The following is a 72,089-nucleotide window of genomic DNA, read 5'->3' as shown; positions in this document are numbered from 1 at the left end:
CTCCAGTTACAAATGTGTCTTTGTCCATACAGTATGATCATAAAGTCATAATAATAATGGAATTTCCTTTGTAAATTCATTTTTAAATTAAAAAAAATTGTAGTTCTGGGGATTGAACCCAGGGCCTCATATATGCTATGCAAACCCTCAATCAACTGGGAAACATCCCCAGTACCTCATTTTTACAATTGTTTTCTAAAACCCTCAGATTTTACTCAAAGTAAAACTTTAGTCACTCTAACACACACACACACACACACACACACACACACACACACTATCTAAAAGCAATCATCTCTCAGATAGCCAGAAGAATATTCTATATCTTCCTGGTTAAGTAGTCAAATTCTACTTCGTAAATCTATTTTTTTAGTATTGCGCTTCAACGTCAAAAGTCAAAGTTCACAATTTAAAATGAACTTATCATTTGTATATGCTCCAAAATAAACCTTACTTTTTAAAATTTATCATAGAAGTTATAATTAGCAAATTCTATGATGTTATAATTAGCAAATTCTATTATTTTTCTATTACCAGTCCTCCATAATGAATATACTCCTAATATTGCCTTTTTATACCATCCTGTAGAGAATAAAAGCATGTTGCTTTGTTTTTCCTTATCTTTTCAAAGTAAATTGTGAATATTGCACTTATTGTTTAAGTTCATGTTTTATCAGGGCTGCACTGTGAGATAAAACTAATATTGACTGAAAATTCTAACTGAGAGACATGTTGTTTTATTATCTTATTTTTAATGTATATTCATTTTAAAATAGATTTGCTCCAAATTAATCAGTTTTTAAAATTTTTAAATTGCAGCAATTTTAAGGGATAAAGTTTGGTTTTATAGCAAATGAAGCATAGTACTTTATTTCTACAGAGTGTAAAATGCCTGAGTTATAAACATATTAAGCAACAAAGATTAGAAAAGAATGCATAGATATTAGACATCATGACAGATTTTCTTATTCACATATGACAACCATTTAAATTTGGTACTTTGGGTTTTTTCTTAGTTTATATATGAGAAATTGTGTTGTGATACATTTAAGTAACTTTCCCAAATTTATGTAACTAATAAATTGGTTCAAGCATATTTGGTTTTCCACTGCACCATGGTGTCCAAGACAACATATCAAAATGTATATAATAAATGCTCTCAACACATCATCACACAGGAACTATGATACATAGGCACTATGCATAGATGCATGCAGATCTCGGCACAGATACACTTTTGTTTGTATTTCAAACTGAATTTGGTTTCATTTTTTTAATGTGTTTTGTTTTAAAAAAATGTGCTTACATATAATTCAGAATCATTCACTGATGAGACAAGCAATATGGAGAATGCATATCCATTCACCTGAAGAGAATCAGTGAAGCCAGAACTGGTAAAGTCATTCAAATAGTAATTTCACTAAATTACTGGAGGATAGATGTGGCTGGAATTGAGAGTCAAAAAGCCTGATCTAAAGGGGGCCACAACATTTTCATGGTTTTTACATCCAGAAATCCAGCATTTTCTCATTCTGAATATCAGAAAAAAATCCTAAAAGTTTGTCCAGAGTGATGGAAACAGTAACCATTTTTGAATGGTTATTGTTTGCTTTTTCAAATAGTCCCCGAGGAAAAATAAATAAGCTCAGGAAATTCTCCACAATAAAGTCACACACACACACACACACACACACACACACACACACACACACACACACATACACACACACACTCACTCACTAGCATTATTTGACTTGGTAATAAAAAATTACCCAACCAAAATTTACCCTAGTGTTCCTATCTCATCTCAAGAGCTTTATGAAAGATGAAAGGAATGAAACCTGAGAAGCGTTTGTAAAGGTCAGTCAGGTAGCACAGGCTCACTAAGACTGAGTAGAGAATATAAACCAAATTGCAGTATAAATGAGTTTCCTATGTTTGATGTACAATGTTTTAAAACAGTAATAATGAGAGGATTATAGGTTGTTTTTAAATTGAGATATGGAATACACAGTCTGCTGAAGAAGGAAAATACTTTATCAATACTTGATAGGACTAAAGGCTGCATGAATACCTTGTTGGACACTGACTGCCTGCCTTATCCAGGATTGGGTAGGGGTTGACTTCTTTAAATCTATAGATCCTTACAAACCTCCTAGACCACCTAGACCATAGCCATTCACTGGTAACACTCTTGGGCCCCATTCCAACCATAGGAGTTTTGCTTTACTAAATTTTCATACTTTTGTTTTTTACCTTCCACTATCCATGAATCTCATTTAGTGAATTCAGAAGACAAAGAACAAGTGAGGTATTTGAGGGACAGAGACAGAATGTTTATGTGCTTTATGATTCCAGTTATTATATAGGTGTATTTTGTATCCTTTCCTTAAATAACTTTAAATTTATAGTTTTAGTCTGTTAATATTGCATTGCCAGTCACTGCCATACTCTGAATCTTGTCACAGTTGAGCATTTGATAGCATGCTTCTTATGTTCTTGAAAATGTTGGTAAAAATCTATCGCAACCAAGTTAAAAAAAAAAAAACAAAAAACTACACTTTGACTTATTATTTTAAGTGCCTAATTACATGAAATTTACCTGGCATATTTTGCTTGAATAGCATGATTGTAAAATAGTGATTAAAATTTAGCAAACTATGTCTATTGTATTTACTCAAATCTTTGAAAACTGAAGGAACATAGAGTAAAACATTATTACAGGCAAGCAAAATTTTTTTCAAACATGCAGATTAAGAAAACTTTCACCTCAGGGTTTTATTCATCATTTATTACATAGAGTGTATTTATTTATATTTATTAAGTTTGTTTAGATTTTTGGTTAAGATTATTTTGTAATAGTACTTTGTTATTAAAAATAATATAAATAATGGAAACAAGGTAAAACTCTATTAATTTAATGCAGAAACATACTTATACATGCATACATATATTCATGAGGAAATATGATGTATCCATTAAAAATATAATGGTATATATGTATTAAAGATGAGAAAATATGCTCAAATATATTCTTGTACAAATGAAAAACATGAATTTTAATGACATAAGTACAGCATGTACCTAGTTATTATAAGTGATATAACATGTTAAAAGTAGTTAAATTCTATTGAATAAATTAAAAGTACAGGGAGTAGCTTTTACTTTTCTAAAGTTTATATGTTTTATCAAAACCTTTAAATAATGATAATATGTCTAATACTAATATTAAATATATTAACTTACCTAATAATCATTTTTAAGATATTGCATCTTATCAAATTATATTAAATAATTTCTCCGGGTTTTTTTTAGAATTACATCAACAAATTATGGAAAATTCAGCAGCTTCAAATAACAGAAGTTTATTCTCTGACAAGTCTGGAGGACAAGATTGAAATCCAACTGTTGGCAGCACAGCACTCCCTCTGGACCATCTAGAGGACAATCTCTTCCTTGTGTGGTGAAGTTTTTGATGGCTGTCAGCATGTCCTTAGCTCATGGCTGTATCTCTTCCTATGTTCTGTCTTCACATCACCTTATTCTGTGGGGTGTCTTCTACTTTTATGTCATTGATTATTACACTGGACATTGGACATAGGGCTCCTAAATAATTCAGGATGATATCCTGAAGTTCCTTAAGTTAATATAATTTGAGAAGCTCCTCTTTGCAAAAGCAAGTTCTAGAGACTAGCACATAGACATTTCATTTGGGGAGACTGCAGTCAACACTTTGTAAACCTAAACCAACAATTTCCACTAAAACCTGAAATATATCTAAAATATATTAGATGTATTAAGGGATACATACTCGAAGGAAGGTCTCAAAAGACATATTATGGTTTAAGAATTAAAACCTGTGACTTCTATTAACAGAGAGCCTAATAGATTATTTAAGTAGTTCATATTTTATAATTTTTTTCTCTTTTTGAAAGTTGCATGAATATTCTAGATTCTATCTATATGGTAAATTTTTAGAAATAGAAATGGAGTAACTGTGGATGTGCAAGTCCTATTATATCTTGGTGATTAAATTTTGGGAAATTATTAGCCATTACATTGTCGTCGTTGACGACCTCCTCCTCCTCCTCCTCCTCTTCCTCCTCCTCCTCCTCCTCCTCCTCCTCCTCCTCCTCCTCCTCCTTCTTTTTATTTTCTGTATCTCTTCTGTGTGAAAGCTTCAACTACAGGTATAAGGTTTCATGAGTTCTTATACATTTCACAGTTATCTTTTTTATTTTATTTTCCCCTGTCATTTCTTTTTTAGTTTTCAATGGTAGTCAACAGTGGTTATTTTCTACTTCTATGTCTTTACTTTAAATGATCTTCATATACATTGTATAATTTGCTGTTAGTTATATGCAGGATATTTTTAATAAAAATACATTAACTTTTAGAAGTTCAATATGTTCCATGTAAATATATACATACATACATACACATATAGATATATATGTATGACCCACATTATCTGTATACATACACACACACACACATACACACACGTTTCTGTGTCTCCACTTAACATGTTCTATCAATTCTGTACTTCACTGAACATATTTATGATGTTGTAATAGCTTTTGAGCCATAGTACATCTATAAATTTCCAACTATATTGATAATATTTTATAGGTCATTTCCTATGAAAAGGTATATATAGAAGTGAATTGTAGGAACATGAGGGTAAGGGAATGATTGTATAAACTGGTCCCACTATTCTGACCTCCCTATGATTTTACTTTTTAAAGAAGCAATTTACCTTCATTCCTGCCTTGCTTTCGTCCACAGAATTTGTTACATTTCTCAACACATGAACTGTTACCTGCAGGAAATCATTCAGGCCCAGAAATGCAAATAAGAATGGAAGTTACCCTGAAGTGTGTGTGGTGTCTTTTGTGACCTTTACACATATTAGATCCCAGAATTCAGGAGATAAAGATCATTTGCCCTAACCATAATATCTGTGAGAATAGGTTTCAATGAGAACAAGTCAGCATGGGCCAAAGGGAACTAGAGTTGTCTCATATAGTGGAGACTCAAGGTAAACCTTCAGCTTGAGCCTCTAATAATCAAAAGCAATTTACATATATCCAATATGTAAAGGCACATAGTAAGCATTTCCATTACACAAGGGAGGAATGGGAGATAAGAAAGAAGGGAGGGGACCAAAGCAAGACTGAAGTCTAGATGGGCAAACAGGTCCTGTAGTTGGGGGTCCAACATCTAAGGCATATGGTATCATGATGTTCTCTCCAAAGGCTTGTGTATCAATGCCCCTATTTCTTTTCTGATTGTAGCCCACATGGCCTCTCTGTTGGCTTATCTCTGCTCAATTCATGCAGCTTTGCTCAGCACACATACCACAGTACTGGCATTTCTTAATCTTGAAGTTCTCTATAACAGTTTAGGCTTCCTCCTCGCATCTCTACACATTGTTTCTCTCATAGGCAGCCCCCAGGGTCTCTGACTGTAATTCATTTTCCCTGGAATTCCCTGCCTTCTTCTGATAGAAGACATGTAGACAACTTCTTGGCCAAAACATAATATGAATGGCCTGTAGTCCAGTTTCTTGGTAGAATCCTCCACAATCCCTTAACTTGAGCATCCTGCATTCCTGTAGAACCAGCACCACATGGTTGATGTCAAAGTCTAGCATTATCTCAAGCAGTAGCCAAGTCTCTAAGAACCCTGGCTACAGCAAACTCTGAGTGCCAGGATAGCTGAGCATAATGAAACAACTTTCTGTCTCCATTCCTTGTATAAGTAAGGTAACCCTATGGTCCCTTAAGTCCCTTAGAGAAAGTTATTTTTTTATTTATTTTTAACAAGCTTGAGCCTGAGATGGGTATGGTCTTGCTAATTCCTGAGATGTCCCCAATCCATCTTTTCTACTGTTCTGGGAGAAAGTATTTACCTTTTCTTTACTGACTATAATGTCTTATGGCTACACTTTCTTTAGCCCCAGTTTTCTAACAATTTTCTGGCATAACTGCACATTTTCAAATCTTTATGCTTTGCTTTCTGCTCCTACTTATCACAATAAACTTGGCTAAAAGCTGCCAGCAAATATCCATACCACTTCCTGACTACTATGCTGTCTAGAAATTTCTTCTGCCAGATTAGGAAGTCCATCATCGTTAAGTTCACCCCACAGAAAGTCTCAGGACACAGGAAACACATAGACAACTTCTTAGCCAAAACATAATATGAATGGCCTGTAGTCTGGTTTCCAATTGAGTCCTCCTTCTCCTCTGGAACCTCATGAGTCCTGTCCTTGCTTTCCACAGTCTTGTTGACATTCTGCTCTTCTGAAAACACACCAGAAATGCTAAGTAAGGTCCATTTACAATATTTTAAAGATTTTCCAGTTTGCATAAAGTCACTGAACTTTCCAAAATTACTTTCACAAATTCCCAAATGCTCCAAAAGATTCTGGACCACATGATCAAATTAGTCACAACAGCAACCCCACTCGTGGTACCAATTTTTATTTTAGTTTGCTTTTTTTTGTTGCTGTGAACAAAAGATGTGACAAGAATAATTTTAGGAAAAAGAGTTTATTTGAGGACCTATGGTTTCAGTTGTCTCAGTCCATTGACAGCTAACTCTGTTGCTCTAGGATGAAGAGGAGGCAGAATATTATGGTTGAAGGGCATGGCAGAAGAAAGCAACTCAGGACATCAAACCAGAAAACCAAGAGTTTCTCTCACTATGGACAAAATACAAAACTCAAGAGCATGCCCCAGTGATATATCTCCTTCAGTCACACTATACCTGCATAAAGTCACTACCCAGTTATCAGGGCATTAATGCACTGATTAAGTTAAACCTCCTTTAACCCAATCATTTCATCTCTAAACAATGCAAGCATTGTGTCACACAGCTTTCAGAGGATACGTAAATATCCAAACTGTATCAGATGAGATTTTGTATAACTTAAACAACATATTAAAATATAAAGAAGGTGCACTGTTTTAAAATATTTACACATATATACATATATAATATATATACATATATATTATATATACAGTGTTCTGTGTTTCTAAGCTATGCTTCAAAAGAAGCACCTATCCTCCTGAAATTTTTGACTTATGATATTTTCATTTTTACATATTTTCAACTTATAGATGAGTTTAACAGGATATTAACCAATTGTAAGTCAAGGAGCATCTGTGCTATTGATTAACAGTTGAGTAAAGCATTCTCCCCACCCGCTTCCTAGAGCCATGACTTCCCTGCTTTTCTCGGCACACTCCTTTGCCATGATGTTTTGCCTCATCTGGAGCCTTGAGGAATGTAATCAGCTACCAGTTTGACTGACTAATAATTGAGACCACTGAAATCATAAGATTCAAAAAAATGTTTCCTCCTAAAATAGTTTTTTTTTTTTAATGAGGTATTTTGGCCACAGCATTAAAAAAGCTGACTAATACATTATCCTAGAAAATATATACTTATTTTTTTAAAAAATAAAAATACTACCAAATTGATTAATTTTCTTCCTCAAATCTAAGAATATCTCCAAATTTAATATTTTATAATTTGTGAAGTTTATATTTTTACCTTATTACACATAGTTGCATCTATATATTTTATTGTAATATTCACAAGTTTTAGCACCATAAAATTACATTCAATCTAGATTAGCTCCAATGCATTAAAATATACACACACATACACACACATATATATACTTTTGTAAATCATTTTTTCTCTTTAGTATTCTGTTCATATTTTAGAAATGTTTTGATTTATATAGTGACTTCCTCAATTTAATTTTATACAAAATTAGTAAGGTCAGTATTTAATAATATAAAATATTTTATGTCAGATAAGTTTACTTGCTCTGTGCAAATGCTTTGGAAACTGAGTCACATTATATAAATTCTTTTACATGATTTAGCATGTATTTTAACCAAGAATTTTAAAAATAAATTAAATAGTATATGACATCAGATTAAGAATAGGGTTCCTATTATAACATAGAAAGGACATATGTAATTTTAAAAGAAAGTGTTTTAAAACTATTTAATATTAAGAGATACATTAACTACCTGATTCTTCTAAAGAATGTTCTAGTTTAATTCTTTACTATGTTCTGAATATGTCAAGTCTTAATGCTATTATGGTGATTTTAATACGCTGCTAATATCATGAGGAAATATAATAACTACTTCATTTTTTATTATAATCATGTTATATATTGAGAAAATAACTTGAGTTTAAAATTTAAATGACATAATTTTCATTTATATATAATATTTGGCATAATTTCCTAATTATAATCTATCAATGCTACAGTAAAGTGTAGCTATTTCTTTTACTTGTAATTAATTCATTTTAGCTGTCTCATTGAAATGCTGAATTCTAATAATGATCTTTTAATTAAAGGTTAAATTACATTTCACTTGATATACTATAAGTCTAATTAGAGTTCCAAGTCAAACACACGTACTTTGTCAGGAGAATAAAATGAACTTGTTGTTATGAATTAAATCACTATGTCTTTTATATAAAGTATTCTGCATTAAAACATTTTCACTTTATTTTGTAGCAACACATTTTTGTAGTCATATATCTATATATACCCATTTTACACACAAACACACACACACATTTAAAATTTAATTACTCCATAAACATTTTTATCTTTGTTTAGATAAAAATTTATTTTAATAGCTAGCCAGAATTTTAGCAAACAGAAAAATATGTACTTGAATGTTTTTTAAATAGGGAAATTTAGTTACCTAAACGATGATGAATTCTCTAAGGATTTCAATTTCTTTCAAAATAATTAAAAATTATGGTTTCTATCTGAAAACCAGCATCAGCAGTGGAAATTCCATAGGCATGAAAAATAATTAACCCTCTTCTGGGCTTTATCACCCCAAATAGATAAATAATCCCAGTTTCTAGAACAACCGCACCTCCCATATGGATCTTTGTCATTTCTTTAAAGCTACTTTACTTCAAAAATTCACATACTCTAATCATGTATTTACAGATATTAATTTGATTTCTAATTACTTTTTTGTTTTACCAACTAGGATACAATGGTTACCTAAATATATATGTATATGTATATATATATTTTTTTCACTTCTGTCGCTCCTGTTTATCCAAGAATCTATCAAACACATTCCCATTCTTTATTTTTACCACTTTTTAACTTATTGGCCAAATTTACTTCTTATTTTTCAGTATGAAAATATTCCAACATTTTCTAAACTATCAGTAACCTAAAATACTTAAAACGTCCTGTAGAAATGCATAAGATCTTGATGACTAACACAATTCCAGATTTTGTTTTCTATTAGCAGCTGGGTTCTCCTTGCTCTGACAGTCCACTAGTTTCCTTGTAAATTTTCCACCCTCACTTTCTCTAGATTTTTTTTTTCCCAGATCTTTTCAAATCTACTCATTCTTCCTATTCAATCTCATCCCTCAGTGTATATTTTTTTCTGTTTAATTAAAATAAAAAACTGTAGATGAAAAATACACTAATTTGATATAAGTATCATATCAGCAAACATTGTTATGCAGTATCAACCTATTCATCAACCTTTCTATTATAATTGAATAAAAGACTCATTTTTTTTTCCTGATACAATTATGTTAAGTATGATATTGGTTTGGAAGAATGAAGATTTGAAGTAGTCATTAACCTGACAAGAACAATTTTGGAGGAAGAAATGCTTATTTGGGTTTCACTGTTTCAGACGTGTCTGTCCACACAGAGCCAGTTCCATTCCTTGGAACTCAAGGTGAGGTAAGACAACATGGCACAAGGGTGTGGCTGAGGGGAGGAGCTCACAAGAGGATCAGAAAGCAGCAAGAGGCTACACTCACCAGATACTACACACACACACACACACACACACACACAACACACATATACATACCCTAAAGGCATACCCCAATGACCCAACATCTCCAGCCACACCATGTCTTCAGTTACCACAGTTAATTCCCATCAGAGGATGAATTAACTGATTGGGTTAAGGTTCTCAAACCAATCATTTCACCTCCAAGTATCCTTGCATTATCTTACACATTAGCATTTGGGGGACACTTAATATCTAAACCAAAACAATTATGAAACCTTGGGTTATATGCTGAAGAGAGAAATAGAAATAGTCTATGTGACCCTTGTTACAGTGAAATTTACAATCTAATGTAGAGAAGACAGAATTGAAAGAAGCCAAATATGGTTGGCATTCAGAGCACATTTTATGTTTATTCTTCATTGATCTAAGGATACCCTGATCACAAGCCTAAATTAATGAAGTCACATTTAGCAAAATGTACACAGTAAAACATTATTTCCAAAGAGAATTCCAGCTGGAGGATCAACAGGGAAAGCAATATATGCAGGCACTCTTCACTCCAGCTTCCTCACAGTGAGTATAAACCACTGGTTAAAAAAATAAAAATAAATAAATAAATAAAAATAACAAATAAAAAATTAAAAAAATAAATTGTGAAATCAATCAGAAAAACATGTCCCTGGTGATCAGCAAATGTTTGCCTATCACAGCATGTTTAGACTTACATGTGCATGCTGCATTAGCACATCCCAGCACAGTTCATTTGCCCTATACATCCTTAATTTCTGTAGGAGCTATTCCACCAGCTGTTGTCAGTGTCTTTCTGTGGCAATAACATCAATATAGTGAAGCTTCATCAGCATTATAAACTTCTTCTGACCTTCTGGCAACAGGTTTTCATCAGTGATGACCATGGCAAACTCTTGAATTTCTCTGCAGCTTTGTGATGACCAGATCTTTTATCACCACAAATCTTCAAAAAATTAATGCTATGTCTTTTTTTTTTCAATTTTTGCAACCAGTCTGTTAAATATTCATAGTTCTCTTTAATTTGCAGTTCATTGTGATCAATATTTACTTGTTTTGTTAGGCATGGTAGTTCATGCCTATAATCCCAGCTACTCCAGAGGCTGAGAAAGGAGAATTACAAGTTTGAGACCAGCCTGAAGATGAAGCTCAGTGTCAGAGTGTCCCTGAGTTCATTCCTTATTACAAAAAAAAAAAAAAAGATATTTTTTGCTTCACGGTCACCATCTCATTAGGTGGCATGTATTTATTGTGAGACTGATGGATCATTTCTTTTGTCACTATTATTTGAGTTTCTCATATAATTTGTATATTTAACCCTTATATGTGAGCTAAGATAATTAGCTTAATAATTCTTCAATATGTGAGTGTGTGTGTATATATATATCTCAAAACATCATTTTGCATACCAATTAATCTTTGGGTTAATACAAGTATAATATTAAATATACATAGCTTTTATGTGCCAGTTCAAAGATAAGTTAGTTAATTTCATAATTAAAAATTTAACAATAGAAAAATACAAGTTACTTAACTGACTTTAAGCTACTAAAATATTATATACCATATACTTGGTATATTTTTTAGCACATTGATTTAAGTAAATTATTGAGAACTGTATTTGGAAGGTATGTAATTTATTTGTCATAATTTTAAATTTATTATTGTTTCATCTTGAGATCCTGAGAATCTTAGGAAGAAAACATCACTGCAAATATTTTAACAGCATATGCATATTTTAAAATTGTTGCATAATAGAAATAAATGATTTTAATTGCAGTATTTTCACAAAGGAAAAAGGTTAGAGAAGAAAGACAACATTTCTTTTCACTTATATTTATTTTTATAATCTGATGACAACATTGGCTCTTATATTTGGACATATGTGTCTAGTCATTGAGATTGAAAAAAAAAAAAGAACCTTTCCTTTTTCCCTCTCATTTTTCTTAATACCTCTAAAATAAATTACTTCCTGAAATTATACAGTACAAAAATACATGATCATATTAATTGATGCAGAAAAAAAACATTTGACAAAATCCAGCACCCATTCATGTTAAAAATTCTGGAAAATCTAAGTATAAAAGGAAGTTACCTTCATATTGTAAAGACTATATATGGCAAAAACACATGCCACCATCATCTTGAATGGAGATATACTATAAGTATTTCCTCTAAAACCAGGAACAAAACATAGATGTCCACTCTCACCACTCCAATTCAACATAGTTCTTGAAACTTTAGCCAGAGCAATCAGACAAAAATAAATAAATAGATAGAGAGATAGATAGATAGATAAAAGGATACATATAGGAAGAAGTCAAATTATACCCATTTTTTGATGATATGATCCTATATTTACAGGATCCAAAAAACTTTGACAGAAGACTTCTAGAGCTAATAAGCAAATTCAATAAAGAAGGAGGAGAAAAAATCAACATACACAAATCAATCACTTACCTATACTTCAATAATGAATCTGCTAAAAAAATCAATGAGACTATTCCATGTGCAATGTCCCTAGTTCTTTCTTTTGTGTATATTTTTTTTTTCAAAAAATTTGATATATGGTTTTGTTAAGTTGGTGAGGGTGTTTCTAAAGTTCTGAGTTTGACTTTGAACTTAGCATTCTTTTTACTCATCCTCAAAAGTCACTGAAATTACAGGCATGTGTAATCATGCCCAGCTGTGAGCTTCAAGTTTAAAAAACTTCAGTTAAACACAAAAGCTGTTAACATTTAACTTAACTTACAACTATTCTTATTGAACAATTTAAATATACAAATTATATTTCCTCATGAAAATAAAAGTAAGTTGGGAATAATTATATCCAAATATTTTGTCAATTTTCTTGAATTTATTTTTTATAATAAAGTGCAACTCTTGGTACATTCTTTCCTAAATAGACCTCTTCTTTATTATTCAGTTTATTTTATTATGATAATTTTTATGAAAATTAAAACAATTTCCAACAGAAAAATATTGAACTATCCATATGTAAGCAAAGTTTTTAATCTTAGAAAAACATAATAACATTTTTTCCCATAATTTAAACACTTCATAACAATTATGTATAAAGATCAAAATTTATACTTCATTTTAAGGCATATTTAATAATAAAGAATTGTTAAATATTTACATGTAAATTAAATTACAACTTTTAAAGTAAGGTAAATATTCTTAAAGTAATCCTAGATTGATTCAGTCTTTCATGTATATTTAAAAAAAAAATAATGATGGCTGTTTAAGATAAAAATTAAAGGCAAATCTTTTTTTCTAAAAATTTGATATAAATTTATCCCTAAAATAATTGTCCAAAATGAAAACCAGTAACAGAATTAATGCTCTTTTCTACATACTAACCATAAGATGGCTATCATCATAACATTATATTGAATGTTCTAAAAATTATTAGATATCAGAGAAAAAAAAAATGTGTTACTGTTTTCAAAATTGTCAATAATGTATTAGCATTCATCAATTCTTAAGTGATATAATACAAAAAAAAAAAAAAAGTTTTGGTATTAAAGAATCCTAAACAAAAGATTTAGTCCTTTTGACTCCTCTCAGCAAACTTGTTTTTTAAGTGATGAAATATCAAATAATTCAGGTTAATAGGTCCCATAGTCTCAATTCAGTTATCATAAAGAGAAAAAGGCTATAGACAACATTGAAATGAGAATGGAAGCCATAAGCAATATAGACAATATGGAAATCAGTGAATGTAGCTTTGTTCTAATAAATTAGTAAATAGAGATGGATAGTGGTATTTAATCCAAAGTCTTATGTTTTTTGACCCTACCCAAATCAATTTTTAGAAATAACAAAATAGTACTAAACTTTATTCTAATTAATAATGTCATTCTGAATGAAGAAGATATCACATTCAATTTAATTTTATCATGTTCTATAAAACTTCATCAGATGTTAATAAGCCTTACATACCTTAATAGATTATTTTTCTAAAAGATGTGTGTCCAGATATTGTACTACTATTAGTTTTATAACTTTCAAAAGTTATAAAAGAATTGTTGGAAAGAATTTTCTTTAATAAAATGAATTGAAGCAGTTGCAAATATTTTTTTACCTTACAAAGTATTTATTGAAGTGTTGATTTCAATAAAAGATTGTCAATATTAAATTAGCACTCAATCTTTCTTGTTGAAAACTCATAGTAGTACTATTGTAAAGGTAAAATTTCTAAGCTGACTCTAAGCTGCAAGAGTCTGAGTTAAAGTGTAAAAGACTGGGGATTGTAAGGTTTCTAAATTGAAAGGCTTGGGCTAAAAATAATAATAATAGGCTAGGTATTGTTAAAATTCCTCTGCTACCCCCAGAACCTGTAATCTCTGTAGCTGTTAGAACAATACCTGAACTGCCCAGTAAATATTTCCATTGATTCCCTGGTTGTTTATTAGCTAAGGGCTCCAAATAGCTCAGACGTAAGCATCCAGGCCACAAAACCAATCAGTTTAAATGTGTACCCCACTCAGGGGTGACCAATCACCTCTGCCCAGACTGTTCCCGCCAATAGATGTACTTATCATGGCTCAGGGTTGTTGTTCAATTTTCCCGTGCCTCAAGATGATTTGTTCTGATGTATGCAAAGCCCCCCACCCTCTCCAAAAAGTGTACTTAAGCTCTGCTTGACCTCTGCTCTGGGCTCTGGGCTGCTCTCCCTTCCTGAGTGAGCCTTGAGCCCCAGCATGCTGGTTCAATAAAACTCCCCCCTGCAATTGCATGAAGCTGGTCTCTTGTGTGGTCTCTCCCTCCGACGCTCCGCCAGACCCTTACACTATGCTTACTTGCAATGTGTTCATATCATTTCAATTTATTATTTGAATATTCTCTGAAAAACTGTTTCTGAGTTTTCTCTAAGAATGAACAAAGGAAACCAGTGTTGAAAAGGAAAATCAATGCTGCACAAAATCAAATAAACCAAATCAAACCAAAAGAAAAAAAACAAACAAAACAAAACAAAACAAAATCACAACAATCAACCAAACAAGCTGATTGAGGCTATGGTTTTAACAACCATGATTATTGTTAGATATAAAGTAGTGACTTTGAGATGAATACACTAAGTATGCAGAACTGCAAATAAATAAGTAAACTTAAATATATATACATACACACACATATTAGACACAACTCAATCTTGATATATATTATATATATTCAAATTAGACACAACACAATCAACTTTCACATAATTACTTTTATCAAGAAAGAAATACATGGCTGGGGATGTGGCTCAGTGGTAGAGTGCTTGCCTAGCATGCACGAGGCACTAGGTTCGATCCTCAGCACCACATAAATGTAAAATATAGATATTGTGTCCACCTAAAACTAAAAAATAAATATCTAAAAAAAAAGAAAGAAAGAAAAACATAATAAAAATCAAAGTATTAAGCAAAAAAGAATAAAAATACATTATCAAGGTCTTCTAGTATAAACCTAAAAATGATGAGCAAACAGTTTTTGATTTTGATCATTAGAAAGAGATAGTATTATTGAAATAACAGTGTCAGATATGCTACTGATACCACTGGTTACCAGTGATGCTTCCTGATTTCTCATATGTTGAAGTATAACTTTAGAGAAGTCTGCCAAGGCAAGAATATAAAGCAGGGTTTCTTTAAAAAGCAGTAATATAGACTTCTCCCAGGAGGGAGAAGAGGGCCATAGCTGGTATCCTGGTATCCCAAGAAGTGAAAGTGTTCTGCCTTTTTTATATGTCTTAGGCTTCCTTTGTTCTCTTGTTCTCTTCCCTTAGGGCTCTCCTTCCTACTTAAGTGACTAGGCCCAGGAGATGATTATTGGGATGACCACAAGGAGAGAAGCAGATGGGCTGCAGGGGGGGCCAAGGTGGAGTGATCTGGGCAGGAAGGGGGAGTAATTAGCAATTTTAATAACTCCCTGTAAGGAGGGATAATCCCTGGACAGATTACCTTAGCAACAGGTTCAAATAGGGGCAGGTTATCTTGATTAGGGTGGAGGGAGGGCTCTGAAGGCATTAGCATTTCAATCTCTCTCCAACTTCCCAGACCCAAAATTAGCTTCCTTGATTTATCTGACCTGATTTACCTATCTGTACTGACTGCCTCTTTTAATTCTGGCTTCAGTACAACAGATGTCTCCTTTAAATTTCACTAACTCATTTAGAAAATGCTATTTTTTCACTTCTTTGAGGAAAAAAAATTAGACTTGTGTGTGTGGTACTAGAGATTGAATCCAGGACATTCTACCACTAAAGTATACCCTCAGTCCTTTTTATATCTTACTCTGAGACTGTATTTTACTAAGTGGCCCAGGTTGGCCTCAATCTTACAGTCCTCTTGCATCTGCCTTCTGAAAAACTTTTATTTTTGTTAACATTTAATGAACAACAAATTTTTCTAAAGCTTAAAAAGTATAAACACATTTATATTCATGGGAAATGCGCTTTTTTTAAAAGCTGACTTCTGATTTTTTTCCAGCCTCTTCTAACTTGACAAATGTGTTTTTGTATGTAGGTATTTTCAGTCTAGGAATAACTCATTGTTTTCCAAAATTCCCATGCATTTCTTAATTTAGAGTTTTAAATGACAAATATCCAGTTAGAAGATTAAATTAATGATGTAATATACTATTAGTTAATAACAGCATGTACTACATTTTCAGGTTGTATTTTTGTCCCATTTTTGGAGCACTAAAATTAGGAATTCACTTAGAGGACTAGGGAAGGAATTTAAATATAATCTACCTTTGATTTTATTCTTCTTATAACTAGTAGTTCAAACAAACAAACAAACCAAAATTATTTTCCAGGAAGACTTGGTGGAACTCTCTTAGCTACCAGGTTCCTAAATTACCATAACTGGTCTTTTAAGTGTGAGTTTAAGGGAAAACAAACAAACAAACAAAAAAAACAAGTAGTCAATGAACCTTTGGCCCAGATTTAGGAAACTCAGTGTTTATGCTCTTGTTCCTGATTCCTGAGTGAATAATTGAAATGCTGCTAATAACTGACAAAACCTTTACATTGGTTCTAACCTATAGATACATGATGATGATGGTTAATAAATAAATGGCCAAATATAAGCCCTTAAAATTGTCCCATGCCAAGATTGTAAAACAAATACATTACAGCTTTCCAGGAGAAAGGCAGAGACTCGTGTCACTCTAAAGCAAGTGTGAGTGGCGAACACCACATATTAATGGTGGCAATGGCCAGCATTTTATTGTGGGGGTTCTTATTCTTGCCCAAGGAAATATAAGCCACCCTAAAACTTGAAGTCTAAAGTAATTAGTGGAAAACAAAATGCAAATATTCAGAAATATATTTACAAAAGGCAAAGCCCCTGATAGATCTAGTCCACATGAGCTCTGGAACTAGACAAAAAAAGATGGCTCTGGTGGTTTATTTAAGGGGGTACATCAAAGGCAGAGACAGATTTCAAGGGCAGAGTCTTGCTTCATGATGTCAGTCATGATTGCAGTCAGCAGGCTGATTGACATCTTGGCAGGTCACACCCATCTCAGGTGCTGTGTGTGCCATGGCAGAGCAGTATAGAAACTCACATTGTCCATGGACAACTGACCAGAAAAAAAAGTCCACTGGTCATTCCCAGACACAAGATGTCTCTATTCACTAGGCTTCCATGTGTGGTGACCCCATATGCAATCCATGGATAGCTCCTGACATCTCCCCCAATCTTAATTTATAAATGCAGATTATAATTTAATTTATAAATGCAGGTTATAACTTCTAGTCACTGGATCCTTGATCTGAGGGCATCGTGATCTACTATTATGACATAAAAAAATTAGTATCAAACATATCATTTAACAACATACCATGTAGAATATTTTAACATATTTTAGGATGGGCACAAATCAATTTACAAAGTATAACCAGCTAGAGATGCAGGGCCCATGAGATTGGTCCTGCTTTTTTAAGTATCCTACTTGGATATTTTGATGTATCCCCATGAGGTTTAAGCTGTCATTGTTGTGCCAAACATCCATCAAATGATTTCTAATTTATTTTTATTGGGAACCATGATATTTGGCTGTAGTAATACAGGGATACTTATATTTAGCATGGCATTTAAGACTTTGTTTGAATTTGACAGCAGAAAGTGTATATTGATGTCTATAATAATGGCTTTTAGAATATTTAATCTAGTTGTTAACTCTTATCAATACTTACCTATTTGTATAGGACTTTAAAAATGTTTTGAGTCAAATTAGTTAAAATGATCTTAGATAGATTACATTTTTTTGTAATTTACAAAATATATATTGTATCTCCAACAATTAAAACATAAGAGGGTTAAATATAGGCTCAGGCCACAGCAGGAACCCTACTTGAGATTCCTGACTATAAAGTTAGATATGGGGCCATTTGTAAGCTGGAGAAGATGAGGGAACAATTAAATGCCATAGATCTTTTTTTCAATATCATTTTTCCTGAAAGTTAGAATGAAACTTTCAGGGGTCATAGCATCATGAGGGGATGGATTACGTCTATAAACACAGTGAATATAGAGACAGATATAAGCCTGAAAGAATACATTAAGATATATAGGACCCAAATTATCATTAAATAAGAAATGACTGTTATAAATCCAAATGTGGGTTATTGACCTTTCTAGTGTAACATCAATCAGTTTTCCAGGCTTTAATTTGGTCTTCATTATATGGCTGTAAATAATACCCAAACTATAGGGAGTAATTTGAATTATGTGGATTTTTAATGAGTCAAAAGGATAGTATATCTAATCTTGTTTTTGTATTCTGAAAATAGTTTCAGGTAAGTCAATTATATCTTTATTTTCTCAGATCTTTTACTAAATTACAAATCCAAATTAAATATGGTTGTTTGCAAATTTCTTTTAAGAAGAGGTGAAACATTTAGTGGCAGTTGTTTCACATTAATTCCTCCTATTTTGGGGCTTTCTGTAGAAAATGACATTTTGATATAACTGTCTTTTATCAATTTTTTGAAGATTAATCCAAAACATATCTATCACCTCTAAAGATTTTATGTTGCACTGGCAAAGGATTTGTATGTCATTTTGTTTAGGAAAGATACCAAATTCTATTATAGTAAAATATTGGTGGATATTCTGTAGAAATAACTGGCTTGTAATGAGAAAATTCTACTTTAATAATCATTCTATTTTAACAACTGTCCAGATATAATCTAAAGTCCTAAGGGCCAATATGATTGGCTGGTCTAGGTCCTTCCTATGTTTTCCTTTCTTTAAAAGTTACCTTTAAATAGCCAGTATGTTCATTAGGGAACCAACATGTAGTTAGATTCCTACTTTAGCCAATATGTTTATACCTAGCCACATGGATGGATGTAATATGAGTATCTGTAAGACCATCCATCATAAGAGTACCACATTGCAAGGTACATTAGAGGTGGAGTTAAGGAATGGATCCATAAGAGTCTCTCCATAGATTTTACTTACCAATAGCTCAAAAGATCTACACAGCTGTAAACACTATGGTTGGAGATTTACCTTCCTATATCAGATTCTTTAGTCATTTCCACCTGACAGTTTTAGATTCTATCCCTTGAAATCTGATTTATCCTATTGTTCCATGTGTCCCTTGGCAGCAGTAAGACTGTTAGTATCACCATTTAAAGAAATTTTAAAAATAATTTTATGAGATTTAGCAGGGACATGTAGGGTTCTCTTTCTACCCCTCCCCCATTTTTTGTTAAATTGGGGAAAACTTGTTATAAGTTAGAGTATCTTTAGCCTTAAACTGTATACAATGGCCTAGTACAAGTATTTCAATAATAAAAAGAGATTTACTACTCTTTAACAGTAAAATTGGCAAAAGTTACTTATTAGGCATGTCAAAGTCAATATTATTAACTTGGAAGACATTATAGTAAATGAAAGCTTAATTTTTATCAAATGTATGATTGACTTCTACAGAGATAATAGAGGACAGAGATATAGAAAACATAAATAGATATATTTTTAGAATAAAAATTATATGTATATGTTTAGTGAGTATAGGAAAAATATTTTATCTATTACTAATAATAAAAAAATAAAATAGAGTGAATAGCCTTTAATAGCAATTTAGGAAAATTTATTATTATTATTATTATTATTATTATTATTATTAATAACTTTATTTTATTTTTATGTGGTGCTGAGACTCTAACCCAGGGCCTTGCACATGTGAGGCCAGCACTCTGCAGCTAAGCCATAACCCCAGCCCCAATTTTTATTATTATTAAATCTAATCTTGATCTAAGTATAGAAAATTGGTACTTTGAATATTTATGTGTAAAATTGAGTAAGTAAGTTGTTTAGGACAGTGCTTTAATGAATTACTTAGAAAAATTAAGAATTTTACATGGCATTGACCCAACAATAACATCTCAAGGGACTTATGCCAAAATAATTTTTATGTATATAGTTGTATGGATAGCTTCAATAATTCTGTACTTAAGGTAGTAAGATCAACTCAAATATTTAATATAAACTCTTGAATAAAGGGACCATATGGAAAAAAAATATGGCATTAAATGTAACAATGCAAAAGAGCATCAACAATATGCAATTTAAAAAGATTCTACAAGTCATGAAAATAACAACATGATCCCACTTTTATGTAAAATATCTATATCTATACATATAAAAAACAGTCTACAAGGCTATTCATCAGATATCAACAGTAGTTATCTATGGACAGTAGAAGCTATGGTATTTTTATGTATCCCTCTTAATTTTTGTAACAATAGTTCTCTTGGCAAAAGTCAGGTAAGTTGTTTTAATCTTATAATTAATTTCAGTTTCTCATTTGAATATGTCTGTAAACCTTGGTATGTAAATCTTTGTGACAATATAAACTACTTGATTCATTTCAATGTCATATATAGAATATGAAATGCACAAATTAGGAGAACCTTTAATCCCTTCTTAAGAAGGGATTTTTATATCTTATAATGTTACCCTTTATATAAGGTTGTGTCTCAATTATCTTTTAAAAAATATAGTTAAGTTTACTTCTCAGTGTAGAGAGTAACATATAAGTTTTATATTATATAATTATAGAAGAATAAGTTATATGATTAGATTTTTAAATTACTTTGTTATTATCATGAGTTGGTAAGAGACCATTACAGAAAACTAGTTTGTAGAGCATTAGTTTAGTACAATGTTCTCTTAAACCTTATACTTTAAGGATTTATATATTTAGAAAACAAATATAATTGATATATAAGAATTAGTAATGATTATCATAAATATATTAATGCTTTTAAATCTTTAATTAAATTTAGCTTTCAAAGAGAAACTTGAAAATTGGAATTCAAAGTTGTATTTGTAAACATCTACCATTTAATAAAAAAAAATCATGAATCTTAATTTCTTAAAAATTAGCCCTTTTTAAGTAATAAAATTTACAAGGCAAAAAGTGATTATCCTATTCGAATGAGGGTAGATTACTGTTTTAAGAAGTTCTTGTTATTTTAATGTATAAGTTAAAATTTTTGTTTACTTGCTTTTACAGAAAAGCCTCAGTTGTTTTTAATTGATTGTTCTATATATTTCTGACCAATTTAGTCACACATAAATCTGTTCTCTATTTATTTAAACCCTTTACATCACCTACTTAGATATTTAGTATATAATTATATAAAGATTTCTCTATCCAGAAAAAACTTTTTTTCCCCTATCATTAAAGCCTTCAATACCTAAAGTCCTTTTTATCCAGAGATATTTTCTTTCTTCCTTCTAGGACTCTCCATTTTTTTCTTTTCTCTCTGTAGAAGCATTTCTTTCTTTTCTTCTAGAATTCTTCTTTCTGGTTACATTTAGGAACAATTCCTGTAAATCTTTGAATCTAGATAAATTATTATATCTTAATAGGAAGATACATTTCAACGGAAATGTAGCCAAAGCTTTTGGACACCTTTGTACATAGAATTATACCGGTTTACCACTTTATGAAAATCTAAGCAATACTTAGGGGTTAAGATTACTGGATGGGGGCTGGGGATGTGGCTCAATCGGTAGCGCGCTCGCCTAGTGTGCGTGCGGCCCGGGTTCAATCCTCAGCACCACATACAAACGAAGATGTTGTGTCCGCCGAGAACTAAATAAAATGTTAAAATTCTCTCACTCTCTCTAAAAAAAAAAAAAAAAGATTACTGGATGATTGCATCTAACATTGTATATTAGTAAGTATCTCTTGGGATAGGCATTTATATAATGAATTACATTTACTTTAAATTTAATATTATTAATCTTGACGATAGAAGGCAGGGCATCAGGTAAATGTACATAATGATATGAGTTATGTATTTCCTTTTGAAGAGAAACTGTTAGAAGCAAATAGATATAAATGTTAATTATCCTATAAATTAAAAATTATGTATATTATTTAACCAGTTGGAAAAATATATATTAAATATGAAGACACAGTTTATTCTTTTTTAATTACCCAATTTGAATTGAATGTTATTAAATCATGTGATTTAAAAGTATTTGAATCCATTTTTATTTTACTTTAAATATTACGAATGCAGTCTTTTATCTATGCAAACATTGACATTATGTAATGCAGTTAAAATTGAATTTTTGTTTATATTTATGTTTAGTCCTTGTATTTACATATTTAAAAATCAGAAAAATAAAAATTTTGGCCATCATGAAAACATTGCAGGATTAAAAATTTTAGATTGCAGGCTTTTTGTTCTCATAATGGTCTCTAGAATGCTAAAAAGAATGCTAATCTGTGAGCAAACATTAGTAGAACATCTTTTGTCAATATAATAATTTTTTGCAACTCTTCCTTAGTAGTATAGCTAGAAAGGGAATAGAAAATCAAGTGTCTTGGAAAAACCTGTTTATGGGATTAGAGATTACTTTATTCAACTCAGCATTGGGAAAAAATTAAGCACAATGCCGCTGTTAAAGACAAAAATGTGTTGGTTTGGACCCTGCTTGTAAAGAAATCCTTTCCTTAGCAAGTATGTATTTGGAGCTAGGTGGTTGCATGTGTGAGAGAGTAATGCTGTGAGATACATTTTCCGCAAAGCTGGAAGATGGAGCCAGAAGGCCTACACAATGGATGGTAGGAGGGACCAAGAGGAAGCCAAAGAAAGCACCAAAGACGGGGCTTAAAGAAGCCTGCCATGTTGCCTGCTAGGTTTTTCCATGTTTTTCCAAGTGACACAAAATTTCTGCCTGCAGCTCTGGGGTCCCAATCCTGTGTGCTGCCCTGCTTTGAGTGCCTCCCAAGTTTGCCCATCTGAAGTTAGAATACTGGCATCTTTTGTGGGATTTTGTCAGACTGAGAGCTATCTAAACTATGACTCTGTGCCATAGGACTTGGGCCCTACGAGCTGCCATTGCTGTCCTGGTCATTGATATTACACCTGCCTCCTATGGCCCCAGGGAGAGTGCCCATGACTCTGTGAGCCACTACCATTATGCATTTGGCTCTACTGCTATTTGCCCAAGTTGGTCTACTGCCTACCTATGCCTGCTTTGTACTGCCAGGTTTGGCTCCCTAAGCTGCTGCCTCTGCTGTTACTGAAGCCAGATTTAAAGATACATAGTGTAGTTAGGTAAATGGAGTTCTAATATCAAGTCCAATAAAGAAAATGGAGACCATATCAAAAATGGAATCCATAAAGAAAAAGGAGTTTGATCTGAGCCCAGGAAACCAGAACAACACTTGGGGAATTGAAATGTTAATGTCCCCAAGCTCCCCATCCCCCAAAGAGCTGTTAATGAAGTAGCTCCTAGCAAATCAGGGAGATGCTAATCAAACCACTAGGCCCTTCCTACCAGGTTCACTCCTCCCTGATCCATTGGTCCACCCCACCGTTTCCCACCTTTTGGCCTTCCCACCTACATCCCTCATCACAAGCAGGATAGAGGGAAAACAAAGGACAGGAATGTGAGAGGACAATTAAGGACTTTAGATATAAAAGGGAGAAGACCTCCCCTTTCCATGGATTCCACCTTTGGGGTCCCCTTCTTCCTCTGGGGGGAAGTCATTTCTGCTATCCCTTAATAAAGCCTTTCACTTTCCACTCTGCCTTTGCCTCAGTGTGCTTCTGTGGTGGTATACTTCAGGATTCGGAGAAGCAAGGACTTGTCATGATAAACATTGGTTACATTACCACTGCCGTGCAGCTTTTTAGGTTGCATCTCCCTGTCTCTTGCTGACTCCCTGATAGTGGACAAGCATTTGAGCTCCTGTGTTTGGTCCACAGTGCAAATAATTTCTGACCCAAAGGCAGGCTTTAGCTAGCAAGAAACCAATCATGAGACAGAGGATAAATCTGAGTAGTTATGTTCAGTACTCAATTTAGTTAGAGTCATTGTCTTTGTTGCAGGTTCCTAAGAGACAGAAACACTGCCAGTGGATGTCATACAGGTTACAGACCTTGGTGGTACCCCTGGTCAGAGCATTTTCTAAATTTGCATAATTAGAGTTCAGCTGGGTTATGCCTTTAAGTTAGATTGCTACATGCATCCTTTTCCCCTAATTTCTATTTTAATAAGGATTTCAAGTGGATAGACTTTTTTCCCCAGAAGGGTTTTGCTTCGGCTTTATATTAGGGTACCAAAGTAAACTTTTTCACCTCCCTATTCTCTCTAGATTGTGGGGCGCCATCTATTTCTTTGAGGTGGGTGTGGCTTACCTTAATTTCTATTTCCTGAATCTGGGGGTGATCAGGCCCCATTTAATTGAATTTCAATTACTTTGACTTCACCCTTAGGTTACGTTAACGTTGAGCAGCATTATATGGGGTCTACATCCAGTGTCAACCCTGCCCAGGGGAGGTTCTTCTTCCTGCCCAGGGGAATCTAAGCCACCCTAAAACTCGAAGTCTAAAATAATTAGTGAATAACAAAACACAAATATTCACAAATATATTTACAAAAGGCAAAACCCCTGATAGATCTAGTCCACATGGGCTAGACAAATAAATAGTGACTCTGGTGGTTTGTTTAAAGGAGTATATCAAAGACAGGAATAAGATTTCAAAGGAGAAGTCTTGCTTCGTGATGTTAGTCTTGATTGATTGCAGTCAGCAGGCTGATTGACATCTTGGCAGGTCACACCCATCTCAGGTGCTGTGTGTGCCATGGCAGAGCAGGACAGAAATTCACATTGTCCCTGGGCAATCGACCAGAGAAAATGTCCATTGATCATTTCCAGACACCAGATATCTCTATTCACTAGGCTTCAATGTGTGGTGACCCACATGCAACCCACAGATGGCTCCTGAAAACATATCATCCTTCAATCATTCATACAGCCTCAGGTAAATGAGATGCATTATGATTCATAATAGTGAATCAATGTGAACTTAACCCAATTGCCCCTGTTGTACTGAATATGGTATGTTATTTAGATAGATCACATTGATATTGCAGAGAAGATAAAATTCCTAATATACAGGTAAAATGATTATAGTTCTTTAAAATATACAGATACACAAGTGATATTTTTCTTTAGCCTGAGGCTTTAGTATTTTGTAACTGATTTCTTTCATGTGTTTACTAAATAAGCCAAGTTCAAAAATAAACTTTACACTACAAAGAATTTTTAGTTCCTTAGGCAATGTACTGGTGTGGAGGTGTTTAAATTAGAATTTTTGCTTTGAAATCAGTACAGAAAATGTGTTTATTTTCTTAAAATATCCAATTTCTATATAACTCTTTTTATTTATATTTTTATTTATTATATTTAAATGCATTAGCTCTTTATTATCAAAGTTTCCCCTTCACATTTGTCCCTTTTCTAAGCTTAGAAGTCAACTGAATATCATTTTACATCTATAGTGAATATCATTTTAATCTATATATTTTATAGTTATTTCAATCAGCATCTATCTAATGAAAGTCCGAGTTTAAAGACAGTTGCAAAGAAAGGATGAATTAATATATATAGTTAAATATTTTATCTTAGAATATACTCAAAATTAATTCAAATAAATTTGTATTTATATTTATATATGGCCAAAAAATTACGATTTTATTTTCTGTTTAAATGTAGCCCTTTAAAAATAAGAATTGTTAACTTTTATACATACGTGTATAAATTTTTATCAATAACTCTGGCAGGAATTTATGTCAAAACATAAAAAATGAATATAGTAAAATTTTTTATGCAAATATTAGTAATGTAATTACAAATATATCTTAAATTTCAATTAGAATATTTTAGTTCTTATCACCTTAAAACTCAATTAGAATATTTCAGTTAAATATCTGATAAATATTAGAGCAGACAGTAGTCAGTCAAGGTTTTAACTTTAAAATGAAATGGTCAAATACATCTTATATCAGATTCTAGAAGTTCAATCTTCCAGATATTATTAACAATTTACAGATCAGATCTTTGTATGTTATCAATCAAGTAATTCTAACCATTATTGTAATAAAAAAAATTCATTGAACAACATCCTGATGAATAGTTTCAACACATATTTCAAAGGTTTATTATTTCATACTCAAGACATAATATTATAAGATTTATTTGTAATCTGCACAAATAGTATTTTTTTTTCTAAATAAGATACTTAATGCATAGGGAAGAAAATCTTTTAGGAAGGTCATATGAAATATCTGAAACTTTAAAATTATGTTACAGCTATGGAGGAACATATAAGAATAATCAACTAAAATGTTTTAAAAGTGGGTTTCACTGGGATACAGAAAGAGTCTTAGAAGGGATGTGTATTTCAGTGTACCTAATAAACACAAATTGAAAGGGTTAAACATCCTTTGGTTCTCTCACAATTTCTGTGGATCAGTATTAGAAGCAGATTTCACTATGTTTTTTGCTCAAAGTTTCCAAGGTGTAAACTGGGATGCGTGAATCACAATGCAAAGCTCAGGATTTGCTTGTTTACTTATGTTGCTGGAAGAATTTAGTTTCCTGTGGTTGAGAATACCAGTTTTTGCTACTGTCAACAATGGGTACTTCAAGAGTGATGGGCAGTTTTCTAGGATAGTCCCTCTATGACTATGCTTCCTGGCATGTAGATCTTTTGGTCATTTAAAGTAAGACTGACATAACATTGTACAATCACCATCCTATAGGCATGTCTGTAATCAATTTAGTGACTTGCTTCTGATAAACAAAATATACCAAAAAACAAATGCCGTTTCCATGATTAGCAAAAGTAAGGCAGAAACTCAGCATTTTTTAAAAAAATATAATTATTCTCTTTTGCTAGAATTCTGATGAAGCAAGTTAACTTTGATGTTTGTGCAAGTTACCATAGAGATAATTGAACTTTAAAACACTGGAGGGAGGCTCTTAGGTATATTCTTCAGAAAAAAAGATGATTCATACCAGGATTTTCTGAATCACAGATTCTGTATGATAACAAATTTTATTGTTTGTTTTCTGGTACTGGTGATGAATCCAGGGGCTAACACTGAGCTCAACATCCCAAGCTCTTTTTATTTATATTTTATTTATTAATTTAATATTGAGACAGGGTCTCACTAAGTTGCCCAGGCTAGCTTCAAACTTCCAATTTTCTGTCTCAAGCCTCCTGATTTGCTGGGATTATAGGCATGTCCCACTGTGGTACAATTTTTGTTTGTTTAATCCACTATATTGTTGGGCAATTTATTAGGTAGTATTAGATAACTAATACAAGCAGCAATAGCACATTTATTCCCAGAGGTAACTATTATACTAGTTTTAATAATTTCTTCATTCTTAGTGATATAACATTGGCATATTTTGCATTTGATTTATCATTATCAATTATATGTAGACAAAAATTCTTTATATTAGATGACAAATTGTTTTCTATAAGTTTGAATCTATGCTATATTTGTTGAATTTTTGAGGAATTTTAAGAATAAGCAGATACTTTAAGAAAACATGTATGATGGAATTCACTACACAGATTTTGCACATTATGATGTAAGAATTAACTGCATCATAACCACTAAGGTCTGGGTAAGGGGATGAGACTGAAATTCAGTACTGATACCCTATAGTATAACATAATTTCTGAAAGTAGAGCTCAGGAGTCTATTTGGTAACAGCCCAAAATAAAACAGTTTGTATAACCACAAACACCAGGACCCATTCTGTTCTGGTCTGTGCTATTCTATTCTGTTCCATTACTATTTTGATTATCATGTGGTGAAGAAAAAACAGTTCAGAAAACAAGCTGACAATTTTAAATGTTTGTATTCTGAATTAGTTTAAATGAGAAATGGAGAATTTTCCTGAAAATAGAGTTCAATATCTTTGCTCACTGTTCTTAATTCTTGTCACAGTGGTTTGGTAATTTAAAGTAAGACTGATTATGTCTGTCTTATTCAAGAGCAAATGGAATAAAATATTTTTTTCAAGTTTCTGAGAGAGGAAAATATATGTGATATTACATTTTATAACATTAGATGATAAAGGGAAAATTGAAATTTCAATTTCCAAATTGAAACAAAAAACATAACTTAGAGTATCATACACCTGCCTTTAAATTTTAAAATGTATCCCTTCTATTCTATTTTTCTAAAGTATATCCTTTTAAAATTTAACATGATGTTCTTTGGGGGCACATATATGCTTGTTCCATTCACTTTTACTGTTAAATTTATTAAAAAATATGAATACAATTTACTTAAGAAGAAATTTCTTTATTATTTTATTTTAGTTTGATTTTTGCTTTTATAACACCGTGATAGACAGCCTTATCATGCTACTTTATACTTGTTTAAGCACATATGATGGATATATCTAAAAGCTCTTGTTGAATTGTCAGCATGAGATTCCTCTGTTTACACCAGGTTTTTTTTTCTTTCTTTCTTTCTTTCTTTTTTTTTTTTTTTTTTTTTTTTTAATTTTTGTATTGGGGCTTAAGCCCAGAGGTGCTTGATCACTGAACCACATCCCCAGATATTTTTTCAAATATCTAGGTTCCTGAAGTTAATGGTTTTACACCTATAAGAAAAGCTATACCATCTCATGGTATCTAAGTACAGAGCAAGAAATCACAATGTATTTCTTGACTAACTTGCTAATTTTGTAACAAACTTATTTTATTATACTATACCCCATTTTCACTGTTTGCAAAGAAAGTCTAATGTTAATATCCACTTCATAGAATTGGTTATCAACAGTAAAAAAGAAAGTTAAAGCATGTAGAATTTATCTGGGCACCAGGAAACCTAATAATTTTTGCTAGTTGCTATTTTTGATACCATTGCTGTTGAAATTGTCATGCTGCTTGTGTTCTCTTTTTGCCTTTAAGGTGTTGCAGACATCTTAATAGCAGGGTCTGGATTTGTGATCTTCAAAGCCCAAAGAATCTCAGTATTTTACCTGGACTGCATGCCACTTGATAAGTGTTCCTTTAATTCTCCATCAAGAGCCATTCCTCAACTTTGAGCAGTTTCATTATACATCTGCCATGATGAGAAGTTTAGATTGATTGCTAGGAGCTCTACTTGCTCAGCACTGAGTCCTGAGTCAAAGAATTTCTAGAAGATGGAGATTAATACAGAGAACAACTCTGAAAGTCCCCAGATATTCCACTCTCCACAGGGAACCACTTTAAAACCTTCAAATGCGTCTTTCAACATTTACTTACCTGGTCTATAAGCAGGTTTATTCTGTTCAATCTTTGTCTCCTTTCATTTTTCAATTTGATGCATTATTCAGTGATTTCCAGCTATGTCAAAATGGTAATCAATCTATTTTACATCTCTTGCTCCAATTCAATTATTCTTGTGTTAAAGGCTTCAAATAAAAGCAGACCATAATTATACATTTTGGTTTTATGACAGCATATATTGTTTACAAGTAGCATACCATATTATTATTATTTTTTTTCTAGGTGTACAAGTTGATGTCTGCCCTCAATTTTAAAAACAAATGCATGCTTGTTTATTGTCATTATTTAGTATTTAAATTTCCTTGTATAGATGTATTCCTCAACATTTTTCAACTGCTATAAACTCTTCTCAATTATAGACAAATATGTAAATTAATGATTCCGATTATTTCTTCTTGGAGACATTGTTCAAGGATCTCTCTGCTCTTTTGTCTGAACCTTTGCTCAGTAGACCTGCTACTCATTGTTATTTAGACATTCATTTTGTCTTCCCTTTACCTTTGTCCTATATTCAGTTGTTCATTTACTAGATCTCATATCTAATCTTTAATTTTATTACTTTATTTCCTAATTGCGGTAGACCACTCTGTTTCCAGGCTTCCTGTAAAAAGTAGCACAGGAGATATATATTATAAAATGTGAATAATGTAAAGTTCTGACTTCCTGATATATATACTAGATGTTGATTATTTTCATATTGGAAATACAATGGGTCTTCTCAAACTAAATAGCTTAGAATATCAGTTCTAAAGAGTTTAAATTTTATTCTATTAGGACATTTCTTTGCTTTATCTTCTATTCTCCTTTCCCCAAACCCTAATTGATTAAATATTATATCTCCAGAATGATTGTTTTCTTTTACTTCTTTCTACTAGTCTGTACTTAATGTGAGATTTCTGTAACTGTATTTTCCCCCTGAAAACTTTTTCCAGATATTGAGAACATATTTACTTTTAATTTTTTTCTGATAGGGGCTTACACATTCATTGTTACTTGCTTGTTTATTTATAAATGGTGATAGAATCTTTGTGTTTATGTACTGACCACAAGCCAAACACAGTCTGTGCAGTTTTATGATTAAAAAAAGTAAGACTGTATTGTTACACAATGCAAATTAAGGAAAAACTCAATTTTCAAAGTCTATGAATAAAATTGTTTTTGAAAATTAACCAAGTTTTCTTACTTATATAATGTCAATGGCTGTCTTTACTCTGATGTCAGTCATACTTGTTCAATAGTTGTGCCTAGAATTATATTTGGAGCTCTCTTGGCCTCAGACTGCTGCTGGAATTACTGCAAATTATAGAGATGTAGTTATAGCTGAACAGCATTTCCAATGTTTCAAATATCATTCTAAAACAACATTACTTTGTATGCTTGTTACCCATGCATATCCATCAAGAAAGAAGGAAGCCTGGACTTTTTTTTTTTTTTTTTTAAAGTGAGAGAGAGAGTGAGAGAGAATTTTTTAACATTTATTTTTTAGTTTTCGGCAGGCACAACATCTTTGTTTGTATGTGGTGCTGAGGATCGAACCCAGGCCGCAAGCATGCCAGGCGAGCCACATACCCAGCCCAGGAAGCCTGGACTTTAAATGACATGTGAGTGTGGATTATTTTGTTTACAGCTATATGGCAAAACATTTTCACAATTATTTAATAATAAAAATAATATGATATATAAATTGACAAGTATTATTCAAAATATTTTCAATTCATAATAGTTGTCAGAAATATAAGAAAATCTTTTAAAAAATATTACATTGATGAACCCAACCTAATTCTTTTTTAAGATTGGGAGTCATCTTGTCACAAAGTTATGAAAAGTTCATTTCTGTTTTACTATAAAATACTAAGATTTTTTTTTTTTTTTTTTTTTTTTGGTCTGACAACCTGATGTTTAAACTTGTTTGAAATTACTGCCATGTTTTGAACTCACCTTTGCCTGGTTCTCCTTGACTAGATAAGAACCCTCCCTAAAACCTCAGCAGCCCCTCATAAATTCTGATGTTGGGATCTCAATTTACTCCCTACCTTGAAATGTTAAGCCATGTAGATTATTAACCTGCTATCTGCCTTTGTATTATGCTTGCCAGAATCCTATTACTGTAAGTTCCCAAGACACCCCTTTTGTAACTTTTCATGATATAAATAAAACTTTTTACCTGGAGAGCTGGGGGCTAATCTCTAGCCTGGCTTTGGGAGGGACAGTCACTGGCCAGCTTTTGTGTAAACAATACAAGCTTGCTTTATTTTGTGATTTAAGATTGGAGTCTGTGGTCTTTGCGTTGTGGTTCAACAATATCGCAATATATTTCTTTACTAGTTTTTAAAGTCAAACTGAGGCTGCAATTTAAGCCAGTTTCCAAGTGACTCACTTGTTAGTTAAGTCATGAAAGATACTTACCTAGGGTGACTTAATTAAATATTTTGATGTTGTTGCAACAGAAACTAAAGAAATTATTCAGAAAAAAATAGCTTTTTTAAGATTATTACCCTTCAGTTAGAACAGTAGTTTTACAAATTATAAATGTCAGAAACAACATCTACTATCTATTAAAAAAGGAGAATTCCATGTGTTTTTCCTTGGCTCTTGATGAACTGACAGCACTAATCATGTGTTTTATTTATTTGAGAAGTCAGTGTGGAACTTGAAATATTTTTTTTTTTTTAAAAAGCCTCTATGAATAGCCTCCTGCAACAACCACAGGTGAGAATATTTACAAAGTTAAGAAACCAGCTTGACATGGAATTAGCTAAAAGGCATAACAACTGAGGGCAATAAAAATGATAAGTTGCAGGTTACTGGGTGCTAGGTTCTGCTCTCTCAAATGTTGAAATTTGAACATAAGAGAAGCACTCCAAGGCAAGCATATAAAGCAGGGTTTATTTAAAATGGGGTTTCCTAGACTCCTTCCAGGAGGGAGAAGGGGAACATAGCTGGTATCCCAAGAATCGAGGTGTTCTGCCCTTTTTATTTGTTCTAGGCTTCCTTTGTTCTCCTGCCCTCTTCCCCTTATCTTTCACCTTCCTGCTAAAGTGACTAGGCCCAGGAATGCTCTGTGGGATGGCCAAAAGGTGGGAAACAGGCAGGCTGAAAGGGGAAGGACAGGGTGGAACAACCCAGGACACATTAACAAACTTATGGCTCCCAAAAGGGCAATTCCTGGAACAGGTTACCTTAGCCACTGGTTGGAGCCAGGGCAGGTTCTTGAGAAGGGTAGAGAAAGGGATCTGGAGGAATTAACATTTCAATCCTTCTGCAGACAGTGCTGACTTCCCAAGACTCACTCGAAATTGGCCTGACTCTGTCTGACCTGCCTAGTTCTGGTTTCAAAAATACGTGTGGAGCAGAAAAATGCTTAATTGGAAAAATGTTAAAATCTTCTAAGAATTTAAAAAGTTTAATGTTAAACTGGTTAACAACAGGTAACTGCAGAAATTATTTGTGTAATTGAACCAGTAGAGTAAGTAGTAAAGTTTAGTTTTTATTGTGGACTTAATGGATATTAATTGTCTACTTTCCATTTTTATTTCAACTTTTCACTTTTTTTTTTTTTTTGGTGAGAAATAGAAGTGTAATATGTGAACTTGTCTTACTACCCAACAATTTGATGGAGAAGAAGTGGTGAAGTTTTATGAACTTTTTGGACTCAGTAGTGATGAAATTGAAACCTTTACAAAAGAGAATATCCACCTTTCACCACTATTATAAACAATGAATTGCATTGGGAATTAGCTTTTGTTGCAGAATTGACTGTTTTGTGTAAATGACTTCAACAAAAAATTACAAGACAAAACAAAATGAAACAAAAACAAACACCAAAACAGGTTATAGTGTTGACTTGCAAATTTTAAGCTACAATGTCATTTAGGTGGAAAAAATATATATATGTATATAGTTTAAATTCTCACAATGTCAACTTTTTTACACATTTATGCTGTCAAAAATTAAAACAAACAAACAAAAAAATAGATCACTATTCCCACAAAGGATTGCAATAGATACATTTTCTGAGCTCAAACTATAGTTCTAACAGCTTTTACTTTTCAGATCTCACAAAGGAAGTTTCTATATTTCAAAATACATTTAACTCTTCAGTTAAAGAACTTCCACCTAACTTGCAATTGGAAGTGATTAATCTGCAACCTAATGACAAGATAAAAGGGAAGTATAAATAGAAGAATCTAAGAGAATTCTATAAGTGAATGTCAAGACTTAAATAAGCTCAATTAAAATCATAGGCTTGTGAATATACAAAAGAATTTGTCAGTAACAACCTTTGTGAAAAGACAATTTCAAAGATAAAATAAAAAATATCACCACAAATTATCATTAGGAGATGAACATTTGCAATCTATTTTGAGGAGGGAAATGCTATCTTTGAATCTTAATGAAATGTTATTACCCCTGTATGAGTTTACTAGGACTGCCATAACAAAATACTGCAAATGGTATGGCTTAAATGTCTCACAGATGTGGATGCCACAAAGTTGAGATCAATGTGTTGCAAGGTTGGTTCATTTCGAGGATGATGGGGTAAAAATTGATTCCATGCCTCTCTTCTAGTTAATTTGGCAGCAATCTTTGAATTTCTTGGCTTGTAGACATATAACTCTAATTTCTGACTAATTATCATAAGGTCCTTGGTACATGCCTGAATCTATTTTTTTTTCCTTTTTGTAAGAACATTAACAATATTGGATTCGGGACTGTTGTGACTTGGATATGCAATGTCCCCCAAAAGCTTCTGTATTGATGCAGAAATGTGAAATGATTGTATTATGAGAACTGTTACTTAATCAGTTTACCTCCATTTGAACAAATAGGGTGGTAACTATAAGCAGGAGGGGCTTGGTTGATGGAAGTGTGTTCCTGGAGGCATGCCCTGGAAGGGCTATTCTTCCTGAAGCCCCTTCCTTTCTCTCCCTCTCTCTATGCTTGCTAACTGCAAAAGAGACTTGAGCAACCTTTCTCCCCTAGGCCCTTCCCCAATGATTTGCTGCTACCTTTGATCCAGAGCAATGGAGTCATCTGTCTGTGGACTCAGACCTCTGAAACCATAGATAAACTTTTCCTCCTCCAAGTTGTTCTTGTTATGTGTTTTCATCACAGCAGAAAAAATCTGATTAAAACATGGCCCACCTTCATGATGTCATTTCAATTTGATTATTTCTATAAAGAACCTATCTTCTAATTATGTTACTTTTTGAGGTATTATTACTTCAACATAGTTATGCTATGGATGTGAGATGTTTCTCAAAAGCTCATGTATGAAATAATGCAATAAAGTTTAGAGGAGAAATGATTGGGTTATGAGAGCCCTAACCCAATCAGTATAGGATTATCTGAATGGTAACTGAAGGCAGGTAGGGTGTGGCTGAAGGAGGTGGGGTCCCTGGAGACTTGTCTTTGGGGCATATATTTCGTATCTGGCAAGTATCTCTCTCTGCTTTCTGAGCATCATATGGGCCATTTCTTTCCACCACACTCTTCCACCATGACGTTTCATCTCACCTCAAGCCCAAAGAATAGAGCTGGCTGTCTGTGGACTGAGATCTCAGAAACTGTGAGCCTCTAAATAAAATTTTTCTCCTCTAAAATTCTTCTTGTCAGGTCTTTTAGTCATAGCCGTGAAAAAACTGACAAACATTTACATATTGGGAGAGATTACAATTCAATTTGTAACAACTTCCTCTAAAAATAATTTCATTCTTATTAGAACTGTATTATAAAATATTGTGCATTATCATTGCTATTATTATTTGCATTTCATTCTTAAGAATATATGAAAATGTATTGCAATATATCTTATTATGATACAATTATATATATATGTGTATATATATATATATATAGTGTGTGTGTGTGTGTGTATACATACACACACATGTAATATATTAAAAAAATTTGCCCAATTCAATGTAAATTTCACTTGACTCAGATATGTTCATTTTCATCTACATTCTTGCTTTCGGTTATATCTGATGACTCAGATTAGTTATTTGTTGTTTAGATTCATCCATATATGCAACCTGCATTTGTAAGAAAGAAATGAAAAATACATGGATACCAATTAGATTTCATGGGGAGGTCTTAGCAGGCTAACTGTTTCTTTATGTTCAGTCATTTTCCTGATTTGCATGCAAGGCCTCCAGGTTCTATTTGTTATACTTGGAGTTTCTAATTCTAAAGAATTCCCTGTGTTCTTTCATATAAATCATGTCCACAATTTTCAAAACCTTTTCCCCAAATCTGCTAAATCATTTCCTATGCATCCATAACTTTACTGCTGTCTTTTTGTCCATCTGATTTGTAGTACCTGAGATGAGATCAAGTCCGGCAAGAAGCAAAACTGAGATATATTTGAAGTACAAGAGATTTTGAGGGGAATAAAACATGGTAGAAAAGGGGTATGAAAGCAGAATTGGTCAGAGAGATCCTTAAATTTTAATGCACTTCTGAAAAGTTTGACCAAATGAATGGTGGACTCTGGACATGACTGCCCAATACAGGAATGCCACATTACAGAGAAATGGCCAGACCCCAGTAACCCCGCAATGGTAATTTTCAATGGAGAACCTAGGAGGAGCATCATCCTAAATATTGAGATGGATTCTAAAGGCATTGAGCCTGAAGTCTGAAGGCTAATTGCACTTCCTGTATTTGAATGGCAAATCCTTTCTTGAAGGAGTATCTGAACAGCATATCTCCATAGCCAATACAGTCCTCTCATTGCACTTCAGAATTTACTTCTACATGAATATTTTAATATAAAGAATATTGAATATAAAGAAACTCCAGAGTTTCTTTAGGCCTTTTTTCATGGGACACCTATAAGATGGCAAGAGAATATACGAACATGCACATACTCGTGCACACATACACATACACACACACACACACACACACACACAATGTTTACTATGTGGAAAATCTTAGAAAAATGTGATTCAAATAAATAGTTAGGATTGAGAAATCATGCCGTCTTAATAGAGAAAGGGGGAGTGGGACAAAAGGGCAAAAATAGAAAAATAAAAGCTTTTAAAAAGATAAATGGAACGATAAAAGAATAGATGGGAAATATGATAGTGCTGTGACAATGTGTCTGTGTGGTGCTAAGTTACCCTCTTTAGTGATAAAAGCTGATTTTCCTTGGTTGCAAAACTATTGTGGAAAGGATTATGACAGTCGAATTATTTGCAGAGGCTCTTTTTTAAATAATATTAGGGAGTTCAGAAGTAAAAAGCCTATTCTCAAACGTCAACAACTACAAATAATTTGAGTCATAGTGATGCTTCTCTGAGTGCACTTGTCCACAGTGATGCTCCCTGAGTGCACTTGTCCGTTTATTCACATCTGGCACGGTGACCATACTTCCAGAAATGCCCATCATAAAATGTTAAATGACTACTAGAACCAAATTGCACTATAGCTCTTTTTCAAATAGTGTGTAGTTGGCTGTGTTCTTAAACCTGTGGGTGGGAGTTATGTTGAGAGTCTCCGAACAGGCAATAAACTCCACACTGCATCTTTTCCTACAATTATAACCACAGAGGCTGCAGGTTTTGTGTTTGGAATTGTGGGGCTGCATGTGAACATCTGAATCTGCTGCAGAGACTTTTCCTATCCTATACAAAGCTTGACTTTTCTGTTCCAGGTGTAGAAAATAATTTTTCATGTTTTGAGGAGCATGGCCTGGTATGATTCTTTTTCCTAAACCCTAAAATCTTTACTGAAGAGATAGTTTTCTTATTGTGCATTATGCTTATTTCTACCCTGGTAGTTCATGGATCTTATTAAAGTTTCCAATATGAAAACCACCCCCTTCTTTGTCTTCCTGATCAACGGATGTAAAGGATTTTCATAGTGTTTGACCCAGGTAATTTCAAAATATAATGAGAAAGATTGAATCATCAACATTGCCATAGGACAGGATTATAAATGTCAGTAGCTATTCATTTCATGTGAGTATAAACATTTATGATCCTCTTTCTTTTCTTAACTAGGGTATAAAATACCATATTTTTCGAATAAATGACTATATATGATTTACTTGAGGTTTAGATCTATTCAACCAGATATAATCTTCTAGTACGTAGCTACAAATGGGTGTATGTCCTGTCTGATCTTGAGGAAGTCTCCAGTCATTCTACATTATACAAGTGTATTATATAGTATCTGAATATGTGATTTAATTACAATTTTGATAAGTAAAGTACTTCCACACCACTTAGATCCTTAAATGTTGCATTAATTTCTGCCACTATAAAATAAATTGTTTTATGGATACCTGTAGGAAAAACATGAAAGGAGCGTTGGTAATATAAACATGCTGTGATATTTCTAGACCCTCCTAAAAATGTTCCCATATTAGCAATATCTTAAAGCTATGTGATTATCCAGTTTTACTTTTTAATAAAAACACACAAATACACACACACACACACACACTCACACACACTCATACACATAGTTTCTTGTTCTACACGGTAGTTCAAGATGATAAAAATGATCCTTCAAACTGAAATCATACAAAATATTCTTAATAATTTATGAGAAAATGTTGACTCTTCCCTGACTTTTAAAATTGTGAAACACTAAAAATGCTGTCAGTTATTTTTGTACAGGGAAATTAACAGAATGTTGAAACAAATATTTATCTAGCAGATTATAATTTAAATCATGGAAAGATTGAGAATAAAAATGATTTATTTCTGGAAAAAAAAAGAGTTCTTGCCTTCTTTTTGTAAAATTTAGGATAAAGAGCATATACCCTTTTTTATGTCACTGTGAATTGTCATGCTTCTAATCCTGGATCAGCTTCTAGTGTTTTTATCCTTTAGAGTTTCGATGTTGTGTTAGTTAGTTTTGCATGACTGTGAAGTAATACCTGAGATAAACAACTTAAAGTAATGAAAGGGTGTATTTTGGCTCATAGTTTTGGGGGTTCTAGTCCATGTTGGTCAACCCTGCTGCTGTGGCCTGTGTTGGGGCAGTACATTATGGTGGGAACTTATGGTGGAGAAGGCATATTCACTTCTTGGTGGCCAGGGAGCAAAAAGAAATAGAGAAAGAGACTGGAGTCTTAATAGACCCTTCAAGGACATGCACCAATTGGTCTACTAGCCCCACCTATCAAAGGTTCCACAACCATCCAAATGTGCCACAGGCTTTGTACAAGCCTTTGGGGAATTTTACAGATCTGAACTATAGAAAATGTCAAGAAATAGCTCCTAGAGTAGCTTTAATGAACAATATTTTGTCTAATGTCATTTCCTGTGGAACTCTTTTATCCTTTTCATTATGATTAACTTTTTAAATTTATGTTGAGAAGTTCATCTTCACTGAATTCCACTGGCTGCCCATCTCGAGTTTCTCCAACTCTGGTGGTTCAACATTCCCATAGTCGACAATTTCTTGTATACTTTAATCCTTATGGTTTGAATTTCAGTTCTAACATGGTCACTTTTTTCCCTTGGTGGCCAATTTTCTGTTTTGGTTATTCATTGTTGTAAAATGTCACATAGGCTCTTCAATGAAAGAACAGATACCCGAGTTGCCTTCTTTACTGTCTCTGTGTGAATTGAACAGAAAAGTTGCCTCCGCAGAATTTTATAAATGTGATTGGCCACTAATCATGATATGTATCTGATATTTGTATTGATATATGTGTGGACTGAAGGACTAACAGTAAAATTTGTATATTTTAAAAGTATTCATTGTTAATACTCTGTAGTAATTGCTATCTGAGTGGTGATGTTGAGGAGAAAGGAATTCCTTAAACTCTGGTATCTAAAATTTAAGCATCATGGAATCATGTTATTCAGCTTTCCATTGCTGGAACAAAATACCTGAGGAAAATCAACTTGAGGGAGAAAATTATCTCCTAAAGTTTCTACCACTGAACATTGCTACATTGGGGGTGAGGTTTTGGGGGACATTTAATATTGAAATGAGAGCAACCACAATTGCCTAACCATCTATGTTGTTCTAATAATTCATCTCTACAACTCTATGCAGGTCAAGCCACCTTGCTTTTCATAATTGCAATCTCCTGGTTCTATATTGATGGTCGTTCTCTAAGAGGTGGCCCCCACTATTGTCTCATCATTACCAAGGATATTAATAAGCTCAGATTTTGACTACTTCTACTATAACTCATAATCTATCTATCTATCTATTGGATAGATGCAATACCTTTATTTTATTTATTTATGTTTATGTGGTGCTGAAGATTGAACCCATTGCCTCACATGTTCTAGGCAAGTGCTCTACCACTGAGTTACAATTCCAGCCTTATAACTTATCACCTTCTGAAAAAAGATACCATGGAACTTGGCAAGTCTGATGCCTCACTTACAAGTGTGTTTTTATGGGTTTGGCTAAGGGTATGTCACCTTTTAACACAAGTACTCTGGTAGATTCCTAAGCTTCACGTGTCTCTTCATTCTAGTATAACAACTACATTTTTCTCCCTTCTTCTACCATCTTTCATAACAATTCATAAAGTTCTACTTCATAATATGGCCATTGCTCCTAAGAGCCACTATACTAGTGAGTTTTTACTATAACCTGTGAAATTTACATATCAATGACCACAAAAAAGTCCTTAAATTTATATTAATTGGCTCTTGTAAACTGGGGTCTTTAAATCACATCCTAAATCTACTCTCAATTCAAAAACTGTTTAGGATTAATGTTTTGTTATGTTCTATTTCCTTAATTAAGCACCCTCAACATTCAGTCCTATGAACATTCCCCTAGCAATAAAGGCCAATTATTACAACTCATTTGAGTTATAATCACTGACTTTCTGTATCTCCATGAATATAATTTTCAACTTAACCCCTTAACACTTGTTTGATATCCAGGTAAGCAAATGAGATCAGAAAATTTTCACCTATCAGAGATAAGCCTTCTTCAATGTATTTCCACAGTTGAGAATTACTCTTAGTATGAGGGGTTGGCCACTTCTGTAGGACATGTGATATATGGAGCCCAGGGAATCAAAATCTTTGTAGGGATCTAGAAAGGTATAAAAATTGCCCAGTGGCAGTAATAGATATCGTCAGTCACAGATAGCCTCTTTGAAGCTTGATAAATTTACTGACTCCTAAGTTTAGCCTTCATTTTTTCCCTCATTCTCTGCTTATTATCAATTGAAAAGTTCCTTTGCCCTTCACACTTAATTTTTATTGCTTATTAACTGCTTTCAATTTTTCATTATCCAAAGGCATTGATGCAGCTTAATAGCAACCAACCAGTTCTCTTGTCCTTGTATGTACTATTCTTCTAGTTCAGGAAGTTATATTTACTGAAAAACATAGAGTATTACCTCCACTGATACATCCTCCCAAACCATCTGAGCATATTTAACAATAGAGCTTTTATATTGTGCGGAGACTATCAAGGTCCCACCTACTACCTGTGATAGGATCTTCCCTCCAATGAGGTGATGATTTCATTCCTGAAACTCTAATGAACTAATTCCCAACTATTCCAATTCAGAACTTAATGAAGGTAGATGCTGATAAGGAATCTAAGTGCTAGAGTTTTATAGAAAGGATAATGCTGTGGGAAAAAAAAAAAGAGGAGGAAGCAAGACAAGGCAGTAAAACCTTCTGACTGTGATGTAGAACATCCTTGAAGGAAAATGGTGGAGGAAGTGGACTTCAACAGAGAGGCTCAGCCTGCAAATTGCTTTGGTAATGTTCCATCCAACCCAACAGGAAGCTTTGCAGTAAAACAGCCAGACTTTTTATATTACTGAGCTCAGTAATTGGCTGGGGCAAATGTCTAAGAAGAGCATGACCAAAGACAGATACAAAAGGCACCATAGCTGAATGCTATCAACTAAATCCACCCCTTGAAGTTGAAAGACAAGCTCTTTCATGAGGGGAGATTCAAGCAGTGCATTCTTGATATCTATTCTTTCTTGGTCTTTATGTGTTTATGATTTTATTATGGCCTCAGAAGGAGATATATTCAGAGCTGTTTTAATATGCTCAAAATATGTTTTATGAAGATAATAAGTTCCCTAAGTACTAAAAATATTTTTTTCCAGTAATGTACTAAGTGAAAATCTTAAATAGGCTTAAATAATGGTTAGAGTACGTGTAATGGAAAATTTTAAGTAATGTGATTATTAGAACTGTAACATTGATGCATTATTTTTTCTTAAAATTAAGTAAATAATTAGTTTGCAAACAGTTTTTTCAGTTTGGGGTAAAAATCATTCTAAAATGTTTAAGTTAAACTTGCCATTTTTAAATGTGATGCAATATGTATCAATTTAGGAAAAATACTCAGTTTTTTACATATTGTCTTTTATATCTTTGCAGACAATTGTAGATTTTGCTTGGCTGATATATATATATATTTCTCTTTTGAGCTCCCCATGCAGCCCTTATTATGTTGTCACTAATCCTAGTGTCTAGACAGATTTGTTGAGGAGAATAACAACATTATTACTTATATGATTTTCTTACAAGTCTAGTATACGTAGGAAGACCTCCTCAGCCTGTTGTACACTTTATTTTTCTTACTGTAGACATTTTGTGTGTCACAAAAAATCTGCTCTTGTGATTGCAGTACATTCTCAGCAAACCACTTAAGCCTCAGGCTTCTACTTTGTGGCTGAGCATGCAGTCATATGACCCTTGAGTTATTTTTACTAGTATCAAATGCAATATAACCTTCAGTATCATCTTTCTATCTTCTATCACAGATGGTATTAAACCTCAGAACCAAAACCAAGCAAACAAACAAACAAACAACAACAACAACAACAACAACAACAACAAAAAAAAAAACCCACAGAGAGAAAACATGCACAGGTATCATGAAACTAAATCTTTGATCTGGATATTGGAAAAACCTAGGATTTGAAAACTCTTGTGGAAATTATAAGATCAGTGTGATGCTGAACTCAGTATATCAGACTGAGGGCCATAAAAGTTCAAGTTCATCATTGCTGCAGTATTACAAAAGAAAAAACAAAAACTGTTATGTATTAGATTATAATGAGTGAAATCTAATTAATAAAATTAAATTTTTTAAATTAGAATTTGGATCATTAAAAAGTGTTAAAAGATCACACATAATATTGTGTGATATCAATTAATTTATTTTTATAAATGCTTTATTGTTAGTAATTTATTTGAAAGCCAAAACAAATTTAACAAACACAAAAAGTATTTATATTTCTTGCCTCTTATAAAAGTAATTATCAACCAAGCAGATTGAAATTGAAGGGTTACTAGTATTATTTTTTTTTAAATTAAAAAAAAATTCTAGAATAGTTTTTGATTTATAAGGAAATTGAGGAAATACTGTTAGACATATTCATGTACTTTTTTCTCTCACATAGAATTTCCTTATCCATTAACATTCTGAATCAGCCTGGTGCAGCTGTTACTATTCATGCACCAATATTAATAAATTATTATTGATGAAATCTGATCACTGCTATCAAGATTCATTCTGTGTATTGCACAGTTCCATGTGTTCTGGCAAGTGCCATGTTTCTATCATTATGTCATGTAGATATAAAATTTCCCTGTGCTTCTTCAAACCTTTGACAACACGGGGCCAAAAAGATGGGTTTACCTTCTCCACAGATTTGCTTTTCTCAATATGTCATACAATTGGGATCATATGTAAATACTTTCTCAAATTTACTTGTTTCACTTAGTAATATACATTAAGACACCTTTATGTTTTTTTCATGGCTTAAGAACATTTTTTTTGCATTGAATAATAATAAATTTTAGAACAAACAACGAAAATAAATGATTTACCTATTGAAGGGCAATTGATTGTTTTCAGATTTGGGCATTTATGAAGAAACTACTATAAACAGGGGCTGGGGATGTGGCTCAAGTGGTAGCCTGATCGCCTGGCATGTGCGGGGCACTGGGTTCGATCCTCAGCACCACATAAAAATAAAATAAAGATGCTGTGTCCACCGAAAACTAAAAAATAAATATTAAAAATTTCTCTCTCTCTCCTTCTCTCTCTCTCTCTCTTTTTCTCTCTCTCTCTTTAGAAAAAAAGAACTACTATAAACATTTGTATACAGGTATTTGTGTGGTAATAAATTCTAACTCAATTGGATAAATGCCTTGGAATGTTATTATTAGATAATACATTTCACTTTGTGAGAAACATCCAAATTATCTTCCAAAGTAGATGTACTATTTTTCATTCCCATAAACAATGAATGACAGCACCACACCCTCATTACCATTTAAGTTACCAAAGTTTTTTTATTATACCAAATATATAATATGTATATAATGCTACATTGCTTTTATTTATAATTTCTTAATGAAATATGATATTAAGCATTTTTTGTATGCTGTTGTCTGTATATACCTTAGATAAGGTATGAATTCAGAGCCTTCGCCCATTTTTTTGGTTGACTTGTTTTCTTATTGAAAATTGAGTTTCATGGGCTTTTTGTAGATTTTAAGTATAATACCTTTATCATGTATGAATTTTGAAAATGCATATTCCCAGACTATGACTTTAATCTTAATTTTTGAACACTATCTTTCTTAGAGAAGCAGATTTAAATATTATTAAAGTCCAAGTTACTTACTATTTCTGTCATATGTCATGCTTTTGTTGTTATATTGAAAAGCTCACCAACAAATGAAGTTTACCTAAATTGTCTCCTATGATATCTACCAGAAGCATTATAGTTTTGTATTTTATATTTTGGTTGTTAATTCATGTTGAAATGGGTGGTTTTTTTTTCTTTGTTTTTTGTTTTGTGAAAGATGGGAAGTAAACATCTAGATTCTTTTCTTTTTGTCAGATGAAAGTCCAATTGCTCAAACATGGTTGGTTAGAAATACCATCCTTTCTCCATTGAATTGCCTTTTCTACTTTGTCAATAACAAGTTGTCTATGTTTGTTTTGGTGTACTTCCAGGTTCTTTTTTGTTTGTTTGTTTTAGTAGTCAGTTTATTCTTTTGCCAATATCATACTATTGTGACTAATGTGGTTTCATAGTAAACCTCAATGTAGAATGTGCCAGTCCTCTACTGTAGTTAGTACTGTGTTGGGAATTGTGTGTCTTTGACTATCGAATTTAAAAGATATGATCAGCCTACTTATATCCACAAAATAATTTTCTGATAATTTTTTATGGTATTGACTTGGATGTATACACCAAGTTTGGAAGAACTGACATCTTAACAGTACTGAATCTTTCTATCCATGAACATGAATGATTCTCCAGTTATTTAGATAATCTTTGATTTCTTTCATCAGCATTTTGTAGTTTACCTCATAAAGACATTACACATTTTTGTTGGATTTACACCTATTACATTGTTTTGTTGATAAATGACACTAATTTTATTTTCAATTCACAATTGATATTTGAATATTATCTTATATCTTGAAATTTTTTATAATCTCTTATTATTTCTCAAAGTTATTTTTTATTGATTATTTGGAATTTTATATAAATAATCATGCTCCTATAATATAATGATTATTATAATCATTATAATAAGTAAAGAGATTTATTTCCTCCTTTCCAAGTTATATTTTTTTAATTGTATTTTTTTGTCTTGCTGCATCAGCTAAAACTTTGAGTACCATATTGAATAACAGTAATGACTGCAGATATCTTTCCTTCTTTACAAACCTAAGAATCTTCTACTTTCTCAAAATTATGTGTATTTTCCTTTTCTGGGTGATGTGTGTGTGTGTGTGTGTGTGTGTGTGTGTATGTGTGTGGTTAATTTTCTGAGAGCTTTAATCATAAATGAGCACTGATTTTTTTTTTTTTTTTTTTTTTTTACTGGGGAACTCAGAGGCACTCAACTGAGTTACAACCCCAGCCCCATTTTGTATTGTATTTAGAGACAGGGTCTCACAGAGTTGCTTGGAACCTGGCAGTTACTGAGGCTAGCTTTGAACTCAAGATCCTCCAGCCTCAGCCTCCCAAGCTGCTGAGATTATAAGCGTGCACCACTGTGCCCGGTGAGTACTGGATTTTGCTAAAAATTTTTCTGTACATATTGATTTATCATATGGTTTTTCTTCATTAGCATTACTTTATATTCATTTAATGTATACAGGATGATTTTTTTTTTTTTTTTTAGTTTTCAATGGACTTTATTTATATGCCATGCTGAGAATTGAACCCAGTGCCTCACCCTTGCAAGGTAAACACTCTACCACTGACCCACAGCCCCACCCTACAGGATCAATATTGATGGCTCCTTTTACATTTCTGATATTAGAAATTTGTGCCTTCATATTTTTTTCTTCTTTTGCATGAGTACAAGCCCATTAAATTTACAATTTTTTTTCAAAGAATCACTTTTTAGTGTCATTGATTTCTTTATAGATTTACTTTTTAAATTTCATTGGTTTTTGTTCTAAATTTTAGTGTTCTATATTCTTTGCATTTAATTAAATCTTTTTTTTCAGATAGTCATGCTTAGATTAGGGATTTAATATTTTTTTTCTTTTTGAATATATGCAATCAATAATATAAACCTCTCTCTAACTACTGGTTTTACTGCATCCCACAATTTTTTTTATTATTTTTATTATTTTTATTCATTCAATAGGACATTCCCAAGTACAAGTTTTTCCTATGATTTGTTTTCATTCAAAATATTCAAAAATTTCTCCTGATACTTTTTTGTCCCATCTGTTATTTAGAAGACAATTGTTAAATCTTCAAAGATTTAGTAATTTTCAGCTATCATTTGCTTATTGATTTGTATTTTGATTCTGTTATGGTCTAAGTGCATACATTATGTGATTCCTTTTTCAAATTTGTGAAAGTTTATTTTATGGCCTTGAATGAATTCTATCCTAAAGTTCCATGTGAGCTTAAGAAGAATGCATGTATTGCTATTTTTGGATGAAGCATTCTACAACTGGTACTTAGAGACAGTTGATTGATGGTGCTGTTAAATTCAACTGCATCTTTGCTGATTTTATGCTTGATATGTTTATTAATTACTTAAGTATTTAGCTCTCAGAGCATATTTGTCTGTCCCTTCTTACATTTTAATTTTTCACCACATATTTTGAGTTCTATGGTAAGGAGTTTAAACAATTGTTATGACTTTATATAAGACTTGACTTCTTAATAATTAACTGATATCATCTTTTTATCCTTAATAATTTATATTGTTCTAAAATCAGGTTTACCTGAAATTAATATAACTATAATAGGTTTATTTGATTTTTATTAGCCTGATATAAACACTTTCATCCCCTTACCTTTAACCTACTTGTCTACTGCTAAATGGGTTTTTTAGATAAAATTTGCTTATTTATTTTTTTAATTTACTCTGAAAATCTTTTAGTTAGCATGTTTTACCATTTACATTTAAATGATTATTAATTAATTGTATTGATATTTAAATGTTTATTATTATTTCCTATTTCTTTCCAAAAATCACTAAAAACAGACTTCTATTTTATATATATATATATATATATATATATATATATATATATATATATATAGTTTCTTTCAAAACCTTAAATATAGACTGCACTTTTTTCTTGCTTTCATAGTATCTAAACTTAAGTCAGATTCAATTCAATTCTTGTGCCTCTACAAGTAAAATTGTGTTTGTCTTTCTTTTCTCCACCTACTTACCCCCAACTTCTTCTAATATTTTCATTTTGAGTTTCTTCAATCTGAATAGGACATTCACTGGTACAAGTTTTTCCTATGATTTGTTTTTCATTATTTATCTTGCTTTGCGTTCTCTGAGTACCTACGATGGGTGCCTTTTATTAATGTTAATTTTTGAAGATCATCTGATTATTTCTTCAAATATTTCCTGTTTATTTCTCTTCATCACTATTTTTTTTTTTTTTTTTTTTGTGCCAGGGATTGAACTCAGGGACACTTGACCACTGAGCCACATCTCCACCCCTATTTTGTATTTTATTTAGAGACAGGGTCTCACTGAGTTGCTTACACCTTTCTTTTTACTGAGGCTAGTTTTGAACTCTTAATCCTCCTGACTCAGCCTCCTGAGCCACTGGGATTACAGGCATGAGCCACTATGCCTGCCTATCTTCATCTACTTTTATTTTCTTCTGCATATTGTTACATCTTTGACAACTGTTCCACAGGTCTCAGAACTTCTTTTTCTCTTTTAAAAATATTTTTTTTCTCTGTGTTTTTCTGTTTGGAAAATTATAACTAGCATATCATTAGTCTCATTGATTCTTTTCTCATCTTTGTCCAGTCATTTAAAGTTTCCGTCAAAGGCATACTTTATTTCTTGTTCAGTATTTTTGATTTCTAGTGTTTTTTAAAAATTTATTCTTAGGTTTTTCATTTGTTTATATTACTCTTCTCTACTTAAATGTTTTTAATTTTTTCCATTAGATCCCTCAGCATTGTTAGGGTTCAGAAAACAATCTCTCAAAGTTTGCTACTTTCATATGCTAGGTACATTGAACTGAAGGATATTGGAAGGGGCTGAAAAGAAGTTTCTTTTTGCCATTTTCCTAATCTCCTTAGTCCCCCAATTCAGGCCATAAAAACTTAAGAATTCATCTTCCTCAAGGTGATTAATAGAAACCTGTATCTCTTTTCTCCACTGCCAACTATAAAATCTAGAAATATTATTCTAACCACTTCCTCCCACTTTTCTCTAATAACTGATCTTGAAGAAAATCTCTGACCTCCCTTTTCTGACAGATTATAAAACCCTTACTCCAGAAGAGGATAATATCCTATACCCAGGAGAAAGAAATGCAAAAGAAATTTCAAGTAGAAGCTGAATAGATAGTTTTTGCTGAGTGTACCTTTCAGACTAATGATGTTGAACATTTTTTCATATATATTTTTGGTCATTTGTATTTCTTGAAAAGTTTCTATTCAATTCATTTGCCCATTGATTAACTGGGTTATTTGATTTGCGGTAGAAAGTTGAGTTCTTTATATATTCTAGATGTTAATCCTCTTCCAGAAGAGTAGCTAGCAAAGGTTTTCTCCCATTCTGCAGGTTCTTTGTTCACATTCCTAATTGTTTCATTTTCTATACAGAAACTTTTTAATTTGATACCATCCTATTTATTAAAACTCGTGGCATTACTTCCTGAGTTTTAGGGGTCCTCTTGAGAAATTCATTGCCTGAGCTTGTATGCTGGCATATTAAGCCTATGCTTTTTTCTAGGAGTTTCTTAGGTTTTGATCTAATTCCTAGGTTTTTGGACAGGCTAAAATATAAGGGTCTTGTTTCATTTTATACACATGGATAACCAGTTGTCTCAGCACCATTTGTTAAAAATGCTGTCTTTTCTATAACGTCTGCTTTGTCTCCTTTGTCAAATATCAGATGACTGTGCCTGTGTGGGTTTATCTCTGTGTATTCTATTCTGAACTATGGGTCTATATGTCTGTTCTTTTGGCAGCACCTTGAAGTTTTTGTTATCACAGCTCTGTAGTATAATTTGCAATCAGGTATTGTGATGTCTTTAGCATTTTTTTTTTTTTTTTTGGCATAGAATTGCTTTGACTATTCTGGGTCTTTCAGTCTTCCAAATGAATTTTAGGACTATTTTTTTTTTCTAGTTCTGTGAAGAATGTCATTGTGTTTTGATGGGGATAGCATTAAATTTGTATAATGCTTTTAGTAGTATGGCCATTTTGACAATTAATTCTGCCAATTCTTTTACATGTTACGTCTTTTCATCTTTTTGTATCTTTAATTTTTTTTCTTCAATATTGTTTAGTTTACATTGTAGAGGTCTTTCACCCCCTTCATTAGGTTTATTTCTAGATATTTTATCTTACTTTATTTTTTTGAGAGTATTGTGAATAGAATTTTTTTCCTGATTTCTCAGAAGATAAATGAAAAAAAGAAAACAAAACAAACAAGAAAGGAAAGAAGAACAGACTGAGGCTTACCTAAGACTACATGCCGGGAGTTTTAATCCTTATATTAAATCACACTTATATTTAAGTTTGTCTACCAGTTTGTTGCTCCAGTGGCAGCTCCTTCAGACTTCAGAGGTGATTCATTGTATTTGCCAATAATTCCATTTTCCAGGGTTGTGGTTTGCTCTCTGACTTCAATTATCTGATGAATCTAAGAAAAAACAATAATTATTAATATTTTTATATATCTATGTGTGTGTATTTATATGTGTATATATATGTGTGTATAATATATATATATTTTCACTTCATATACACACACACACACACACACACACACACACATATATTTATTTAACTTGAGGAGAAGAGTTATGAATTCCAAACACTACACGTCTGAAGTTGGAAGTCATAGAACAAAAGCTGAAAATCTGCAACAGTTTTTCAAAAATGGAATAACAGCTTTCATGGCTTTTGAACTTTCTAAAATTTGCTTTCTCTAAAGTTAACTCACAAAGTTCCTTGCTCATTTATTTATATAAGACCTTAAACGTATGCATTTGTTATCAAATACAACTTTACATATATTTCAATGTTTACTGTTATATTGATTAAATATTTGTTATTTTTCTTCAGTCTTCTTTTTTTTTTTAAAGAGAGAGTGAGAGAGGAGAGAAAGAGAGAGAGAATTTTTAATATTTATTTTTTAGTTTTCGGCGGACACAACATCTTTGTTGATATGTGGTGCTGAGCATCGAACACGGGCCGGACGCATGCCAGGCGAGCGCGCTACCGCTTGAGCCACATCCCCAGCCCCAGGCTTCTTTATTATTACTTATTATAAAATGATGTTTCTGAGAACTGAGGTATGTTAACTGTATTGTTTATAAGCAAATACATTTCAGAAAATTAATTATAATTTTATCCTGTTTTGATTTATGAAAATCTATTTCAAAGTTTTATTCATTCTCTGTGTAAACATATCTTAAGAAGACCTTAGTTTATGGCTAGTTTTACAATCTTTTTTGGTGAATCATTAATCAATAAATTTTATGCACCTTAATATAATCAACATGAATTTTAAAGAGTACTTTGACTGTACCAACTTACTTTTGTTTTTCAAGTACCATGATCTGTAAAGGAGAATCAAATATTTGTCATTTTAAGTACACTCCAAATCAAGGTAAGGCTGTGTTTTTGCATCGTCTATCTTCATGCATACTAATAAAGGCACTTAATACATTATGCTTCAGGGGATATTGCTTTCATATCTAGCTCCCTACATTTGTTATTTTTCTGTGGATGCTAATCAATTTCACACATTGTGCCGAGGGACTCCGACCTATTATAGAGGAGAGATTTGACAAATAGGTACATTAAAGCAAAATAATTCAAAACTGCCAGTTTATTTATAAACAACTCTATAACTTCTGGAATAAGGCAGAATGCTATCATTCTAAAAGCTAACACCATTAATTTAATAGAAAATACCATAGTATTTCAGTGACAACAGATTTGTTATATTCTTCAACCTTGAAGATTATCGAAAATTGCTCATATCTTTCACAAGGGGAAAGGAAACAAAATAAAATGAAACCCCACAAGATTCAATGTGTATTAACTCTCAAATAACTGATGTCTCCCAATTTCAAGCTACAATTATGACTTACCCATGCCACTACAATAGTGCCCTTTGTCTCTTATTCCAATCTTCACCTTACCATTCCAGTGGACTCTGCAAAGCTGGCGGATATTACCACATTCAAGCTTAAAACTTTGGAAAAGTTTTATTCCTGTTTATTTAAAGTTTAATTATTTACAAATGACCAGCTAGGACCAATGTGGCCTGGATTCTGCTTAACTCTCAAACTTCATATTTTCTTGGTGTTCACTCCATCAACAGCAGTTTGCCTGTTTCCTGAAGGTGAATGCTTCCAACTCTAGATCCCAAATTTGATATGCATTGGTCCTTCAATTCAGAACATTATGGCATTGGCTCCTTTGCTGGCTTGCATACAGGTGTATTAGTTAGTTGTTACTTTCAATAAATTACCTGAAGCATAGTGGTGTGAAACTAACATTACTTCTTATGATTTCATAGATTGGTTGGAGGTCCTCTTGGTCTGTGAGATTTCAGTGAGCCCCCATGGTCTCTGTCACATATTTTGGTCTTTAGCTAAGAAAGCAGCTTTATTCATAACCTTGATGCATTTGGTCTCAGATCCATAGCTCCCAGGCACAAGCAGGCACTTTCAAACCATTTCATTTGCCCTTTTTGGTATTGTCCCATTGGTGTAAGCAAGTCATATGGTCAACCACACTCAGAGGAGATAGAAATTAACTCCACTCTTTTATAGAAGTAGAGGAGGGCAGGGGATGTGGCTCAAGCGGTAGCGCGCTCGCCTGGCATGCGTGCGGCCCGGGTTCGATCCTCAGCACCACATACCAACAAAGATGTTGTGTCCGCCGAGAACTAAAAAATAAATATGAAAAATTCTCTCTCTCTCTCTCTCTCCCTCCTCTCTCACTCTCTCTTTAAAAAAAAAAAAAAGAAGTAGAGGAAAGGTGATAGAAAAAAAAAGGAAGGGAGGAAGAAGATTATATAGATAGGAAGAATAGTTAAAGTTGTTTTTGCAGAATACCACACCATCTATCTAACTTCCTTCAATTTTTTCCTCTTTGGAAAGAGAGATTCTTTCTGAACCAACCCCCTCCATCAACAAGTCAAGTTTTGTGAACTTTGTATCCTCATAGAACCATGTTGTTTTCCTTTGTGGCACTGATTATACTTTGAAAGTATGCATATTATAATACATAAAGTATTATTTTATTTACTTAATGGCTGTAAGATCAATATAAATTTTTATTAGAATAAACAATTTCTGAAAATTTTAAAAATAATACATAAATACATATAAACTATGTCTTTGTGAGTGTATGGAATAGACTTTTTTTTTCTTTTGAACAATGTATTGGTTACATATTTTTATTTTGGTGAAACAAAACTGATGTATTAACTTTGAAAAATATTATACTAAAAAGAGGATTAAATAAAATTGAACCACTTGAAGTAGGTCAGGGAAGTGTCTGTGATATGCACTTTGTATCTTGCACATATGGTGTTTACTCTTTAGCACAAAGAAAGAGGTTTATCAGAGCATATTTTCATATATTTTATCTCTGTCTTAAAAGTAAGTTCTCAAGCACACAAATATTCAAGTAATATCATTAAATAAAGTGTATTCTGAGCAATTGAAATTTATCATCAAAATATTACTGATCAAAGATGAAAGATTTTATTAAATAAGTCCCTCTATAGCAGAGAAATCAATGTTAGGTATCTCTTGACTTAGTGTCTAAGTCAGCTTCCTCTCTACTGCACCTTAAAAATAAGTTTATCTCTGTACCTGTTTATAATAAATATAGAGAGGGGTATTATTAATCAACACATGTAAAACCTCTTAGAAAACAATGTCTTACAAGCAATATTCCTAATAATATTTGGTTGCACATGTTCTTTGTGTCTTTTCCCCCAAAATACTCAACTTATTTGGTATTTTTCTAAATACAAAATTAATTCTCCCCAGGAGAGTTCTACTGGATTCTTCTTGGATTGTAACAAAATGGTAAAATGTATGGTAGGGAGAAGAGGAGGAAGAGTGTTACAGGGACACAGAGAGGCTGTCATGGGAGAAAAGACAACCCAGATCTGGAAATAAAGAATGGAGATTTTAGGCCACGAACAGTGGCACACATCTGTAATCCCAGCAGTCTGGAAGGCTGAGGCAGGAGCACTGTGAGTTCAAAGCCAGCCTAAGTAACAGCAAGGCGCTAAGCGACTCTGTGAGACCCTGTCTCTAAATAAAATACAAAATACTGCTGGGGATGTGGCTCAGTTGTTGAGTGCCTCTGAGTTCAATCCCTGGTATCAAAAAAAAAAAGGAGATTTCAGAGATTTGAAAACAGAATGTGAATCAAATCTAAGTAGAAGAGGTATTACTAACACTGAAAAGTCAATACTACCAGGAAATAAAAGCCATTGAGTACTTCAGTTCTGGATATAAATAGGGAACAAAGGTTAGATGTGTGGATATTGAGGCTGTCAGACAGCTTGTAGATGATTAATAAATAAAGGAAAATGATAATTTGTAAAACTTGGTGAGATAAAATTATTAAAAAATCCAGGGCTGGGTTTGTGGTTCAATGGTAGAGAGCTCACCTAGCACGTGTGAAGCACTGGGTTTAATCCTCAGCACCACATAAAACTAAAATAAAGGTAAGGTATATATAGCCATAAATGTATTCCTGACTGCTTACATTTAAAAATAGTTTATGCATATTTATAAATACATTTATGTGAATATATACATGTAATTAATTGAAGAGACTATATATAAAATCTATAATGAAAGAGTATGCAGGCTGCTTTGTATCACCAAAATAGAAATTTGAATAGATTAGAAAAAAACTACCTGTTATAGTCAGTAATATAAAATATTATAATCCATGTTGTTAATATTTATGCTTATTTTGTCTAAAAGGAACATTTTTCAGAAATGCAAAGTGGAGCTTTGTATTTAACAAGAGACTCAACCTAATTACTTAGTAGATTTTATTTTACTTTTTTTATCATGCAGTTAGTTTTCATGTTGTTATTGCTTTCTGGAGGAGAACATTAAACATTTAAATGTATTTTTAGTAGCTTGCAGTTTGGATCTGATGGAGGACATGGCCATTATACATTTGTGAATAGATTGCTATCCTTTGAACTCATTTGTTTATTTGCTCATTTTCCAGCAGATGGTGCCCTTGCAACAGTTATTCATTTTTCTCTTTACATGATTGGGGTAAAAGAGACATTGCTACTTTATTCTCTTTGTAATGGTATTAATTAGTAGGGACATCATTTGTGAAGATGCTCTGTCCTTCCTTCCATAATTTTCTAAATCAGTTTGTTTCAAAACATCAAGTTTTTTCCAATGAATATAAAATTATGATTGTTTTTCCTGTCTCCTTCCTCCTGAAGAGCTATAGTTCTTCTGTCTTCAAAAAGTAAACTGTTTCTATTCTGTAATCGGTTTTTTTCCCCTTTACTAGAAATCCGGAAATAGCTAAGCTATGACTTACAGTTTTTTATTTTTTTTTATTTTTGTTGATAGACCTTTATTATATTTATTTATATGCAGTGCTGAGAATCGAACCCAGTGCCTCACACATGCCAGGCAAGTGGGCTACCGCTGAACCACAGCCCCAGCCACCCTTGCTTAGTCTTTTAAAAATCTTTTATTAAAATCTGCTCTCTTGGGCTGGGGATGTGTTCCAAGTGGTAGTGCACTTGCGTGGCATGCATGAGGCCCGGGTTCGATCCTTAGTACCACATACAAACAAAGATGTTATGTCCGCCGAAAACTAAAAAAAAAAATAAATAAAATATTAAAATTCTTTCTTTCTCTCTCTCTCTTTAAAAAAAAAATCTGCACTCTTCTCTAAAAGATTACAGTCTTGGGGCTGGGGTTATAGTTCAATTGTAGATTGATTGACCTGCTCATGTGAGACATTGGGTTTGATCTGCAGCACCACATAAAAATAAATAAAGATATTGTGTCCATCTTTTTAAAAAATCTTAAAAAAAGATTACAATCTTGCCTTAGATTCCCATTTGATTTTGATAGTTTGCCTTTTGTATTTCACCATCCAGTATTGTAGAACTAGTATTGCTTCTTTCATTTACTTGTTTTTTCAATTTAGTATGTGTTATTCTTTAGTTGTATAATGAATTTGTAAGCATTGCCTTACACTTGTTTTTGCAAAAACCCTTGTGTTGTTTTGTACTTAATAAAAATTAATAAATTATATATGTTATTTATAGTTTTAAATCATTTTTTATTTGTGTTCTTATGTCAACATTTTCCTAGTCCTGGAATTCATACTATTATTTTTATCTACAATGTGGTCAGTTTATTTAACATTATTCTTTTCATGGCCTTTATCACCAGCCTATACCTTGCTATCATAAAAAAACACCTAAACTGACCCTAACATTATCTAATCTCACTCAAGTCTAAACATTTAACTAATTAATTAATGCATACTTTCATTCAACATTTGTTTGTTTCCTGGTTTCATATTGATTTGAGGGTACTTTATAATATAGCAAAATCATGCAAATACAGCATAAAATATTTGCTGTATGATAAAACTAATTTCTTAATTGGAAAAGTTGTTGATTTTGTTCATTTATATTTTTTTCTCTTAATTTGTAAAACAACTATTTCCAATCAATATTATAATTGTTAGCTTAAAAATATGTCTAAACTCTCAGCAAATGAAGGGACATATTTAATTCCAGAATGATATCAGCAGTAAAAAGCAATGGAAGCTCCTTTTTTTTTTTTTTTTAACAAATGGTATAGAAGATTATTCCTCCCCAATGATATTTTACTGGATTCTTATCATGACCCTTCTATTCCCCCATTACCACTAATAGAAGGCTTTTAATACAACAACATTAAAATGAACCAAAATTATATTATAAATCTTATGGGGATTCATAAGAGGATTGTTAGATAGAGGTTAGAAGGGAAAATGAAATTATTTAGAGAGAATATGGGAGAGTTTATTATAGCAGAAGTATGCTTTGTTATTGAATCTCATACTAGAAAATGACAAATTATCATTTTCCAGTTGTAAAGATGATTTTTTTTCTTGACAAAATTCCATTGAGTTGTAGGTGAATCTCATTGATGAGACATTGAAATATAGAGTGGAATGACTATTAAGAAAGCAATATGTAAATACAAAACTAATATGGATAAAAATTTTAAATATAAAGTACTTACTTAATATATTTATACACATATTTTAAATATTTGAAAAATATAATAAATATGAAGGAAATGTAAAAAACACAGTAATAAAACCAGTATTTTTATTAGCTGGTGTATTTTTTTAAGGCTTCTGTAACAAAGTAACAGAATCTGGATATTTAAAAAAAGTTAATGAGGTGAAGAGAGAGCCTACATTTTGGAAGCAAATTTTTTCCACATGCATGTCAGATAAAGCACTAAACTCTGGGATATATAAAGAAAAAAACTTAGCATGCGTGCGCGCACACACACACACACACATACACACACACATACATACACACAAGTAACCCAATCAATAAATGGGCTAAGGAGCACCACAGACACTTCTCAAAAGAAGATATACAATTGATCAACAAATGTATGAAAAAATGTTCAACACTTCTAGTAATTAGAGAAATGCAAATCAAAACTATTCTAAGATTTCATCTCATTCTAGTCAGAATGGCAATTATCAAGAATACAAACAACAATAAGTGTTGTCAAGGATGTGGGGGAAAAGGCACACTCATATATTGTTGGTGCAGCCAATCTGGAAGCAGAATTGAGATTACTTAGAAAATTTGGAATAGAGCCACCATTTGACCCAGCTATCCCATTCCTTGGTCTATACCCAAAGGATTTAAAAACAGCATACTGCATAAAAACAGCATATAACATACCATATCAATGTTTATAAGCAGCACAATAGCCAGACAGGGAGGGAAACTAACCTAGATGTCCTTCCGTAGATGAATGGATAAAGAGACTGTGGTATATATACACAATAGAATATTACTCAGCAATAAAAGAATAAAATTATGACATTTTCAGGTAAATGGTTGGAGTTAGAGAATATCATGCTAAGCAAAGTAAGCCAAACCCAAAAAACCAAAGGCTGAATGTTTTCTCTGATAAGTGGATGCTAATACATAATGAGGAGGGGGACATGGGATGAGAGGAGGAACTTTGGATTAAACAAAGGGGAAGGAGTGGAGATGAGAGGGCATGGGGATAGGAAAGATGGTGCAATGAGACAGACATCAATACCTTAGGCACATGTATGATTTCAGGAATTGTGTGACCCTACTTTGGGTACACTAGAGAAGTGAAAATATGTGCTGCTTTTGTGTACAATGAATTGAAGAGCATTCTGCTACCATGTATAACTGATTAGAAAAAATAAATAATTCTGTGAGAATACTTGAACCTGGAAAAGTTTGAATCCAGGTGTTAGAAGAGCTATACGCCTTGACACGTGATTGAAAGGAACATTTCTTGACTCTTCCCACTTCCAGCAGCCTCAGGTAATTCTTAGATATGGCAGCATTGATCGAATCTCTGTCCTATTATCATGTCATTCTTCTCCCTGTGTATCCTTACATATCTTTTACATTTGTTCTTCACAGCATGTACCCCTCTCTTATAAAGACATAAGTCATTGTAGATTAAGGACCTACTCTACTTCAGATCTAATGCTACATAAGTTTACCTGTAATGACATTATTTGCAATGAAATTTTTACTCTGAGGTACTATGTGTTAGTACTGCAACACAATCTTTTTTGAGAGATGCAAATCAATCTATGATGCTTACATTAAAATGTACTGAATTTTATGTATTTCTACCAAGACTTTTCTAATAAAAAATGTTGACCTTTTTGGTAAAAAGAATGATAGATGCTCCAAAAAAGTAATAAATAAAAAATGATAAAAAGTTGTAACAACTTTAACTTCTAATTATTTCATCAATGTAGTGAAAGATAATAATATAAGTGGTATTCTTCTCAACAAACTTAGATGAGATGTGAAAAATAGAGTTTCCTTTGAAGGCAAAATATTTTAGAGAAAATTCCAGTTCTGCAAACTACTGGCTTTATTTATTTGATGTAGTCATAAAATTATTTCATCTCCTTTTCCCTTTCTGCATATTTATGACTATAATAAATATTTTTAGAAAGTTTCAATAAGGTAATGAATTTGCAAATGCTTTTAAGAGCAAGTTATTAAAAGTTCTAAACTGTATGATCATTAGACTATTAATTTCACTTTTAGTAATTGTTTTTTAAATGAATTAATAAGCAGGAGAAATGGGCATGAGTTATAAAGATAAAATTTTTAAAAAGACTATGACAATATACAGCTTGAGAGTAGTTATGGAGTACTGAAAAGACTACTATTTTGTATGTTTAAAAACTGTCTTAAGGCACTTTTTAAATTAACATCAGATTTGTTAATTATACTCTAAAGTAATGCACTTGTTTTTTTTTTTTTTAAAGGAATCAACACCTTTTGAGATTACATGCTTTGTGAAATTACAAATTAGGGCAATTAAATTTTGCTCTGTAGTAGAAAGCATATCAATGTCACTTCCTTTTAATATATAACCATGGTTGATTAAATAAGCCATGGCTTGTGTATGCTATTGCTTTTTCTTCTGTGAAGTGTTTGATTCGGTTTATGTGCACACTAATTTGATACTCTACTTGCTATTTTCTGAATGTTGGTGTCCTCTCAAAATTCATACTTTGATACCTACACCTCAATGCATTAGTATTAAGATGGGGAGGCCTTCCATTGATTGGTCATGAGGGCAGAGCTCTTATGAATGAAATTATTGCACTTTAAAAGCAACCTGAGGGAATTTGTGAGAAATAAGTGTAGGAGATTTAATCGATGGGGTAGAAAGTAAGTACTCACCAGATCTCGTACATCCCAACCTCCAGGTACTTGAAAAATAAATTTCTGAGTGTTTTATAAATTACCCACAGAGGTATTTTGTTATGGAAGTCAACTGGACTACAACAGAAACTGGTGCCAGAATGTACAGCGGCTGTAACAAATACTTACAAACATGAAGGGAGTTTTGTTACTGGGTTCTGGATAGATGATGGAAGAAACTGGAAATCCAAACAAGGAAAAGCCTGTATTGCCATGAATAAAGCATTAAGGGAAGTTCTGAGGAGGACACAGAAGAAGAGGAAAGTTGTAGAGAAAGCATCAATCTTCTTATATATTACACAAGAAGTCAAGAAAATGTTGGTGGAAGTACAGACAGTAAACCCATTCTGATTAGATGTCAGACAGAAATAAAAAACAAATAACAAATTAGAAGAAAGATGTTTCTTCTTATAAAGTAGAAAATAAGTGGGCCAAAGTAGGTTCATATCCTAATGATGTGTGGAAGAGGGAGCTTGTGTGAGATGAAATTGGACATTTGACAGGTGAATTATCTAAGCAAAGTTTTTAAGGAATGTCTTTCCTTGAATATTTACAATAAAACAAGACATTAATGATTTAAAGATGGAATTTATACTCGAAATGAAAGCAGAACTCAAATATTTAAAAAATTCTCAATCTAGTCATATTATAAAGAAGGAAAAGATGACGTTTGGGGGAAGAGCAACAAGTTTTGCATTTGATATGAAGACTGATATGCATGGGTAGAATGTAAGTGTCATTCATCAAGACAAAGGAGGAGTGACTCCAAACACATTCTGGAGATCACTGGCTCTTCCACTACCATCACACCCAGAGTACCAAGGCCTAGGTAACAGAAGTTTGAAACTTTAGGCACCCCAACAACCTCAGCACTGAAGCCAGAATTAAAGACAGACAGTCAGAATAGATATATAATCAAATAATTGGGTAGGATATAGCGAATGAAGGCCAATTTGGGTCCATGAAGTTGGAGACTTCCAACTTTCAATTTTCTCAGGGATTGAAATGTTAATGCCTTGGGCTGGGGATGTGGCTCAAGCGGTAGTGCACTAACCTGGCGTTCTTGCGGCAGGGGTTTGATCCTCAGCACCACATACAAACAAAGATGTTGTGTCCGCCGAAAACTAAAAAATAAATATTAAAATTCTCTCTCTCTCTCTATCTCTCAAAAAAAAAAAAAAGAAAAAGAAAAAAGAAAAAAAAGAAAAGAAAAAAGAAAGAAATGTTAATGCCTTCACCGCCCTTCCTGCCCAGATCACTCCGAGTTGGCCCCTCCAGCCCACCTACTCCTCACTTTTCAGCCATTCCACCAGAGCACCTGGGTCTAGTCACACAGGAAGATGAGAGATAACCAGAAGAGAACAGGAGAACAGGGGAAGCCTAGGTCTTATAAAAAAGGCAGAACACTCTCACTTCTTGGGATACCAGGATCCTAGTTACTGTTTCTTTCTCCCTCCTGGGAGAAGTCTATGTTACCCCTATTTCATAATGAAAAACAAATGCAAAAGACATAGTAGAATTAAATTTTTAAATATACTTTATTCAAACAAAATAAGTGAAAATGCCATGGGTTTATACAATTTTTTAAAAATACAAATTCAATTAAATTAATCAGTTTAATTAATACGAAGGTGCTCCAAGAAACCAAACACATGCTTAAATATGGGTTAGCAACTAGCAAGCACACCTGGGTGGGGAATCCATCTGCTTTTATCTCTAAAGCAGCACTCTCCCTTGCCCTGATAGGAGGAGTTTGGGATTACAATCTACAAATTGTCTAATTTTAAAATTGGGGCAGGTAAAGGGAGGGCTATAATTAAATGGCTACTATGTATCTTTATCTCTCAATTAAGGATAAATACTATATGCTGAAAATGGACAGCTAAATATTCTATTTCTTACAAAGCTATAAATTTAGCCTAGAATGAAAAGCACAATAAAAGTAAAACATTTGATATGTCAAAGCATGGTAATTAAAAATTGTGGATGGGGCACAGCCATATTTTTAACTTTTAGGATTTTTACTTCTGTAGTTTTGGGATATTTGCCTGATTTGTTTACAAGAATAAATAGAAGGATGGCTATCTCTGTTTAATGTCTAATGACATCTTCATGGGTAAATTAATCATTAAATTAAATTAAAAACAACTTCCATGCCCACCCCTCTTTATCTGCATTATTTTTTTCCTTCAGGGTGTTATTACAATTATAGTAATCCACATTAGCCTTCTGAACAGTGTTTTTTTTTTTTTTATTCTAGTTTGAGGGTAGGATTTTATAGTCTGCCTTTACATGGCCTTTACCATAGAAGTGAACCTTCACATAAGAGGCATATACTTTGTATAAGTGAAAACATACTAAGTAATTAAAGAAAAAAGTTGGAAGGAGTAAAGAAAAAGGAAGGAATCAAGAGAAGAAAGAAGGAAGGAAAAGGGGGTTGGTTGGAAAAAATAAAAAAAGATATCTAAGGAAAGTAATTAAAAAAATAAACTATTTGTATATTAAGGACAATAAAAACAAAACTTCAACGGGAGATTTTAATTCACCATTATGATTTATATCAAATTTTTAAAAAAATAAGAACCTAGAAAATGTAAATAAAATAGTTAACATTTAGAAATTTACAAATGTCAATTTTTTACCTGAATAAAATAATTTTATCTTCTCAACCATTCACAGATATTTCTAGGTTTTGGTTTTATGTTGAAACATAGGAAAAAAATATATAAAAAAGTTAAATGTGGCCAGGCATGGTGGCACATGCCTGTAATTCCAGTGGCTTGGGAGGCTGAAGCAGGAGGATCTAGAGTTCAAAGCCAGCCTCAGCAACAAAAAGGCACTAAACAACTCAGTGAGACTCTGTCTCTAAATAAAATACAAAATAGAGCTGGAGATGTGGCTCGGTTGTCGAGTGCCCCTGAGTTCAATCCCTGATACCCTCCCCAAACAATATTTTTTTAATATATTATATTATTAAATTGCTGAAAAACAGCAAAGATATTTTCATAAATCATTGAAACATTTCACAATGAGAAAAAATGCAAAAGACATAGTAGAATTAAATTTTATATTTATTTATTTATTTATTTATTGGGTGTTCAAAACATTACAAAGCTCTTGACATATCGTATTTCACACATTAGATTCAAGTGGGTTATGAACTCCCATTTTTACCCCAAATACAGATTGCAGAATCACATCGGTTACACATCCACATTTTTACATAATGCCATATTAGTAACTGTTGTATTCTGCTACCTTTCCTATCCTCTACTATCCCCCCTCCCCTCCCCTCCCATCTTCTCTCTCTACCTCATCTACTATAATTCATTTCTCTCCTTGTTTATTTTCCCATTCCCCTCATAACCTCTTATATGTAATTTTGTATAACAATGAGGGTCTCCCTCCATTTCTATGCAATTTCCCTTTTCTCTCCCTTTCCCTCCCACCTCGTGTCTCTGTTTAGAATTAAATTTTAAAAAAAAATACATTATGCAAACAAAATAAGTGAACATGCCATGTTTCTACAATTTTTAATTATACAAATTCAATTAATTTATTTTGTTATTAGCTAATCACACCAACACAGAAATCCAGTTTTAATGACCTTGATTTTGTATTAGAATAAACAGTAAACATAATCACTCTTGCAAGAAATTGAAGATTGGAAATATCAGTTTTTAAAATTTTATTTGTTCGCATGGATTTTTAATTTAATTTAATTAATTTGTGCTGAGTTTGAACCCAGAGCTTAATGAATGATAAGCACATGCTCTTCTGCTGAGCTGCAGCCAAGCCCCCTCAATGATTTTAATAAAAGGAGTAGTTAACAATTATTAGAGGAAAATGTGCTCTCTCTGCCTCACCAAATTTTATTCAACTGAACATTGTAATGGAATGTTACTTTACATTATTCAAGATAGAGAATTTTTACGTAGGCATAATATCTTAAATATTGGTTATTCAAAAGTAAAACCCTTCATTTACTGTAAAACTTCTAATAATGTATAACATGCTAACAACATTTTAAAAATAAATTGTTATTACAATTCTCAAACTGATTCTTCCAAATATATTTTATTAAGGGTGGTCACTTACTTAAACCAAAACATTTTCCCTCTTATTAATGTCAATAAATAAGTGTCACTTTATAATTAATAAAGAAATCTCTAGCAATTAGAGATATCATTTTAAATGTGTAAAAAGTAACTAAGATAAAAGAGGCAGATCTCAAGTATATTAAGAGAGAAAAATACACAATGTAAATAAGTAGAGGAACAAACACATTTACATTATTTCTATAAATTAATGAAGCAGGTTTAATAGTATATACTAACTTTATTGAATACTGTATATAGTGTTTCGGCAAGATAATTTTGAGGAAAATCTTACTACTTTATAGCAGACAGCAGACCAAATTCCCTCTTGTAGCATCTTCAAATTTGCATCCCTTGAACACAAATTCCCAAAACATTTGAAAGGAAATGTAAAAGATTATCTCATAAAAATATGCTTAAATTTTGGTTGGAATATTATCTGAAGATAGTCATGGTTTAAGGCCCCATTGCTTTCTGAACTTTTTTTAAAAAATCATAGTTTCTGAGAAAATGTGATCGTTCAGATGTGCTTTGATATTGAATTGAATATCATCATTTTAAGTTTACAGGCAATAGCTAATTTTCACTTTTCTCAAAAAAGACTAGTTTAAATAAGTGAAAACATTATTCCTCAGTAATCAGTGAAAGGAGCACCATCTGTTAAATTTTTAATGTAGTAATCTTTGTAATTGTTTGAATATAGAATAGCAACATAGATCAGTAATATATTGATTTTAATAATCAATATATTATTGCATATAATTCACTGATATATTCATATTTCCATCATTATGTGGTTCATTAAAAAATTAATTCATATCTGTTGTTATCAATAAACACATTCAGATAATTCATGTTTTGAGAACTCACTTCAAAGAATAATATCAAGATAATTAGATGACATTCAAAGAAATTCTATTTTGCATTATAAGGCAGTGTTTAATCAACATAATTAATTCCACTTATTTGTATTGGTGTAAACATTTACACATGAGGTTTTTATCTTACCTGTGTTCTATATATTTACACAGCTGTGTTAGTCTTACCCAGTCAATAAATATTCAAATGCTGACAACATGGGATTTGATGATAGCAAGGCTTTCTTTATAACAAATAATAATCAAATGATGGGGAAGGTACAAGAATGTTAATACTAAATAAATAAGTATAAAATAAGGTAAGATGTAGTAATAAAAAAGAGTAATTCAAATCCCACTACTGTTCCTTATTAATTAGTATTGTAAATTAAGATAAAAATTATACTAATATTATGTTGAACATTAATATGAAAATTACTCTCATTTCACTACATTATCTTCATGGGAAATTATAAGATATCTGGCACATAAAGTTCTCTGAAAAGTCTTGTTCATTATTGATAAAAATCCTTGCAACGTAAATAATGTGGAAATTCAATGTACAATTATGGCTATCAAAAAAAGTACTGGGAGAAGATAATAAGTACATAATAAAAATTTTTTAATGAAGCATCTCTTGTAAGAGAAATATATTTAACTATGAAAGTAATAAGGGATAACTTTGAAATTTATGTTTGTACAGAATTTCAATTCAGGAGAATTTTATCATTAGATTTATATTTTCAGAACTTATGTTTAGTGTGGATTAGGGTGTAGAGTCAGAAAATAAGAAATGACCATATTTTATGATTTGCACGTTAGACCAGGTGAAAAGCTGATAATAATGGAAAGAGAAGATAGCTGAGAAAATATTGTGAAGAAAATCAATCTAGTATATAAGGACGGACTGTAGGAGAAGATACACACACACACACACACACACACACACACACACACACATACACACACGCTAAGATAATTCTGCCTTGTTAACTTTGTGAATAACATCTTAAGGAAAACAAAGAGTAATACTTGCTTTCAAGATCAGAAAATGAGTTCACCTGTGGTCAAATTGACGATTCCATGATAATCAATGCAGGTATCCATCAAGCAGTTGGAAATGACGTGGAGATCAAGCAGTAAACTGAGACAAGTTATTTGATTTATAATTCATCCTTATGGAGGAAAGAACTTTAGTTGAAGCTGGATTTCCATTATGTCCTTACTGCTCCATTTACTCTCTGCAAATTTGAGCTATACGTTTATCTATTTAATTATATATTACAGATATTTACCAAGGATATGTAGTTTCTATTTTACACTCTCCCCCCTAAAAAAGGGTATTCTCAAAGAGATATCTCTCCCTTTATACTTTCTTTTTTTCACATTTTCAATGTTGTCAATTTCCTTAGAATCAGTTGAGATGTAGGTTTTGAACAAGTTGCTTTATTGAAGAAATATTCTCAGGAGAAAGAAAGTGAGGCAAGTTAGATAAGGCAGGGAAAAAGCTAAGCAAGACTATGTCCATACTGATCTCAAAGGACCAAAATAATAGTATATTGTCCGGAAAAATTCCTTCCAAGAATGGTGAATAATTTTGTTTTACTTTGTGTCAGTTATTGGTTCTGGCTGTGTTCTCTCTTGAGAATGGTAAGCATGAATTCCCAAGGCTCCACAGCTCTCATTTATTAAAAAAGAGTGATTCTTCCACAAAAGCAAAAGGATGATGTGGAGATGGGAATTCTTCCCAGTCAACTCCCACAGAACAATAGAATCACTGTCCTCATAAAAGGAAATTTAGCTGGAGGTCAAATACATTTGGGCATCACTTTGAAACTGGGTACTTAGAAAAGAAAAATGGCATTACAGGGAAACTACCTAAAACTTATTTTCACCTTCTCATAGAAATTGACATATAAAGGATGACTGTTGTTTTACATAAAACCTAATTCAAAGCATTCATTGCCTCGGCCATATTTGGAGAACATTTGTTTTTTCTTTGCTTTCTTTTGGGAGTTGTCATAGAATGTTAAATATGGTTTTACATAAGGTTTTTACACAAGTCTTTACATAAGGTTTTAAATAAGTGTATAGCAACTAATAAAGTACTTTAAAGCATTCAATTATGAAATGTTTTCAAATATTAAGAAAATCACTGAAATGATTGTTTAATGAAATGTGGACACTAATATTTGAGGAAAAAAGTAAAATCAAACAGGTTAAAGTCAGACTGAGGAACCCCAAATACTGGCCTGAAATGACATGAGAGATAAGTCTTCAGTCATGTCTACCTCTTAATAAACCTTTGACGCTGTGCAGGCTGTACACCATTTCCCAGCACACAGTCACGTGTCACTATGTGACAGGCCAAAATTTGCTGCATCCTGCAATTCACACACTGAGAGAAACAGTTCACATTAGAGTAGAGCATTCTAATCCTTTGTAGTCACCAATGTCATTTTTGCCCCTAAATCCTTTCCTCCCTTAACAATTTCCTTGTTGTTTTCTTTTCCCACCTTCCTTTCTGGGAACAGCTTCATGTATATTCTTTAAATTACCCAATCTTTCACTTACCAGACAACCTATATCCCATATGCCCCCATAAAATTCTTGACATGCAGCTGACATAATGCCCCCACCCACTTGTGGATTTTGCCATTAAAATTTGTTTGAAATCTGTAGACTCTAACAGATATTTCAGTCTGCCTGAAATCTGTGGCTCTTGTGTTGCAACTCTCATCAGTCCAAATAAACTATTTGTTTCTTAATTTGAGCCTCATTTTCTGCTCATATGCTACATATTTACGAATACCTTTTTGAGTATGATGTTTTCATAATTTCTAATACTACCAAAGTATTTTTCCTCATTTTTTCTAAGCCTGGTTAATATAGGTTTTGTGTGCATCTATATATTACATCCTTGTATAAAAAAGCATAGGAAACAATAATATATATTTCTGAGTTATGTATTTCTCAAATGACAATACATAAAACTATTCATGCACAAATGAATAGTGGAGATTGATAAAACAAGAATTGTTAAGCCAAATGATGTAATAAATAGTTCTGATCAGAAATTGAATTTTTACCTTAATTCTACCTTTTAGTTCTACCTCTTATTAGTTTTGTGTCACTGAACAAATCATTCTGTGATTCCACTCTTCCCTGTGTCTCTGTTCCTGATCTGTAAAAATGACATGAACATGCTAAAAATCTCAAAGGTTTTTATGATGTAATGTACTTTAGTCACTCCTTTCTTTCAAATTGACTGCCTCCAGAATCTTTTAACCTACATACACAGAGAGGATTTACAGCCCAGGGGAATTATCATGATACCCTAACTTAGGCAGATTACATGTTGAGCTCACATGTGGTAAATTCCATATACAGGTCAGGTTGAAATCCCAAACCCTTATTCCAGATGTTTCACAAGCCAGTTACTAATTTTTAGCCTTATTACTTGAAGAAAAATTTTGGAAAATGACATTTAATATCATTTACAGCTACTGCAGAATGTCTCAGTATATTTTAACTATTTTACGTTCATTTTTTTGGAAGTAGGTGGAAAGCTCCAGTTATAAAATTAATGAAATTGCCTACTGATATTTAAAGATAGTTTCCATACTAAATGTAAGAGCAAAGATTGAGTTTAGAAGATTAAATTTCAATGAGAGATAGTAATGTAAAAAAGAGAATTACATTTCCAAGTGTGTGAGTAGTCTTTTATTTTTAAATGCAAAAAGTGTTCACATGAAAAATATATATATTGGCATTTGTATTTAAAATATTTCAAAATATATTAAATAAAAGTAGTAGGAGAATATCTTTGTAGTACAATAATAAAAATAAAGCATGAGATTATAAGACAGAGAAAAAAAGATCATATATTATTTCTTTATTTGGAGTAATCCTAAAATCAAAGCAATGTTAAGATAAAGGTTTATTTTATAATTTTCTTTATGCTTAAGATGCATAAAGAATCTTGAAAATCTATCGTAAACACAAGCTTTTTTGTATTATTTATAAAAAATAATTCTACGAATGTTTTAAGATACAGGTAGCAATCTTTTGGTGGGCATAGTTTTTCCTCTTTACAGATTATATCAACTCGTTCTTCTAAATAATTTATTTTCTGCAACATGTACATTTTATTCCCAGATTTCTATTCTGTATCTAATTTTCTTATATCTAGATATTTATTAAAGTTCATTTGGATATTGTAAACATACAAGGAAAAAAGAAAAAAAACACAAGCTGTTTATTCTCCTATCTCCATTATCATTTTTCCTAATATGTTTTACAGTTATAAATAGTATTCAGTTTCTCAGGCTCAAATATCAAACAACTTTTGACTCTTGCATGCCCAATGTCTAGCCTATAGATCCTATTGCATCTACCTTCAAAACATACCCCAGATTTATTCATTTTACATTACCTTCAAAGTCACTACCTTATATTTTCATCTTTAATTGAAATAAACTAAAGAGTCCTGTAGTGTTTTTCTTTACTTTTTTCTCCCATATCCTTTTCTACAAAAAGGAACAAAATGTTTTTTTTTTCTCCAACAATGAATTCAGAACATGTCACTTCCTTGTTGAAATTCTCTAATGGCTTCTCATAACAACTATTATGTAAGAGTATTTAGTTGGAAGAATTTTATGTTTGCACATGTTCTAATTTTATGACTTTAATTTCCTCATTAAAATCTTCTTGGACATGTTATGGAATACAGGCACTGATATGACAGCTGTTATACATATCTCTGAGGACTTGTATGCAATGACACCAGGAAAAGGCAATCTCAATATGAGTTTTCAGTAAAAGGCTTCATAAATGTTTAGACAACTTTGCTGTAAGAATTTTAAAACTAAAGCATAGATGATATATAAAGCAACTCTAAGTATGCATAATTTAGAAACATCTTATAGAAAGATTCAAAAGCCATATAAATGTTCCACAAGAATGCTAATATATGTAATGCATATTCTATAATAGAAAATTGTACATATAATTTATCTTTATTGGCAGGCAAATTAAATCTTTTAGTGTAAAAATATGAAAATATTTCATGAGGATTGTGTGTGTGTGTGTGTGTGTGTGTGTGTGTGTGCACGCTTGTATATGTGTGTTGTACTTTGTATACGATAAGCTTAGGGGGAGACTGTAAGAGACAATATCCTGAACTTTATGGGATAAAAGTAAGAGTTCTATTGTGAGATGGGAATAAGAATTTGTTTTTTCATCTTAGAGAAACTTTGCTATTAAACTTTTAGAGACTAGTTTATGTACATCAAGAACTTTGATAGTCTCAGAATTTTAACTGCTTGGAAATTTACAAGTTAACCAGCCACTATTTCATAGAAGCTGGCAGAAGACAAAAAAACAAACAAACAAACAAACAAAAAACAAACAAACAAACAAAAACAAACAAAAAACTCCTGAGTCAGACACAAAATATTTATTTCTTATTGCATAACAGGCAGCATAATGGTCAAGTTCACAAGGTTTGCTTTGCAACCCTTCATGTGGGGAGCAATATAAAGTGGACTGATAGATGCTCCACAAAGTTTGTTTGTTTCTGCTGAACAATATCATATTTAAGAAACCCACATTTTATAAGAAGACCACCAGAACATCTGTCTGAACTTTGTGGCAGAAGGAGACTTTATTTTCCCTGTCAAAAAGTAATCCTGCCTTCTTCCCTGGGGGGATATGCTACCTATTCCTTCTGAGGTTGTTTTCATCTTTGAAAATGTAGAACAGGACAGAAGGTGTCACAAGTTGTGATGCCTACCAGATGCATAAAACAGGTTACTGTAAGTTTAAAAGTCATTGCCTGAACTATCTTGACATAAATTTATATGAGAAAAAAAAAAGACTGCAACTCCTGAGAAAGTGATCACAATTTTTGTGGAGAGATTTTTATCCTGTGTTTGACTTTAAATATCATCCTGATGGATTTCAAATTTAAATCTTCCAATTTAAATTAAACATAGTTTTTTTCCCTTGAATTCATGCCATTCCAGGTAGCAATAGAAAAAAAAAAATAGAGAGTAGTATAGATTCATCTATCCTTATCATTACAACAAAAAGTAAAATAAATAAATAAATGAAGTAAAAAGGAAGAAGTTATAACTAACTTGGCCTTCTGTTCTCTTTTATTGTGAATGTATTGACAGAAGTGGCTGTTGAGATTCGATTTCTGTATTTTTTTTAATATTTAGTTTGATTTTAAAAATAATAAATTAAAAAACAAAATGTCTCAACAAATTATCTTAGCTGTCTCCCCCAATCATTAATAATAATAAACTTTTTATTACTTTTACATGTTCAAAAGAAGAGATCATTATTGCATCTGAGAAAACAAATTTCTGGTGGGTGATTTCAGAGAGAAATCGAGGGCCCACCAGTTAGTTGTCTTCTTATTTTTGATGACAGATTTTGGGTGGAACTCTATCTAGGTCAGTCCTCCAAGAATTAATTCCTTCAAAGAGGCCCAAGCTTCAAGGATGTGGACTTGTTTGAAGTTGTGCCAGAGAAATCCTCCTTTGCTTGAAATCAAGTTCACCTCTTGCTATAGTCTCTGGTTTCTAAAGCAGAAGACAGCCAGGATCACAGCAAGCAAAGTGCTGAATATTTAAGTTATTCCGAGGATATGACTCATCTTTAACAACTCACAGAAAGAAGTGAACAACATCTGAGATTGTAGGTATTTGTGGATGACATCAAGAAACAAATACTCTTAAAATTATACTTATTAGCACATATTAACTGTACAAATTAATGGCTTCACTGTGACATTTTCATATATGCATATATTGTGTTTAGGTCATATTCTCCCTACCTACAACCCCATTCCCATCTTCTCCAGTCCTCTCCCCCTTTCCTAAATTCCCTCAAGAAGCAGATACATCAGATGAATGAAGGAATCATCTATGTCGGGCAACCTTGGCTTATCCTCCATAGGTTGGGGAAAAGCTTTCCACAAGTGTAACACTCTGATGAATGCTAGCAAACAGAGCACTCTTGAGTTTTCTTTCTGAAACCTCTTTGCTTTTTTCACTAAGAACCGTTTCATTTTGAAGGGTTTCCTAACTTCTTAAATGATCCATCCATGTCATCAGTGGCTCCCAGAAAAACTACAAAAGCCATTGGATCACCTTGACTTCTTTTTTTCTTTCTTTCTTTTTCTTTTCTTTTTTTTTTTTTTTGCCTCTCAAAGAATCAAATGCAGAGATGAAATTGAGCTGTCTCATTCTGCGCCAACCAATTTTATACAAACAGACATGTTGACTTTTTCTCAGATATTTAACAAGTTAGAAAAGAGTGAAGAAAGAAGCGAAGGTACTTCTGATTATAAATGGTTTAATTATAAAAGTCCCAACTCAGGAATAGGAAGTACAAGAGAAAAATAGAGCAAGGTGTGCAGGAAGGGTCCCAGAGCTTCACTGGAAATGCCACCTTCCTACCACTTCCTTGGCAGCTTCACAAACCCCAGAAGCTGCTGCTGCTGCTTCTCTCTTTGGACCAGGGATTGTACTGAGGGGTGTTAACAACTGAGCAACATTACCACTCCGTTTTTATATTTTATTTTGTGACAGGGTCTTGCTAATTTGCTTAGGGCCTCACTATATTGCTGGAAAGACTGGTTTTGAACTTATGATCTTCTTACTTCAGCCTTCTGAGACACTGGGGTTACAGGCAAATGCCACCGCACCTGGCATCAGAAGCTTTGGTTGGAAGAAGGTATGAGGGCATCTTGCTCTCTCGGCTCGCTCAGCCAGAGGGTCTAGCATCCATTGGGTTCCTGGCCCCCACTTGGACCAGCCTTTGGGCCCCAGCACCAGTCTGGTCCCCAACTCTCCTGCTGGTCCAGCATATGACCTACACAAACTGAATCAGGAGGACATACACAATTTAAACAGATCAATTTCAAGCAATGAAATAGAAGAAGCCATCAAAAGTCTAACAACCAAGAAAAGCCCAGGATCAGATGGATACAAGCCAAGTTCTACAAGACCTTCAAAGTTGAATTAACACCAATCCTCCTCAAATTGTTTCATGAAGCATAAAAGGAGGGAAACCTTCCAAATTGACTCTATGAAGCTAGTATCACACTGATGCCAAAAACCAGACAAAGACACATCAAGGAAAGAAAACCTCAGACCAATATCCATGATGAACACAGATGCAAAATT

Source organism: Ictidomys tridecemlineatus, chromosome 9 (genome assembly GCF_052094955.1).
Source record: "Ictidomys tridecemlineatus isolate mIctTri1 chromosome 9, mIctTri1.hap1, whole genome shotgun sequence".
NCBI classification, from domain to species: Eukaryota; Metazoa; Chordata; class Mammalia; order Rodentia; family Sciuridae; genus Ictidomys; species Ictidomys tridecemlineatus.
The sequence above is the reverse complement of the archived record's forward strand: the minus strand, read 5'-3'. Positions refer to the sequence as shown.